General features: G+C 36.4%; 3 protein-coding genes and 1 long non-coding RNA gene across 6 annotated transcripts; 2 read left to right on the top strand and 2 right to left on the bottom strand.

Moving 5' to 3' along the window:
• Positions 16,606 to 18,902, bottom strand: LOC18767878 (protein FLOURY 1-like). Its single transcript, XM_020569751.1, has one exon. The coding sequence runs from the start codon at positions 17,595 to 17,597 to the stop codon at positions 16,725 to 16,727; it is 873 nt and encodes a 290-aa protein (XP_020425340.1). The 5' UTR covers positions 17,598 to 18,902; the 3' UTR covers positions 16,606 to 16,724.
• On the top strand, positions 33,003 to 47,665 carry LOC18767098 (MADS-box transcription factor 23). Of its 2 annotated transcripts, XM_020569986.1 has the most exons (9): positions 33,003 to 33,079; positions 33,322 to 33,543; positions 39,819 to 39,897; positions 45,331 to 45,392; positions 46,343 to 46,442; positions 46,537 to 46,578; positions 46,685 to 46,768; positions 47,008 to 47,180; positions 47,315 to 47,665. In XM_020569986.1, the coding sequence occupies exons 2-9, from the start codon at positions 33,362 to 33,364 to the stop codon at positions 47,328 to 47,330; spliced, it is 738 nt and encodes a 245-aa protein (XP_020425575.1). In that variant the 5' UTR covers positions 33,003 to 33,079; positions 33,322 to 33,361; the 3' UTR covers positions 47,331 to 47,665. The 2 variants fall into 2 exon arrangements, with proteins under 2 accessions (XP_020425575.1, XP_020425574.1); XM_020569985.1 differs by having other exon boundaries at positions 47,008 to 47,665.
• LOC109950596 lies at positions 41,908 to 56,882 on the bottom strand. Of its 2 annotated transcripts, none has more exons than XR_002272847.1 (5): positions 56,019 to 56,882; positions 55,710 to 55,800; positions 47,421 to 47,488; positions 42,634 to 44,363; positions 41,908 to 42,527 (listed from the first exon to the last, which is right to left on the bottom strand). It is a non-coding gene; the product is annotated as an uncharacterized LOC109950596 (long non-coding RNA). The 2 variants fall into 2 exon arrangements; XR_002272848.1 differs by having other exon boundaries at positions 55,710 to 55,803.
• LOC18766907 lies at positions 49,642 to 52,655 on the top strand. The gene has a single exon (XM_007199048.2). It carries the CDS (start codon positions 49,965 to 49,967, stop codon positions 52,032 to 52,034), a length of 2,070 nt encoding a protein of 689 aa, XP_007199110.1. The 5' UTR covers positions 49,642 to 49,964; the 3' UTR covers positions 52,035 to 52,655.

Here is a 66,811-nt window from a genome sequence, read left to right on the forward strand (position 1 = left end):
GCCAAGCGTGATCTCTTTGACTAAGATCGTCGAACAGCCTGGACCTGTAGACACGAACCTGGGCATACTGCTCGAAGTGCCTCACTTCAAAAAAATGAAAGAACTCTCGCACCGTCAACTCCAGTGTAAAGAAACGGCTCAGATTCTCGAAGCACATGATCGCCCGGTAAACATTGGGAGTACTCTGGCTTGGAGCACACCCCATGGCGCAGAACACCTCCTTGAAGAGCTTCGACAGCGGGAATTTGAAGCCCAGTGAAAAATAAAAAGGACGGAAGGTAATGATCCTAGCACCAGGATCATCCGCATCCTCGAAAGAATCGTTATCAGTCCGAGACCTCAATAGCTTGACCTGCACGTCATCTGGAATGGCAGAAGCGAAAGCAGCCCGCCATTTCTGGAACTGAGCGTCGGTCGTGACTCGGTGCAAGTTGGCCACGAACTTCTTGCTAGGCACTACGGAACCTCCCCACAAATACAAAGGCACGTGAGAGCTTGGAGCCTTGCTACCATCTCTGGAAGACATGGTTGGTCAATGAACAACTACAAGAAGAGAAGAAAATTCTACAAGTTAGAATCCCAAAAAAAAAAAAAAGGGCTGGCAGAAAAAAAGAAAAAAGTAAAAAAAAGAAAAAAGAGGGCAGCCCAGCATGAGCAGCCCGTTAATTCCTTCAGCCCAGCACGCAGGCGGCCCAGTCCTCCAGCTCTTGCACGCAAGGCCAGCCTGCTTGGCGCAGGCCCAAGTCGCGCAGCCCGTCTCTTCCTCGCCCATCTCGCCAGCGCGCCTTCGGCCCAAGCCCTAGCTCGACAGCCCAGCGGGAGCAGCCTGCTCGCCCAGCGGAAGCCCTTCGCGCGCAAGGCCCAGCGCCTTTTCTGCCTCAGCTCCGAGGCCCAGCATGCGCCTCCTTCTGACTTGGGCTTGGCTCCTCCACGCCCTTGCTTCCGGCCCAGCACGCATATGCTCCAGCCCAAGCTATGTAGCTCCAAGACTAGCATGCACATCATGCTCCATCTGATCCCAGCATCAATTCCCCAGCTATTTGGCAGCTATTGCTCACAAATTGCAACTCATGCTGGACCATCTCCTTGCTGCCAAAAAATTAAAAAAATATATATATACATACATATATATTTTTACAGGCTCGACTTACTTGGGATGCACGGCAACTCCTCTCCTCAACAAGCAGTACAAATTCTCCAAAATCTTTCTCAAGCCAGAAGGTAGAGAAGTTAAGTTTGTGATATGAGAAAGAGTGAAGAGAAGCCCTGTATTTATTCAGGTTGGACAACCCGGGTCAAGAAGGAATCACAAACTCATTCCTACTGGGAATCCAACTCCAACAACAGTCAGAAGCCTACACCAATTGGGAATCCAATCTGCGAAGGAGTCCAACTCACATAATAAAGCCCAGACACAGTTGGAGAGCCCGAAAAAAATAATTTCATCTCCTACATGCCACACAAGCGCCATGCAGAAGTTGGGGGCATTTGTGGGAGCATATATTTTCGTCTCCAATCAGGGCACGCCACGTGGAAAAGAAGATTATCTCTTTAATTAATTAATTAAACCAGTTTATCTGGCTAATTAATTAATTGGAATAAATATCTTAATTAATATGATATTATCTTTATTTAAAGAGATAATATCATTAATTAAGATATTATCCTAATAAAGAGAAGATAATATCATTTAAATCAGATATTATCTTTTTAAGAGATAATATCATTTAATTCAGATATTATCTTCTTAAGAGATAATATATATTTAATTCAGATATTATCAGGCCCAACTGGATTCCTACGAAACCCTAGCCCCGAGGCTCCTATAAATAGACAACCTCATTCAACATTCAAGGGACATCTAAACCTACATCTAAACCTACTCCTTATACCCGAGAAAAATACCCGAAGCTCTCTCTCCCTCTCCACTCTCCATACTTCCTCCTCACGGCTCCGGCCACCACACACGGCTCCGGCCACCCGGTTTACACCCTACATAAAACTCCGTACCCTTTGCTTAGCTATTGTTTTCCTACAAACACTCGAACTAACTTAGGCATCGGAGGGCCTTTGGCCAACACCCCCCGGGTGTGGTCTATTTACTCCAGTCTTTTTTACAGGAATCGAGGAAGAGAGAGAAGGAAGATCGAAGGTTGAAGGATCTAGAAGCGAATATTCTCCCGTGAGATTATTTGCACAAACAAACATAATGTGGGAGGAGGGGGTAGGGCTTTGTGGGGTGGTTTCTCAACAACAAAGGGAAATCCCGTCGAGGGAAGGGGGAAGAGAGGGGGTGGTTGTTGGGTTGGGGTTCTAGGTTTGACAAGACTTGCCCCTAAATTTTCCGAAACCCGAGACGAATCCTTGGAAAATTCCCGACATCACTCCGATTGAGCCCACTTCTAAAACTATATCCTTTTTCCCAAAAAGGAATAAGGGTACGAGACTTTTTGCTAAAATTTCAGCAGAGTCTCTCCTGTAAATTGAACATTGCCCAAATTTTAACCTGCACAAAAACACATTTAATATCCCAACAAGCAGCACGCACAATATAATTTCATGCAATTCACATAAACGGCCTTCGGTCTTTCAATAACTCTCAACAAACTACCAAGCACGCTATTAAATCAATTCACACCTTAAAAAAAGCAAACAATAAATTCAAATATGAATTATGAATACTAAATACAACCTGCATCATTAACTTTTCCAATCCCAATATACGAGGTTTTAACCTCCTAACACAATAACATCTATGTCTACAGCTGCACCTATTAACCTTAGGCTGCCTACGTACCATCACTGAGGGATTAAGCCACACGTAGTTCTTTCCTACTAACACCCGATTCCAACACATACAATACCTTTATTCATCTCTCTGTTATTCACATAATCTCCCCATATGCCGGCACTACCAACGCCACGTATGGGGTCTGTCATCACGCTGGATAATCTACGCCACGTGCGATCTCACATAATATCACAATATCTCCTCATATGCCGGTACAACTAACGCCACGTATGGGGTCTGTCAACACGCCGGATAACCTACGTCACGTGCGACATCAACATACTATCACAATATCTCCCCATACGTCAGTACAACCAACGCCACGTATGGGGTCTGTCTCAACGCCGAAAAATCCTACGACACGCGAGACCTCAACATCATATCACAATATCTCCCCATACGCCGGTACAACCAACGCCACGTATGGGGTCTGTCAACACACCGGATAACCTACACCACGTGCGACCTCGACATATTGTCACATAATCTCTTCATACGCCGGTACTACCAACGCCACGTATGGGGCCTGTCCGCACGCCGGATAACCTATGCCACGTAGGACCTAATATTCACAAGGTGGTACTTATAGTGTAATCATAATCCGGAGAGGTACCTAGGGTAGTGCGTATAGCACTTCAAACTGACATTCTAAACTCTTTTTATACATTTATATATAAATATATATATATATATATATATATTAAGTTCTAAAGTTGTATAAGCCTCAACCTAGTCAACATGGCTCAATAACACTCAAGATCTGTCATTATAATCCTTCTAGGAAGGTAAAACTACCTCGAAAGACTCACGACCAACCAAGGGTCAAACTACCCAAACTTGGTCAAACGGGCCCACGGGGCCTACGACCTCCAAATTCCTATTCGAAAGTTCCTATGTGTTCTACAAAGCTTAGGACACACGTTCTGCAAGTTTGGTCCAGATCGGACGGTCTGATCGCTCACGATCGCACGATCTTACGGTTAATATAAACATAAACTTTAAGTTATTAAATCGGAATATCCGGGGCTTCGATTCACGATCCGTGAATTCCTACACGATCCTAGAAATGCCTAGGTTGACACATACCAAATTCAAGACCATCCAACGGTCCAAATCTATCGAACCCGGATAACGCGCAATAGGCGATATCCGTTCGAGACTCAAACGGTATCCAAATTGAAATCCGAGCACACCTACACACTCGTGAGGATCAGGAGATTACATCGGGACACAGTGCCCTTTTTCTACAGTGCCCACGCGCCGGCAGTGTGTGGGTGCTCAAAGCGATTATGCATCGCCGGAAAATCTCAAAACCACAGCTCCAAACTCCTACCCTAGGTATAACACCCTATTTGGAACCACTTTTGTTCTTGGACCTACCCCAAAAACTGACCGAAAGTGGCCGGAATCGTGATTCCAAAATTGGCCAAACCCTAAATCCAAAATCGAACGACTTAGTGCCCGTTTGGCATTACTTATTTGGGGTAATAAGTGATTTTTTTAAAATTTTGAGAAGCCCAACCCGTTTGGTAAACTGTAAGAAAATCACTTATTGTTAAAAATTGCTGTGAGAGAAAGCTATAAAGGAAAGCAGCTAATGAGGTGCTTTCATTTTATGATTATACAGATATCAGTTTCGAAGAGGCGCTGGGTTTAATGATTATATGGCAATCATTTTCTGATTATGCATAAAATCAATACCAACAACATTTTTAACAAAAATTTTACCAAATGCCAAACTACTTTCTCTCACAGCTGATTTCTCTCACAGCAAATCTGACAGCGATTATTTTCACAGCACAGTAATGCCAAACTAGCCCTTAGGCTAAAAATAGATGTAATCATATCTAACCATCAGTTAGAGCATGGAAAAGAGGTAGAAATCCATACCTTACTAGTCAAATTTGGAGGAGAAATAAGGGAGAACAAGCGGTTTGAAAATTTATGACAACCGGCTCGTTTTTTGCAGATTCCGGCGGCTGGAGTGGCTGACGGCGACGGAGACCGGGTGGGATGACAAGAGGAGGAGGTGGCGGTTCAAACAAGACCGGTCTCAAGGCCGGTCGTTGATGGTGGCCACGGCTGTGCAGAAAACGAAATGGGGGAAGGCGCTGTGCGAGCGGGGAGAGAGAGAGAGAGAGAGAGAGAGAAAAAAAAAATCTGATTTTTTTTTATAAAAATCCCATTTCGAAATAATTACGATTGTGCCACTAAATTTCTTTTTATCATATCTCTCTCGTTACAATTCCAATTCGAGCTCACTACGAGTCTACGGACTCATCTCGTCGTGCTCTACGCAACGGTATAATCGAAATTCCCAAATTCCTTCCCTGTCAAAAAGCCAACTCAAAACCAAATAAAATATTCTAGAGGCAAAAATGGTCTTTCATTTGAATAAATTATTATTTACCTAATTATTTAGGACCGGGTCGTTACAAGGTTCGTTGGGGGTTGGAGGGTAGTGGTTATGGGGGAAAGAGGCGTTGGATGGTTGTGCTGCGATGGAGGGTGAGAGAAATTGGTGAAATGCTCTCATCTCTCTGCCAAAAAATTGATCACGACACCCACCTTATCCTAGTCTCCCTAGCCAAACACCCACCCTATCGCAACCCATCCAAACGCCCTCATCTACCTTATCGCAACCCACCATCTCTTCCACGACCCAACACACTCCGGCAACTAGCCTTCATAGCCCTAACCACCTTCACAGATCCAAATCGACCAAGCACTACCCATCAATAACCCCAAAAAATAATCACATCAATCAAAAATATCTAGATATAATCAAGCAACAAGACATTGAAGTGATCATGCAGATGTAGGCAAAGGTTGAAGGTTGCGGAGAAGAAATTCGAAGGTTGGGGGTGGAGGACGAGGGGAAAGGGATGGGTCTGGGTTTGTGATGAGGGAGAAAAAATTGCAAGAAATTGTCTTGGGAGGGAGGGTGCGGGTTTGTGATTAGTTGAAAGAGAGATGGGGAGGGTCTTCGTGGTTGATATGGTGGTGGGGTGGAGCCTGGTCGGGATAGGAAGGGAGAAGAAAGGGGGAAGGAAGGTATGGTGGTCATGGGGAAAAGGGGAGAAGAAATTTGGGAGGGTGGGGGCGTCAGTTCCTAAGTTTTTTTTTTCTCTTTTTCTTCAATTTTTCCAAAAAAAATATATTTTATTCATGCATTAATCAGTTTTAAATTTAAAAAAGAAAAATTGGGACCCATAAATGCCACGCAGACAATTAACAGAAAGATCTGACGGAAACTCTAACGGCGAAACCATATTGTAACAAATTGAAAAGATCGGGGTATGTGATTGTAAAAATTAAAAAGATAAGGACTAACATATCTTAAGTGTGTAACTACAGGGTACTAAACTGTAATTAACCCTTTTTTTTTGTCCTTATACACATATATTATTATATTATATATAATGTAACCAACACATTTATTATATTTCATATATGTAGCTATCACATGTGATATCTGCAAGTTCACACGTATGTCTTAGGGTTGTTTTTTATTTTTCTATGGTTTAAATTTGAATTTGGTTGATGAATTTGAATTTTTATGTTAATTAAAATATGTTTTAAATTATATATATTGTTATTATTATATTTTAATATAAATTTTTAATTGTCGTATCCATGACGTATCGTATCCTAGTTTTTGAAGATTTGTCGTATTCCCATGTCGTGTCGTATCGTATCGCCCTATCCGTATCGGCAGTCCCGATCTCTTGGACCACAGGAGTCCAAGAGATTGTGGTCACCCACCATTGGATATTAATCTAATGATTCAAAAAAGTTTCTTAAAAGGAGTGCAAGAGTGAGTGAACCGTTGAATTTACATTCAACGGTGAGTGACCACAAATCTCTTGGACCCCTGTAGTCCAAGAGATCAGGACTGTCCGTATCGGTGTCCGTGCTTCTTATCTGAATTTTGTAAGATTTACTTGATTTAATCTCAAATTAGAACATCAATTCTTTTTTATCAATGAAGAAGGGGGAAACTGAAGCTGGGAGCTCTTCCAACATTGTGAAGAGAGAACCCACTAGACGAAGAACTAGTTGTTAGAACATCAATTTTATGATATCAAATAATTTACTTGCAGCTTATATTACTCAACATTTAAATTTTTATCATTTAATCTTTACAGGACTATTTCTATTTGCAGTTTCCTAGTTATGCATTTCAATCGTCAAACTGATCTATTGTACCAAAAATGCATTTAGCCACACCTTATACTAGATGTGGCATGCACTAAAAGCTTCAACAGCCCTGGGCAAAGTACCTTCAAATTTATTTATTTTTAATAGAAACAAAATTTATTGAAAGAAACGAAAAGGAACACACAAGTGGATAAAGCAGCCACAAGCCAAACGAACAACAACATAAAAAATAGACTAAAAAAACATGGAAAATTTGCATACATACCACATGAACTTTTAGGCTTGCGTGTGATTACCACATGAACTTTTAATTTCTACTATTAACCACCTGAACTTTATATAGTGTTGCAATGTACCACCTATGTCTAACTCCGTTAAACTTTCTATTAAGTTTAATGGCATTTCGGTCAATTTCCTATAACAATATAATTTAAATTTGTTAAAATATACATAATTATGTTATTAAACAAATAACTTTAAAAAAAATAAAATACCCAAAGAAAAAAAATGTAAAAAAAACACTTCACATCACAGCAGCAGCCTTAGTATAGTGGAGTAAGAATAGTCTTTGAAATATGAAGTGACAGAAGCCCATTGAGCTACCCAGAATTTAACTCTATCCCATAATTCACCAACACCTACTCCCTTACAAGGATTGAAATATCGACCGATATATCGGTATTTTCAACTGTCGACAACGATACTGGGGGTAAGGCCATATCTTCCCCTATATCGACGATATATCCCCGATAAGTGCGATATCCCCGATATTTCCCGATATCCATAACAGAACTCAAAAAAAATTCAGAAGTTTTGAAGGCAATTGAAGCAAATTGAAATGCAAAAATAGCTCATCCTTGCTCAGAACTTTATAATTTATTAATATGAAGAATCTATGCACAGTCCACTGCCCACATACCTCTAATCCATCTGAAGAGGACATGGCGATCATTTTTGGATCTATGAGCATAGAAACTAGACCTAGTACTAACTCAAATGAATCTTATGATGGCTATGGTTATGTCATGTCTGATTATAGTGGAACTAGTTATGGAGCTCAAGATGATGTAATAGATTATGGATAGTAGGGAGCTCAAGAGAGACATATGTGCACCATGTTCAAACATGGGTTACAAACTGCTCAGGTTACATGACTTGGTATGACTATTGTATGAATCTAGATGGTTGTTCCTCATTGTTTGAACCTCATAGGAGCTCTTCATTTATGTAGATGGACACTTATCTAAATTGTAATCCAATGTTTAAACAAACTATTGATTTATGCATGGTTTACTCATTCTAATCAACACTTTATTTTCAAACTTTTCATTAAAGCGCATTACATACCACTTATATTTCATCATATGTATATCTTATCATTAGTAAATTTTTCATTTTATTTGTTCAATACATTCGTTGATAATGTACATAACATCTATAAAAGTTTTACACCAAAATTATGTGTTTCAATGCCTATATCTGTCATTTTTGTTGATTTTTTTCCGACACCTAAAATGATAACGATATATCCCCCGAAATATCCGTAAATTGAAGGCCCGATATTTTTTGCACGGCCGATATTTCAATCTTTGCTCCCTCATACTAAAAAAAAATCCTCGTGTTATGCTCCAGCTAAATGTCCAAAATACAGACTGCACCAAGCAACCCCATAAGGTTGAAGCAAGGTTTCCCCCACCCCAAATGACAAAATGGGAACATAGAAGATCAAAACAACTTTTGGAATAACCAAAACAGTCTTAACCTCCCTCAACGAGGTCCACCAAAGACTTAAAGAAAGGGGGCAATGTTAAAAAAGGTGATCCACTTTTTTCTCACTCATTTGCATAAAACACACCAGTGTGAAGACAAATACATATACGGTCTTTGTCTTTGGACAAGATCAGATGTGTTTACTTTCCTGAGGGCCACCAACCAGACGAGAACCTTAGGAGGAGATTTGGCCTTCCAAATTAAAGAATAAGGAAGAAAGCCCTCCGCCATCCCATTGTTGAGAAGAAAAAGAACGAAAAGATTTGCACGAAAAATACTCTGAACCCTCGAGCTCCCACCATCTCCTATCCAATCTAATTCCGTCAAGTATGTCCAGCATCTTGAGAACCTCAACTAACTCCCTCTCATTCATATTCCTCCTGAAGCCGAAGTCCCAATTATACGAGAACACGTGAATGTCCGCGAAATGAGAAATGCATAAAAAGTGTTACGAAGACAGCGCAAACAATCTGGGAAAAAGATCCTTCAAAACCCCTCCCTCGCCCAATTGTCCTCCTAAAATCTCACCCTATCCCCATTTCCACCTCAAACCTACAACACTGTAAAATGAGTAGTAACCAGAAGAAATATCCTTCCAATGATTACGAAAGAAGCCCGTAGTAGCAGGACTGGCATCCCACCCATTCCTTATTACTAATCACCAAATTCCACAAGGAATTAGATTCCAAAGGAAAACGCCACAACCATTCAGCATGCAAAACTTCATTCTTTTCCTTCAGAGAACCCACTCCAAGTCCACCTTCACTCTTAAATTTGGCCACCAAATCTCATCTAACCAAATGGTCCTTAACAACCCTGTATCTTCAATTAGGAGAAGCTAAACACACTAGAGTGCTCTTGTTCACACAGTGGAAGGCGTAAAAAATAATTCTTATTCACACCTTCAACTGGCTAGTTATTCCCACTTGTCGATATGGTTTTCTTAAAGTTCAACTTTGTAGCATTTCATACTTTCCATAATGTACATAACATATTCTAGATAAATTACAACAGTTATGATGAAAATGTAGCAATATATTTTGATCTCCACAACATGCATTTTTTCCATAGATACTCACATTTTGCACTTAGGACCTCAGACAACTTGAAACTTTACTCCTTTGCAAGACACCAGAAATTTAGAACACCCAAAATTATAGTGAACACAGGCATTCATCAATTCATATTTCACAAATTTTGTTATATTTTTCAACCTCCAAACAATTCTATGGATTACTGTAAACTGAACTAGAAGAATATCCATAACCAAACAAGAATTACATCCCTCTTTCAGGAAAAGGAACGCATAAACTATGCCTTTTGTACACCCAAATTAAAGTCAAAGGCATCAAATCCTTATAGAATACTTATCAAGAACCAAAAGAAAATCAAAAAAGCGAAGATTAAAAAAAAAAAATTCAAATAAAAGAGTTGCTTATAGTGTGCAAGAAGAATTACATTTCAACCAACTTAAGTCGTCTGTTATTAAAAAATAAAACTAACACTCAACTTAACAATATAAAATGAACTCAACCTGTTTGTAGAATGAGGTTTCTGTAAAAGAGGTTTCTGCTTGGCACGGTGAAAATGAGACGTTTGTGAAGGCCTTTTTGGCCAAAAATATTTGGTGTAAAAATAAGGCTAAATTATTGAAATGTCCCTTGTAACTCAATTTCAGTCTCAGTTTCCCCCCTGAAACTCTAAGTGTCTCACTTTCCCTATGAAACTCCATATAGTGTCTCACTTTGCTTGGATTCTAACCAACCTAATAGAAGTCGTCACACTTGCACACGTGTGCCATTTCTATTTCTCTAGGTTCTTCTGTACTTGTAGGTTTTAAAGTGCCAATAAGGCAGGACCCATAATAGACCATATCTTCAATTATGGTAAAATCTTCGCATAAGGAGACATATTTTGGGTGATTTCAAAATCTGAGTAAAGTAATAGAATCTTCAACAGTGAAGGTGTAAACTGAATTTGACATTGACAGAAGCAGGAGGACTATTTAACTTCAAATTCTTTATTTATTCTTGGCCTTAGGTTCGAATCTGACTATTTAACTTTGTATTATTGTATTTGGCTTTGAACTTTAAAGAATATTATAATGGGTGTTGTCCAATTAGTGATGAGTACATTGCTTTATTAAGTTAGGTATACTCATGAAGATGATGCTTTTAATTTGACTTTGTGGTTTTTTACTGCTACAAATGATTGGTTGGTAGAGTAAATTCAGGTTTTATGCTCTATTTTGTGTTATAGATGTAGAATCAAATTAGACAAGTGAGGAAAAAGAACAAACTAGCAGTGAGAGTGACGAGGATTTGGATAAAGACCCAGATTTTGTAGACCTTGCCTATGCACAAAGTGAGGAGGATGTGAGATTGTTGAGGGATGATGATAATCAGTTTCAGGGATATTAGACCATGATGCAATTGACAGAGACCCTAATGCAGGTGAAGAGGATGAGGAGTCAGATAATAACCCTGCCTCACCTAGGATGTGTACACTAGAGCACTATTCTTTTGAGTCTGAGGTTGTGACTGGAAACTGCTTGAGAAAGAGGAAGCTCCCTAACTTTAAAGACTTCATCCCATCCATCGATATGAAAAATCCTCAATTTGAGCTCGGTTTAAGATTTCCTAGTCGTGAAATCTTTAGGGCAGCTGTGAGGAGACATTCTATCATAATTGGCAGAGAGCTTAAGTTTAAGGTGAATGATAGCAGTAGGATTTGAGTAATTTGTGATAAGAAGTGTCCATTTTACCTATATGCATTATCTGTGCATGGAAGCAAGCATGTTCAAGTGAAAACCTATGTTGGGAAACATACTTGTCGGCAGGGGAATGAGAATATGCATGCCAATGTAAAGTATTTCTCAAACTAGTATGAAAGCAATTTAACAAATCCTAACTGTGATGTGGGATCTTTTCAAGAGAAGGTGAACCAAGAAACTGGCTATTATCCTTCTAGGGCACAAGCTTATAGGGCAGGAAGCTTGGTAACCAGCAATATTAAGGGGAGTTATATCGAACAATATGAACTTTTATGGGATTATTGTGAGGAGTTGAAAAGGACAAATTCTGGTAGTTTAGTGGTGGTAAAGTCTGAGTTTGAGGGTGATACGCCAAAATTTCAAAGGGTTTACATTTGCTTGCAAGCTTGTAAGCAAGGGTTCTTGGATGGTTGTGGGCCATATATAGGGTTGGATGGTTGCCACAACCAAGGCCCTCACCTGGCCAATAGTTATGTGCTGTAAGAGTTGATACAAATAATGGGATGTTCCCATTGGCATATGTTGTAGCTAAAGTTGAGAGTTATAATACTTAGAAGTGGTTTTTGGAGTTATTAAGTCATGATTTGAAGATAGAGAACAACCACAGCTATTTGTTTATGACTGACAAATAAAAAGGATTAATTGATGTTGTGGATGATTTATTCCCAAGTGCTGAGCATAAGTGTTGTTTGAAGCATTTATATGCAAATTTCATGAAGGAACATAAAAGATTGGCCATAAAGCTGCAAATGGAATCAATAGCAAGGGCCACTACACTGCCATGGTTTGTTGAGGAAATGAAGAAGATGTTAGAGTTAGACACAGATGTACATGCTTGGTTATGTGAGAGGGATGCAAGTCAATGGGCTAGATCCCATTTTAGAATTGACTTTAAGTGTGACATTTTGATGAATAATTTAAGTGAGGCTTTTAACTCATCCATATTACCTACAAGGAACAAGCCTGTATTGATTGCATTGGAGAGGATTAGAATGTATTTAATGATCTTAATGGCTTCAAGGAGAGTAGCCATGAATAAGTGGTATGGTCAAGTTGGGCCTAGAATACAAGGGGTATTGGAGGTAAATAAGGCAGCTCGGTAGTGGTGCATTCCAAGGCATGTTGGGCAAAATAAATTCCAAGCGATGCATCACAGTGGAAGACAGTTTGTGGTAGATTTGAAGGCCCACACATGCTCTTGTAGAGCATGAGATCTTAATGGTCTTCCTTGCCTCCATGCTTGTGCTGCAGTAAGTGGATTCCATGGGAATCCAGAAGATTATGTGCATGACTTCTACAAGAAAGATGCTTATCTAAGAACTTATAGGGACATGATTCACCCTTTGCCTAGCCAAGACTTGTGGCCTAAAAGTGGTTTACTTGTTTTGAAGTCCCCTCTTTACCATAAACAACCTGGTAGACCAAAGAAGAGTAGGAAAAAGGCATATGATGAGCCTAAAAAGAAATCAAATCCCAACAAACTCCAAAGATACCACATTGTCATCAAGTGTAGCAATTATGGGCAATAGGGCCATAACAGAACTAAATGTAAGGAGCCAATGAAAAACCAGCCAAGGCGTAAGCAATCTGTAAGTATTGCTTATTATATTTCATAACAATTGCACTATTTATTTATTATATTTAGAAAAGTTGACTCTAATATATCATTTGTGTAGGTGAGGAGAGCCAATACACTGGGACAATCAGTCCAACCTCATTCACAGCCAAGACATAAGGTTCCTGTAACTCAATTTATATACTAGTTTTACAAAAACATATAGACTAGTTTTACAAAAACATACATACTAGTATGTCATTTATGTAGGTGAGGAGAGCTCGTTCAAATTATCATTCAACGGAATCGGATGCACAGCCAAGCCAATCAACTCATCTTTCACAACCAAGACAATCAACTCATCTTTCACAGCAAAGTCAATCATCCTGAGCTCAATCACAGTCACTGCAAGCCCACATTATTTCAAATAAAGAGGGAGGTCCTTCAAAGAAGAGGTTGACATCAGCTGCAAACAACAAGGAGTGGCTAAAGAAAGTTAGGGCCACTATGCAACCTTGGCAGTGGTGATTTTGATGTCCATGAAGAAGATTGCAATTCTGTTGATTGCAGTTGATGTGGAATTATGTTTTGATAAGGAAAGGGAGAAAACAATCATTGCTGTTCATGTGAAAAGAACTAATTTTGGCATATTATGTTCTTGATGTGGAATTGTAAGCCTTTTGAAATAGATTTGATGTACAATTAGCTGCAGTTGATATGGATTTAAGTTTTTTATATGTCCTTTTGGGTTTTTGATGTGGACATGGTCTTTTCTTGTCGAATTAGAATGTGTAAACTGATGTTCACAATAGAAATGTACTTAATGAATTGAGCCTATGTTGGCATCAAGTTTATTTGTCAAGTAAATTGAGCCAGTGGTGATTATTTAGTTTCAGAACTCATTACCTATTTGTTTAGTTTGCTTACTATCTCAAAGTATGGTCAGTTGATACCCAAAAAAAAAAAAAAAAGCAAGACCACTTTATAGAAGAGGTTGAACAATAATAACAAAAAGTATGGCAATATTAAAATACCATTGGATTAATCATTCTAAAAAACACCAGATTACATAACACACAAATGCCATTGTGCTCAACCATTCCCAAAACACTTGCAGATTACAAACCTCCCTCCTCCCCTTTGTTACAGTTAAGATTACTAAACCTACATTACATAGTCAACTCTAAACCTAATGATGATTATCCCTTAAACCACCAACCATCATGGAAATCAACATTATCCAAGAAAGAATCAGAAATCCCCACAACAATTTCTCTCTACCTCGAAGCTTGGCTAGATCTTGTTCCAGTCTTTCCCTATTCTCCGCAACTCAGGTATTATATCCTTTGAACAAGAACACATCTCTGGATCAAACCACTCAAAGAAACAACAACCTATGTTCCTTCCCTGTAACACCATAATATCATCAAAAACTACCATAAACAAGTAAAAATCTACAAATATTAAAGTGGTTGTTACCAGTGGGCAGACTAGAAACCTTCGACCTGGGTTGGAATCTGTCCATGAGGTCTGAACTCGACAGAGCTTCCCACAATGGCAATGCTTTCGTTGTCGACCCTCCATCACAACTTCAATTCAATTGTTGAAGGAGGTCTTTAGGGTTCACAATTGTTTGCAATTTGGGACCAATTTTTGCAGAGTTAATTAATACCCATAAATTCTTATATGGACAGATGAACCAAGAAAAATGGCACATGGGCGTCACGTGTGCAAGTTTGACGACTTATGTTATGGCTGGATGGAATCCAAGCAAAGTGAGAAACTATATGGAGTTTTATAGGGGAAAGTGAGACACTTAGAGTTTCAGGGAGGAAACTGAGATTGAAATTGAGTTACAGGGGGCATTTCAATAATTTAGCCTAAAAATAATTAAACGAAAATTCTAGATCAACCATAAAAATTGCTCACTAGACCCTACAAAAAGAATTTATCTTCTATATTTTCAATTAGCTCCTGAAAGCAATTTAAAAAAAAAATTTAGCATTGATATTTCAATTTCATCAATTTGAGATCCAATGTTTCTAAATCTAACTAATTCACGTTCTTCAATTGAAAAGTTAAAAGCTGATGTAGTAATCACAATAGTGCGTTTTCATGGTTGCTTGTACAATCTGCGGATGTGATTCTTTTTTTTTTGGATATGAGATTGGTCTTATTTCACGTAAGAATAAATCTTGGCCAAAATATGTCTAACCCAACAAACATCCCTGAACTCCCTTTAATTTTTTGTACAAAACCGTTACGTGTGTAGCACCCGAGAGAGTAAAATTGACAGATTTTGTACAAGAAATTAATGGAAAATACAGTAATCAAAGTGGAATTTTATGAAAACTACAATGATTAAAAATGTACTTTAATTTTTTATTGAAATTATTTACAAAAAAGAAAATTTTAAAAATGTGGAGTGGGTATAGTGGCACTCTATTGAAGAACAAGGCATTCACCACTAGAGAAATGATTAATGCACAATTAAACCTAAAATTTACCAAAAGACACTTTCATACAAAACTACTAGGGGTGTACATATTTTACAATCCGATCCAATGTGTTCGGATGTCAGGATCCAATGTGTTCGGATGTCAGGATTCAATCCAATCTAATTTAATGTACATTGGATTCGATATGATCAGTTTGTATGAAAATATGATAATCACAAAGATAATCGTATAGAATTTAATCTGATAGAAAATACCATTAAGTATGTACTAAATATACATAAATAAATTTTAGAAAACAACATTACAACACGAAGTTCTACACACAAAAAAAAGAAGAAAGAAATCTAGACAAAAATATGCATAAATAAAGTCTAGAAAATACCATGTTATAGACATAAATAAACTTTAGAGTTCAAGTTACATCTATTCCTTAAAAAAAGAAACACTAAAGTCAACACAAAAAGTTAGAAATCTATAATGTTTAAGCTATATTAATATATTTTTTTCGAAAGAATATCAACGAAGTTGTGTTGGTGCGTTGTTGTGAATGGAACGTAAACGGTGGTTTAGGTTCGAACACTAAGAAAGGTAAATATTTGCATATTAGGGAAAAATAATTGGATTGAATTGAATTGGATTAAATTGGATTAAATTGGTCGATTTTAGTGGATTGGTTTGGATCCTGTACAGCCCTAAAAACTACTAAATCAGACCCCCACAAAAAAGAAAAAAAAAATCCACTAATATATTAAGACCTTATCTGTGGTCCCATTTTATACATTGGGACAATTCTAAACAGACAAAGCTAAATCATAGAATGATGATTAATATTCGACATTCTTAAACATATTCACTTATTACACCATTGGAACTAGGTGTGACCACAGGATCTTAATACCAATTACCATATAATTATCAACCCAAATCAATATAAAAAAGAGTGCATTGTGTAGCACTTAACATAATTTACAGGTTTACATGGATGCTTTGCAATTTCTTATCTCATTCTCAAATCTCCAAATGAAGAGAGAAGCTTAAGCTATATAAATGCATAATTCAATATGTGCTTCAGAAAAATAAAAAGGAAAATTATTTGTACTAAATTTACGAACCACATCATAGATCATATTTATTCACTAGCTTAACATATATTCACATCGAGCGCATCATCTCGGTTATCCAGGACTTCCAAGTAATAAGTTAGTCCTCTTTTTATTAAAGATTCGAATCTACAATGTGGTTTTGTGGTCTCTCCCATGAATCGACGTCAAACATGTCATCCATGCCATCGTTTGCACTTGGATTGCCATCTTCGGGTTGACGCCTTTCGTCAACCTCAGCATATTGTTGCAGCTTTTGTTTGCACAGCGTCAGTTGCTCTTGCAATAGACTCCTCTCGGATTCGTGCCTCATTATAATCCACTGTAACGATTGAATCACTTCTTCATCAAACTGCTGCTTCTGTTCAGCCATCCGACGGTACTGATTGGCTTGGATTTCAATACAGCTTTTCTCATTTTGAAGACGCAAGATCATGGCCATTGTTTCCTCAGCTGCAGATGCTGCTGCCATCCTTTCCTTCTCGAGCTCGACACGAGCCTTGTTTGTTTTTCGCCGCTCGATCTTTACTGATTTTCTCAATGCCAAAGCATCAAATTCTCCGTCCTCATTGCAACAAATACTTTCCTCCTTATCACCATCATCATCATCATCAGCAGCAGCAGCATCATCATCAACATCATCAGCTTCATCTTCTGCAGCAGCTTTGGCCTTGATTTTTTTGCTGAAGGCGAAGCCATCTGCATTCAGTGGTTGTGAATTCTCCAACGATTTTGGAGCATAAACTTCATCAAAACCACGTTTTGAACAAAACCCATTTCTCACTTCACTTGCTTTCCCTCTAAAATCACATAAAAATTCTATCAAACACTTGGCATGACAGCCAACTTGCAAAACCTTTAACCCCAACACAAACACCAAGAACAGCCCCAACAGCTTGAAAACTAGTGAGAAACGGCCAAACATAAAAAACCCACATCCAAAATCACTCCCCTGACTCAAAAGCTTGATACATGAAGCACACTCCATGTCCAAAATCCCCAAGAAAATCTGCAAAACCCTCTAAAAAACAGAGCAAAACACAACCAACAAGCAAAACCGACCCAAAATCTGCATCTGCTTCTCCCAACTCAGCCAAATCCAATCCAACCTTGATATTTATACTCATACATTCATTTTAAGCAAGAAATCTTGGGCATTTATGAAATTCAGAGAGAATTTATACAAAATCCAACTGGATTTTACCTTTTCTTTGCTTCTTTGCTTATAAAAATGATTAAATTGAAAGTCAGTAAAATAACTTTCCAAATAAGTGTAAGCTTACCACTCGAGAGAGCCAGAAAGTTTAGAGGCACTAAACAGTGAGAAGATGAGTTGGGGATATTGGAAATTGAAAACAAACGGCGTAGAAAACAAGGAGGGGCACTCGTTAAGGCAAAAATAGAGATGATGAGACCAATGTGGATGTTGTGGGTTTGTCTATTTTTTTGGTGCCATTTATATATAATTTTGGTCACAGATGTCGCAATTATAACAATTATAGAAGTAAGATTTGGTAAAGTCATGAGAGAAGAGAGAGATGTCAGTAGAGCCCTCACTCCCTCTTATTGCAGAGAGGACGGTACATTAGGGATTTTGTGGCATTTCTGTAAATGATGACAAGTCCAGGGACGTTTATGTTAGATAGAGTGTCAGCTAATGGCCGTCTAACGGCTGTCTATCTCAACGTAGAGATGTATAATCTAACGTACACTAACCACAGGGATTTAAGCACTTATTTTGGAATTTATTTTTGAGATCATGATATGATGTGTCTTACTCTTTTTTTTTTTTTTTTTTTTTTGGGGTCAAAATGTGTCTTACTCTTATGTGTGTGTATAGTATGGATAATTTTTTGGTGTGACCAGTCCTGAGATTTCGAGAGTTTTGTGCGAAACGTAAACAAGAACCCTAACTCTAATATGAAATAATTTTATATAAAAAATTTCCATGACTTGACACCATAAAACAATTTTTTTAATAACTAAAATTCATCATCTAGTGCATGCAATAGCAATCATAAATAACATTCGTAAAAGTTTTAATGTTTCAATTTGAGAAAATGGAAGAGGAAGAAGACATGAACTTTTTTTGTCTGATTGGAGAAAGCTTGTATATATTGCTTTCCTATTCTTTGACACGTTTCCTTTTTCTTTTTCTTTTTTTTCTGTTGTTAACAATAAAAAAGAGAGTAGAAATGTAAAAATATAACTTCTAAATGACACAATATGGACTTGCACCCAACTTGCCTACTAAAATCAAGGGGATGAATTCGAACTCAACTAAATACACACTTGTGTTACTTTCCTGCGTACATATATAATGCCTATAATATTAGTTTACATGATATACACGTAAAAAAATTTCAGGGCCCTCAAAAATTGGGGACTCAGTGCAATGGCACCACTTGCACAACCCCAGGACCGCCCGCTGTGCATATTTATACTAATGTGAAGTCATATGTAGATGATGTAATATGGTTCCTCATTTTTGGCTCATCATTCTTTGAATTGTGATGAGACGATTGTATAACACTCGTGTACAATTTCATGATTCTTAATGTTTGGAGATTGAGCAGAAGGAAAAAAAAAAAAAAAAAAAAAAAAAACCCCACCTTGATCACCTAAAATTTCCAGAAAATTATAAATATGAGGAAATGTTTCATGATTCACATAATTCTTCAAAAGGAAACGGGATAATGGATTAAGATTAGGATATATATAGGGTTTGATTCCCTCAAGTGTAACCAAAGAAAGAGTAGTAAACAGAGGAATTCTACTTATATTAATTAAAATACTGTGATGACTATTTCTTTCTTATGCTGCAAGAAAAAAAGAAAAATACTACGATCGACTATCTCCTTTCTAAAATAGATACCATGACTAATATGACAATGTCTTATTTGTGTATATATGGATCTACTGTTATTTATAGCAAATACGATATTGTTGTAATATTGATGTAATATGTCTTATTTATTAATTTTCTAGAAAATACGGTATTATATAATTTCTTCTTCTTTTGTTTTTTATTAATGCTTTGATGTTATGCAGTTGTTTGTGATTTAAAATGAAAGCTAGTATTTCTTGTTAATTTTGGTTTCTGCAAGTTTGTTCCCATGTACTAGTGTTTTCATGTTTGGTTTTTTGCTAGTGTACACCTTTTAATCTACAGCTTTTTTTTTGGTTTTGTGTGTGTGGAAAAATACTTTATCCAAAACAAAATAAGCATTATAGTCCACAGATTTTAGTTAAGCAAGAGATCTTGGGTTCCACTCCCATAGTGAAATAAAAACTTGAACCTTTTGCTCCTAAAGCAAGAGTTTTCGGATTCCAGTCCTCGTAAAGTAAATAGTTGAATCTTTTGAAGAAGGTCGCAGTTCAAATTGTTAAGAGCATTCACTTTTTATTGCGATTATGTCTTCGATTCTCACTTTTTCTAAAATATTTTTTGCCATTAAACCGTTTTATATATCATTACTATTATATTATTAACTGAAGCCGTATTCTAATTACATATTTATTATATTTATTGTTTTTTCAAAACTATATATACAACGACAGTCTAACATTGTTAATAAAAATGACGAAAGGCTTGCACAATTGAACTTCGATCGATTAACAGCAGGCCAAAGGACAGACCTACCATCGTCTGTCATGCAAATCCCCACCCTTTTGAAAGCTTTTAACATATAGCAAGTGGAATAAATCTGTCAACAAATGTTTTTTGTTGTTGGAAAATGGTGCTAGCTGCCTGGAATCTGTATGTAAATACCAATTAAAATGAGCTTTACCTAGAAAGATCTTGTTGGAATTCACCAGGCTGGTGATAAAAGTCCCTAGGAAATGAATAATGAAGGGATCTAATCCAATTTTCATTCGTTATTTATACTAACATTTTCATCTATTTATATAGAATTTTTTTGTTTATGTCAAGGATGTCCTTTAAAAAAATTCCTTTATAGGGCTACTCCATAAATGCAGATAAATGATGGGAATCGTCTATATTTTTGGTCTTCATTCAAAGGTCATCCTGCAAATTTTATTTCAATAAAAAAAACTATTTGGTTATCCAAAACGTGAAAGAAAAAAAACCATAATTCGTTGAATAGAACTTAATGAAAAATGCTGCTAATCAAATGACTAACTTTCGATTTGGCCATGTTTTGCATCCATGATCCTTCAAGAGATTACAACCCAGAAATTTAATGTCATTATTTTTCTTAATTAAGGACATTTTTAACCTTTATAATGTCACACTGATTATATATTTAGCAGAAAAACTTTATAGAAAAAAAATATCACAAACTTTATTTTATGGACTGAAATACATTTCATAAAAAAGCCCAACAAGCTAGGAGCCCTACAGAACGCAGAAGAAAAGGCCCAAGTAGTAAAACTTAAAGCCCCATAGAACAACTAAAAAACTGATTATTTTTTAGGGAAAAAAAAACCTGCAGTGCAAGGTGATGTATAAATTCAGGTCAAATTAATCATTGCAAAGACCTAATTTGTTGTTTTCAAATGCTCAGAGCTTTTAAACAATATACATTTTGGTCAACTAAAAATGCTTAGAACTCAGAGGTCACGTTTCATGGGGGAAAAAAAAAAGGGGGGAAGTTGGAGGTTACATCTTCTATTCTTTATTTTTAGGACCTCACTTGTAAGCTCTAAGCTAAGATCTCAAACCTCTCTCTCTCTCTCTCTCTCTCTCTCTCTCTCTCTCTCTCTCTCTCTCTCTCTCTCTCATATACACACACAGAGAAACTTCACGATGGCTGAAAAGGTGAGTGAGAAGAAGAAGAAGTGTGGTTCAAGTAACAAAGAAGGCAGATTGACCAAGTCATGGCCAGATCTTCCACCACAGCTTGTCAACTTTATCCAAAAGGACTCGACTATAATGCAAAACATGAGTTTTCAAGGTGTGTCCAAGTCATGGAGGTCAGCACCAAGGCAATGCAATCACAACCCTTCATTGCATCCATGGTTATCAATCTCCCAATCCAACGGTCATCATGACCAGTATAATTTCAATAATATTCCAAACCCAACAATTCCATGCCTCAAGAAAGCAACATTGGCAAACCACACCCTTCACAAATCACTTCTTCTGGGACCCAAGAAAGCAACATCAGAATTTATCCCACCACCTTGTAGGGTCCACAAATGGGTTACTCATTGCCAAAGCATCTCACAATTCTCTTCAGTATTGTGTGTGGGACCCAGTTAAGAGCCTTAAGTTGGACCTACCACAGTGGGATGCCAATGTTCCATTTAAATGTGCAGCCTTGTCCTCAGCAGATCCTCAGCAGAGGAAGATAAATGTCATGGTAAATCTCTCACAGTAATGGTCTTAACTGGTATGAGCCATCCAACTTTCTTGTTCTACAAGATACAAGGAGGCAATGAATATGCTTGGGTAAAACAAGATTGCACAATTACTGACCCTCAACACCATTGGGACAAGTCAGAACGACGCCGTTACATGCAGTTCACCAATGCCATTGGGTTTGAAGGTAAGTTTTATGCCTTGAGTTTGCAGGGGACACTTGCAGTCATAGAAGTTACTGACCCTTACCCTCAAATTACTGCTGTTAGTACAACAAGGGCAGTACCGTCAATTTTTTTGAGGCATTTCCAAGAGTACTTGGTCGAAACAGGTGGTGAGATCCTACTGGTGTTTCTCATTTCTAATAAAAGTTCAACTGATGTTGTGGACAGTGTGGAGGTTTTCAGGCTTCATATTGGTAAACTCTCATGGGTCAAAATTGAGAGCCTTGGAGATAGAGCATTGTTTGTTGGGGTGAATTGTTGTATGGTAGTCTCTATAAGCAAGATTGGATTTAGGAGTGATTGTCTATATGTCACACATTTCTCCAGCAATGGCTGGTTGGTGTATGATATGAAAAGGGGACAAATCTCTCCATGCGACCAATATGTGTTGAACCAACAAAGTCAATAGAACAAAAGAATTAATGATGATAATTCACATCTGCATTTGTTGTACTCATCATGTGAAGAACCGTATTTTTAAAAGCATATGTATTAATAATTTGGGGAAATAAATATTTTTCTGCATATTTAGTTTGTATTTAAATTGATTATATATATATATATATATATAGAGCACTTCAGTTGAGGGATCCCTCAAATAAGCTTATTTGAGGTACACCCTTGTAGGACCTACTCCGTATTGTATTTTACTAATCCAAACCATCTATTTTGTAGATATTCTTTCAAAGATCATCTCTACAAAATATCACTTGAATCCAATATCATTTGACTACTCAATTGAATTATTGAAATTTTAGTACTTTCTTGAAGCACCGTAGCCATTGATATTGTAAGACACAATTAGATGTCGAAACGGTTTCTGATTTGTCTAATTTTTGCAAGGATAATCTATGAATGTAGACTTAAGAAATAGATGGTTTGAGTTGTTGAAAAAAAAAATCGTAGGGGACCTAAAAGGGTGTCCCTCAATAGATGAGCTGGTAGTAAGCTGGCAATGACAGATGACAGATGAATTACATGTGCAATTACAAAGTTGTCAAGGAAAACTAAAAAACTTAGCTAAACATAACCTAACAACAGTTCTTGGGTTTCCTTTTCCCTTGGATTCAAGCAGAGAGAGATGCGAGGAGAATCTTAAGTTAAAGAGATATGGGAAAGGAAATGGCGAGCAAAAGAGAGTGTATGAGAGTGTCACCAGAATGTATCTGAATTTTTTTTTTTTATATGGTATTTTTAGTTTGACCTAAAACAAGGAAGTTTGTTTTGAGCGATTATGGATCCAATGCAGCTCACCAAATGGCCCCACTAAGGTTAAGAAACAGTTATTAATTCAAATTGGCCTGAGTTTTTTCTTGTGTTAATTCACATCTTTCTAGATCTGATTAGTATTTGGAATAGTGAAACTTTAATTCAATGGATCCATGTCATGAGTAGCTCTGATAACGCCCTTGGGCTATGTTTGGTAGGCTGGACTCGACCAGATTTCTCCAATTCAAATGGACTAAAATCCTATCTGTTGTTTGGTGGGCCTAAATGCACACTGGGATTAGTTGGGCTTCATATGTTGATTGAATACCAATCCAGTAAACGAGGGATTTATAAACCCAAGCGGAAACATGGGTTTCGAAGCATCCGCCTCCAGCTTTCACTGCGTACGAGCACCTCCTTCTTCTCATGGTATTTTTTTCTTCTTTTCATTCTCCCCTGTGACTTCAACACCTCTTTGGCTCCGTTTGGTTCACGAAATAAATTTGAGGAGAAACCATTCCCATGTTATTTCCCAAGGGATGGGAAATGGGAAATGTAAGATTCCTTTCCTTCATTTGGTAATGCTGGGAAAGTAATCGGGATATACCACTTTATATCCTTTCCTATGTTTGTTTTGAGTAGGAATGGAAAATAAAGTTTGTATAAAATTTCAATTATACCCATATTAAATCAAATATAAAAAAAAGAATGCATTTAATGATATATTGTAATTCTAAATTGTTAATGGGGACAAAATGGTCATGAAAAATTTGTATTTAATGTTAGCCCATTTTTCCAAACTTTCCCATGAGGAAGATAATCAAAACCCAAGTTTGAAGGATAGCTTCACTTTCCGCCCTACTTTCCTATGGACCAGGCAACGATTTCTCATGCCTGGACTTACTAAACGGGAGCTTTGTGACATTCTGAAGGTAGATTTATTTCCCCAATACATCTAAAGAGCTGCGATTCTTTTTTTTGGATTCTCTCTTCTCTTCTCTCCTCTCAACTCTCATCTCTCATCCCAGATTTCTCTCTAAATTTTTTATTTAAATGTTAAATATTGAGATGTTTTGATGACTGCCATAACTTTTTTCTGGGTTATAGGTCGAGATCTATGGTTTTTTAGGGGTTTTTTTTTTTTCTTCTTTTGAATGTTGTCTTTCAAATCTGAGATACTTTCATTCTTTGGATTCTTTTCATTTTGTTTCGAATTACCTTTGTTTTGCTAAACTACAACTTTGTTTCTCATGTCTATTGTCTCCTCTCACTGCCTACAAGAAGCCATGGATCAAAGGCTTTGAGAATTCAAATCAGAATTTTGTATTTTTTTATATTATAAATATTGGTTCTGTAATTCATTGTCTCTTTTCTTTACGATGATGGGTTCTGTATTTTATTTATTTATTTTATCAGAGATGATGGGTTTTGTTTGTTTCTAAATTGCAGTTCCTATTGTATTTTTTTTTCTATGAGTGTTCATGACCCAATCTCTCTCTTTCTTTTTTTTTTTTTTTTTTGTAACTCAATAATCTTTTTTTTAAATGATGTTAAATAATCTAATAAACAGTAAATTAATTTTGAAATTAAAAAAAAATGAAGTCCAATGTTATCCAGTGTGGCCTTGTACAAAACAATGGACTGGACTTAATTCCAATCTAGTCTAGTGCTCTACCAAACAACTCAATAAGATTTGAAGTCTAGCCCAATTCAAGCCAGTTCAATCTAATACTTCAAGCCCAATTTCAACCAGTCCAATCTAACATTTCAAGCCCAATCCCAATCCCAACCAGTCCAGTTCAACCTACCAAACAGTGTCTTGAGGTGCACGTTCTTCATGCGCTCCTGGGGTGCCAAGGCAAAGTTATTCTCTAACACTAATCAAATTGGTCACGCCCAATAAAGTAATTCACTCATAAAACTGGTCACATCCAGCAAAGTTATTCTCTCAAACACTCATAAAACTTGTCATGCCCAATGTCACTAATCTCTAATTAGAAAAGGACAATTGTGGCTAAGCCATATTATGGAACAATAAATAGAATATTGGCCGCACGCTCCATGTTGGTTGGGAGGAATTAATGAACAGTAAATACTAATACAAGCCTCTTTGGCCACGGTTCTTGTGTCTATTTATTTAGCAACCACACGTCAATTAGAGCGACGATTTTAGAATTACTAACTGTGAACTATGTATTTTTTTGTCACATATGTATAAATAATTGTTGCTACGAGACCATGTAACGGGAATTGGTTCTGCACTATGGCTAGGAATGGCTTTTGTTCATTTTTAGTGCTGCACTATGTATAACGGACACTATGGCTAGGAGGAGCAATAAGTTGGATTAAGATGATCCGTACGAGAGTCCTTGGTCTCCATTTGCCCAAACCCATCCTTGATCCTCCATCCGTACTCTATGTATGCACCACAACTATCCTTGGTGGAAGAGGACCAGTCAGTTGTTGGAAAGGTAATTAACTGGGAGTAAACCATACATCTTAATGATGATGGCAAAAATTGCACTAATTTTTTTTTTAATAAAACGCTATAATTTGTTGTATATCATTGGCCTCTCCGTCCAGACTTATTTATTTCACTCATACGAACAACAAGGGAGAGGAGAGGCTACCCCATCTCAAAACTAGGGCATGCCAAGGTTTCTTTGAGGACTTCTAGAGGAGACGTCTTAGCCCCTTTCTTGGTTTCTACACAAATTTTTTTCTATTTACAGAAAAAAAAAAAGAAGTTATTTCTCAAGTGAAAATGGCATACCATCTTGTGCCAGATTTTAAAAAAAATGGAAAAGGAGACTTTCGGTGATTCCACATTCCAAATGGAAAAGGAGACCAAAATAAATAAATAAATTGGAAATCACAACTGCCAACAACATTTTAAACTTTTAACGTTATGACAGTGTAGAAGGGACAATTTGATTGTCGGGATTATAAGCTACTTAAAATATTTTTTGAGGAGCCAGTGTTATATACTTGGTCAATATGTACTGGCATTTTTCTTGGATCATCGACACTTGGCCGATTGAGCTTATGATTTGCAGATTAAGATATAAATAAATAAATTAATTAATTAATTAAGCTTAAACTGTTTATTTAAATATATCCTTTGTGTTTAGCAGAATTTTTATCTCCTAGGACTCCATTACTTGGAAGTTAATTAATTAAGGAAACATCGTATCTCTCTTGGATAATGTAATCACGCACATGGCTTTTAACCAATCAAAAACAGGATTCAGAAACTCTGACCCTCATTTCTAAATAAACAATATCTTTAGGTTTCCTAAGAGATATTTTTTAAAAACAATTTCTTGACTATTAAATTTTTTTTAACAGCTCGTGATTCATGAAACCCTAGAAAACAAGTCCCATGGCGTAGGGTTTAAGGTGCAACTGCAAACAAGAAGGGGAGAGAGAGAGAGAGAGAGAGAGAGATGATCAGAAAGAGTGAGAGAAAAAAGTATTTGAGAGAGCACGCCTCGCTTTTACAATTTTATGTTTTATATGCAAGAAGCATTTTAGCCTATTGTTTCTCACACACTCACTCACAGACGATGGAATCGACCTTGCCTTTATAGTTATGAATGCATTTGGATGAAACTTTAGTTAAATTTGGTCATGTGTGACCAACTTATACCTCATATTAGTCATAAAACTCACGTTTTTACTTAATAAGGGCATCTTATCTCAATATAGGATTTTGTATTCCATCAAGAAGAACAAATAGTCTTGTTGAGCAAAATACATGACATTTACTATTTTTCATGGGTGAAAAATGCAAGACGAAGGATAAAACCAAGACGAAGTTGGTATGCCACATGATCAATTTTAACAAATATGTTGAAGGAAAATGCACGACGAAGGATGAAACCAAAAGATTAAGGACTATTCGAAACTATCATGTTCAAATACTTCCCAAAAGAAAAAAAAAATCATTTGAACATATGTCACATTAATCATCTTAGATTTTTTTTTTTTTTTCCTTATTGCATCACTTCATACTTTCACTAATCGATCGAAAGAAATGGTTTTGGACTATAAAGTTAAAGTTAAATACAATATTAGTACATGGGAGAACCATATATAAACTAAAATAAATCAAGAACTTGCTGCAATTGTAGATGCTCTTGTTTTCTATACGCTTATCCACGTGGCATACAGTATTAAGTAGGTTAAGGTTACAGTTGGAAAATGGAGAACGCGAAGGGGGAAGGCTAGACCCATGACAGGTAGATTATTATTTTCTAAAATTAAAAAAAATAAGGTGAGTTGCTTAGGCTACAAGATAGGGAATGGAAGGCAACAATTCTGTATCCAACGTACTTGTTAGCCCACTCTATCAACACTGACCTGTGGCAGCCTTTTCCTTCCTTATATACATAACACCAATCATCTTTCCCTTTCCTTTCTTATATTATGCCCACATGCACATAACACCGATCATCTTAATCCATCCCTATAAGATGCCCCTTTAGGAGAATTGGGCCCAATTGCGCGGTAAAACTAGACTTTGATACCAATTTGTTAAGCACCCATGGGTATATAGAATTTGCCCTAAAAATCGTCTTGTAAGGGAAGTGTCCCCAAGAGCTTTTAAACCATTCTAAAATATATTATTTATCCAATGTAAAATCTTGAGTTCTAACAGTCTGCTATACATACATTTTGTTTTTTGCCGATTTCTGATAGTTAAAACTGTTTGTAAGTGAACAAACTGCTAAATGTTGCATTTAGCAATGTTGTGTAATTCTTTTAAAAAAAGTTCTTTGACCCGTCATCATAGGTAAGATTCATAGAATTAGTTAACTTGGAGGCTTCCAACTAAAAGATGTGGTTATCCCTATTCAATCACACCTAAGGTTTAAAATATTAACAATTTTGAAAATATCGATAGTTTAAAAATACGAAAATTTCAATGAAAATATCGGGATATTATCGATATCGATAAAAATTGAATAAAAACCACGGAAATTGTAAGAAAAACTTGGAAATTTTTCTTCAAACTTTGGAGGATGTTTATTTAGTCAATTATCTATTACTTTATCACAAAAAATTAGAAGTAAATGCATTGCATGATGCGTTTAACTTATTTAAGTTTATTATATAGCGAGCCGACAAATACTGTGAGTGTAGAAAATATGTAGTAATTAATGAAAGAAGATTAAACACACCACAATCATTTATTTATAATGATTTACTACAATATGTTACACTTTATACATTGCATGGTAAGATACATGAGTGACTTAGTAGAGCTCTTATAAGGTTCAAATTTGAGTTATTTACACTATCACCTCCTAAGGTTTTCGGCTTTTCACAAAACTCCTTGAGGTTTTAGAAATTACAAGAACACCCCTTGAGGTTTTAAATTGTTTGAACAAAACTCATTTTCATTGATTTTTCATCTACAAATTGATGATTTTATATAAAAAAAATTATCCAAACTACAAAGTTGGCATTTGAGATTAGATTTGCATAAACTTCATTGAGGTTAATTTGTTCATTTGTATAAGTTTTTTTTTTTCAATGAAATCATCAATTTTTGGACGAACAATCAACGAAAAGGGGTTATGTGAAAACAAACTGAATGCTCGGGGGGTGTTTGTGTAATTTTTGAGACATGAGGGGTTTTATGAGAACGCAAGAAACCTCAGGAGGTGTTAGTGTAAATAACTCTTCAAATTTTTCATTGTCTTCATCATCTCGATATTATTGATATTATAGCGATATTTTGGCCAAATATTACTGAAGTGTGAGAGAAATTATTGACATCAATATTTTTCGATATTATCGTTAATTTTATCAATATTTATATAACGTGTATGGATACGTTCCAAAATACCATTGACCCAATAAAATGATAATATCCTCAATATTTCGTCGATATTATCGATATTTTAGACTATTATTCGCACCCACATCTAGAGGGTCCTCTCCAATATGAAAACACTTTCACTTAGATAATAAAGAAACCCTAAAAAAGAATCTCCCCTGCAGCTTTTGTACCTAATTTTGTTAATTTCTTAAACTGTTCAAATTACTTAGTGTTGTTTATAACAAAAATAGTACCATAACATAAACAAGTGGGGGTCTATTTTATTTCCACTCAAAAGGAAGTGCATAAGATAGTACGATGATTAATCAGTGAGTGAAGGTTAAGGTATTGAATTCTTATATATTGTTTCTCTTTCACGACGTTACCTTTTGTCCTTTTTTTTTTTTTTTTTGCTTTCCTTTTTTCCTTGTTTTGGTGGATTGGTGAGGTGGATAGGTGACAGTTGCAACTTCCAACCAACTGCCTTTTGTATGCTCGACGGTCTCTGTGCCCAAATCCTCAGTATACCTATTTAGGAAACCTTTCCAAAACAGAATTTCTAATAAAACTTGAACCTTACAACTTCCTCGTATTCTTTGCCTTGCACTTCTCAACTTAATTGGAACATGGTCATTACAATACTGCCAATGTATAATAATATAGCCACTTGCTCACACCCCACATTGATCAGTATCCAATTTGGTTCCCGAGCTACAGAAATTTGAGGCTACAGAAAATGCACTGGCAAATTAACAGTAAAGTTGTTTATTCAAGATCTTTGAAATAGAAAAATTATTGTGTGTGACCGTAATATATGTGTACAATTACTGATATCTGAATTCTATACTCTAAAAAGTACAAACTCTATACTTACAATATTATCTGGATCCTAACTTCACGTGAGGCGGTCAACCTGCCACGTAGTATTGTACTGTCATACACAATAATTTTTGTTTCAGATGCATTCGAGCAATTATAATTCCCACTTCATTTGCTTTGTGCAACTCACCGTCATTCTTCACACTACTCACACAGCTTCAACTCCCTATCCAGATCCAACCTGCGCACCTGATACCATGTTGAATATTTGGATTGCAAAGGGAGCAAGAAATGTACTGAGAGAGAGAGAGAGAGAGAGAGAGAGAGAGCAGTGAGCCTTAGATTGTTCTAACAGAATTCTTACTCTGCATAAACATTACAGCAGAGCTTATATTCCCTCATGACTATTACATGTTCTCTCTTACATCAGTAGATTCAAATCTAACGGATTGCAATAGTAGGCCAATGTGAGTATGACACATGGCATTTCACAGCTGTCCTAACAGCTGGGAATTCAAAACAGACTCAAGCAATGCACCTGGCATATAAGCACAAGGCACATAGCTAACACAGATTAAAAACAGATTGAATATAAACTGACATAAAACTTAGTAACTAATCTGAAATTAGCTAGACAGTTTACATTTTAACAATTGGATTACATGCTAGCTGATTTCACTCCAAGCATTCTCCTCAAATAGTCAAACCTGTCTTTGGGAAGAGCTTTGGTGAAGATTCTCATATGCAAGCATGATAAGTATTGAAGAACAAAAAGTTACACAGATCAAAAGCCAAACGTAAGTAATTATTGGATCAGAACAAATCTCATAGAACAATTATGTCCTTGCAAGGAGACATCTCATTGTTGTTAAGATTAATCCATAACATTACCAGATCATACTTGTAATTGCAAGTTATAAATTAGCCTGAAAAATAAAAAGAAAGATTATTAGCACAAAAAAATTCGTTTTAACTGACCCTCTAAAGAAAGCTTCAACCCAAATCCCACTACTTGACTCGTTAGGGATTTTTTCACATGCTTCACCTGACTACCTGAGTGTGTGGCTCCATATGGATAACTTTTTTTTTTACATTGAAAGTAGCTCCATGGAATTTCACAAACCGTACGGAATCACATGCAAATCCTAGCGTTAAAAGTTGCAAAAGCAAGTGCTCGATCCTTGGTAATTGGAAACCTGGAAGGGTCAAGTTCAAGTGGACTGTTAGAGAAAATGAAGATGGAGAGGGAAAAAATAAAGACATACAGAACAAAATGAACCCTAGTTGAACTCATCTTCAATCATATGCTAGAGCAAAGGTTGAAGATGAAAAGATTTCTTGTAATTTTAAGGGTATACATATGGAAAAAATACATAAGAAAATAATTAATCTCAAACCCTAAAGATTATAATAATATTATAGAAGATGTATGTCCTTTGATTTTGAAGAAGTCAAATCCTAGGTTTGTAACAAATCATTCTCGAAGTATAGACAACCTCGTCTGAGGATGGGAAAGTCTTTACACTATTGGAAGAAATAGTTCTGTCAAAGTGTGCTTGAACAGTACAGGCAAAGTGTGAACACTTTTTTTTTTAATAGGGCAAAGTGCGATCACTTGCGATAAGATTCCTAGGTTCTGTCTTCCCCTACTATTATTCTTGTTTTAAAAATGTATTGATATATGATCTTGACAGCCTTTATGTTCAAATTCATTAGTGAGTATCGCATTAAGTAACTAATTAACTCAAATAGAAGTGCATTTGGAGCTTCAATTGTACATAAGTTATGGTTCCTCACGAGCAAGTGGGAGCCAACTATCAGTCGTTGATACATGTGAATCTCATTGTGTAAAATGTTCGGTGACAATCATTCAAACCACGCACACGCACGTATACATGTGGTTGTTGGTATTTTTAAACTTATATCGCGTTCTCTCTTTAGATTTTTAATTTAAAAATTATCTGATTAATCTAGAAACAGCCTGTATCTTCATACTTAATGAGCTTCTAACTTGAATCAATAGATACACGGCTCTTTCTTGAATCGTTGATAAGCTAAACAAATCAAAGTTAATTGAACACATAATATCTAACACATTGACGTCGGCAATTAATCACAACATACGACTTAGTTATAATCAAACAAACTGAATCACATATAGATGTAACTTTCATCACTTAAAAATAGTTATAAAGAAAATCTATTTCATGTTCCAAATTAGCTAACTTGCACTAGCTTTTGCTTTATTCAAGAGAAAAGAAGGAACGTTCTTTTCATTTAGCTACTTTAAATTGTCGGTCACACTTTAGATGATTATCAACCGTTTACTTATTTTAACATAATATACATCAACGATTGATAATCATCACAGAGTCGAGATGTATGTGAACACCAGTCATTATACCAATGAATAGATAAAAAAAAACATCCCGTCACAACCCTATAAAATTACACACAATCCAATTTTTTATGAGAAATAGGGTACAAGAACAGCTGGGTGTAGACTATAGTAACGAGCAAACCAATCAGAATTAAGAAACCCAACCCTCCCCAAAAAAGGAAGAGACCGCCCTCGGTTTCCAATACCAAAACGTGTCACTCATCTATACGTCACCTCCTCCCATCATTTGTGCGCTCTTACAAACCACGAATCCCGGGCCTACTCTGAGACTCCGAGGATGCCAGGTTCCCCACGCTCTGACGTCCACTTGCGTGCACCCGCTCTCTCCTGCTTACACGTGCCCTTCCAGTCCCTCTCTCGTAACCTTAACTATTCCCCCGATCCTGTCACGCTGGTCAACAGGCCTGAGTTTGATTCACCCGACAAAGTGTAGGCCTCAAAAGGCGAGTAGTATGGTTTTAATGTACTCGAGCAAGTGGGCTATGTGGTCCTGAGTTTTAAACCACCAAGTGGTTTCGGGTGCAGCCTGGTCCATGGTTTCCTCAAATAAAAGGGTTTTTTTTTCTTATAGAGAATTGGTGACTTTCCATATAAAGCATTGTAGGCACATCTGAGGAATTAAGGAGAGAGAAGGGAGGCTCTACTGATTTTAGCTCATTTGCAAGTAAGCTCTACTTATACAAACCTTGCTATTTGGAGAAAAAGTTCTTTTTTGGGAAAATTATGATCTTTGTTCTTTTGGGTTTTCTTGCTTCTTCTTGATCTCTTTTCTGGTTCAAGTTATTGTTGTGCTATTTCTGGCTTGTTTTGGTGAGGTAATTTGGTTATACCCATTTAGGGAAAAATCGGAAAGTTTTGTTCAAGTTTTGTGAGTAATTTAAAGTCTATATCTCTCTACCGATCTAGGGGAGAAATTGAAGAGGGGAGATTGTTTGAAGAAGAGGTGATGGGGAGAGGCAAGATTGTGATTCGGAGGATTGACAACTCCACCAGTAGGCAAGTGACGTTTTCGAAGCGAAGGAATGGGTTGCTTAAGAAGGCTAAGGAGCTATCAATCCTTTGTGATGCTGAGGTTGGACTGATCATCTTCTCTAGCACCGGCAGGCTTTACGATTATGCTAGCACTAGGTTAGATTTCTCTCTCTCTCTCCCTCTCTCTCTCTCTCTCTCTCTCTCTCAAATTATATTGCATATTTATTTTTTGATTGGATTGACTTGTCATTGAACTGCAGCTACTGCTTAATCTTTGTGGGTTTAATTTGTCTATCTCATCATCCCAATTTTCCTAGCTACTAAAGCAAGTTTAGTAGGTGAATTTATGGTTTAGTTAGCTTTGGAATTTATGCTTTATTTCTAGCATGGGATCTGAGGCCAGTAGTGGACTTGTCATGGGATTATTTTTTACAACATACATCAATCTTTCTTCCTTTTAATTTCGTTTGGAGGGAATTTTATTGTTGGTATGCGAAATTTTTCGGTTCTAGTCTCCGTAAACCCGAAGGTGTGGGATAAATGGAATATTTTATGCAGGTTTCTATAGGCATAGGCACTTAGAAAGTAAGTTATATCTGTGGGGAGGAATTATTTGTGAATGCTTCTCACAGTGTGCTCTATATAAGCTTCAATTGTGTGAATCTTCCTGCCCTTTTGATAGGCAGAAGCTGATGTTTTGAACTGATAATAGGGAAATGATTGATTTTATGTTATAAACTAAAATAAATTAAATGTAGTTAATTAGTAATGTCTAACGAAGAGGGGGTCCTTAGGTGTATATATGCATATCCCTCTTAACTACGAGTCCTTTCCTCACCATCAATTTTGGATCGTATTCTTCTCTTTACATTTTATATTTAGAGAGAGAGAGAGAGAGAGAGAGAGAGAGAGAGAGAGTTCCTTTTTCCTGTGTTGAATTACTAGGGAAAAAAGTGTCCATGCAAGCCCATGCACGCATATTTTGACGTCCATATAATGACTGTGTTGGATGTCCTTATTGTCTTTCTTTAGCCTTAACAGATTATATTCAACTAAAATGAAGTTTTCTTGATCATCAATCAATTTATAAGTGAGGACTTTGTAGTTTGTCGAGTCGGGTTCTCACGAAACAGAAGGATGAAGATCGTACAGATTCAAGATTGCTTAGGGCCTAGATTAAGAAAGAGGGTGAGCAGACTCAAGCTTTAGGAAGAATTCATAACTCAACAATATATTTTCTTGGTACAAACTTTGGACTTAATCTTAGGGTAAATACCTTCTACCAGTGGAAGCTCCAAGTTTGTCATGTGAAAAAATGAACTTGAATAAAAGTTTGAGGATTGTGATGGCAAAGGCCAATGGGGCATGGTCATTAGTGCTAATTATCCCACTAATGAATCATAACTATGTTGATAAAAATTTCCCCAAGATCTTTTGTTTAGACGAACATATATCTTGTGATTTGATGGAGACAATCACACATGAACAAAAGAGAAAAACAAAAAAAGATGCAACAGATTAATTGAAGAACCACCAATCATCGACAAAGCCACTATAACTTTATAAGTGACCTCATTTTTGACAACCTGGTCGACAACAACCATGTGGGGAGATCATTCACACGGTACAAAATATTCGTAATCTCCAAGTTTAGAATCCTGAATTCTATTCTCTCACCAAAGATGATTGCTTAATGTTCAATGAGACTCTATTGTCCTAGCCGTTTGAATGCTTAATTCTCAATAGAATCTTAAGAAATTCAATGCCTCAATCAAGTGTAGGAAAAGTATCATTGGATATTAAAAATGCCTATATACTGTCTTCTTTCACTCATCATGATAATCTATTTTTAACTCCCACTAAATGCGGATGCTACCACAATGCCTGCTTGGGAAAGTATAAACACTTCTCCCTATTATTAAAACCACATGATTAGCACTTTGTAGTGCTTTTCCAGAAAGTACTAAAAAGTTCTTTTATAATCTAGAAGTACTCGTTTTTCTCCAGAAATCACAAAAGAGTACTTTTATAATCTAGAAACACTTTTAGGTTGCCTACACAGTCAGAAGTACTTTTGGTTATGTGAAAGTGCTTATATCCCTTCCAAAAGCATTGTCAAATATGCATGCCCTTATATGTGCTAGAAGAGAACCCTTAATTTATTATCCTCATGACTCCATTTGGCTTCACATCAACCTAATTATCATGATTGCCTATAGAGATAAGATTTTGCTATCTTCATCTCTTTTCTTCTTACTTAGACTTGCCCCATTCAAAGAGTTGTATAACCAAGTACATGACACACAAGGGAGTAATTTTTGGTTATTTCGAGTACACCACATGGCTGGTGTACAATCCAATAGATATAGGACATGTGGAATATTTCCAATGCAACCGGCTACAAATCATAAAAGGCAATGCAGTAAATTGGAGAATAATTCCACATGTCCTATATCTATTGGATGGTACATGAGGTAGGTGGTGTATGTGTAACATACAAATATTTCTCCACCGTGACATAACGTTATTAAAGGTAAGGCAATCAAGCAATGACCTTAGAACATGAAAGATTGGAATCCACCAGAAAGTTGAGAGAAACCTCAAAGTTTATTGATAATGATATAATATGAATAACCACGATAATCACATAGCTAAAGTTGGTTTAATACTACTTCAAACCCTAGATTACTAGGAATCCTAATTGGAAACAAAATATCAAAATTACCCTTTAACACTTCAAATGTTTTTAAACTAGTCTTGCTGTTCTCTTCGAAACGACAGGTGATGAGCTCAAATACGAGATTGGAGCCTAAACCTTGGTCATATTTTTGTTTTTTTCTAGGCTTATGTCTGCCAAGTTGCTACTCAATCATCTATGTCATCTGTTCCAGATACTGATGTATCAATTCGCAACATAGGTCTTTGCAGATAGTATACAAGCCATTGTCTTGTGTGACTGAGCAAGGGAAATTTTTTGAATACGCTCTCTACTAGTAAGAAAGAGCGTGGTGTCCACATGTGTTATTGGAAAATTTGGATTTGTCGCTAGATGCATTGTTGGAAGTTCGAAAGCAAATGGCTTTTTGTCTCACATAGATAAAACCTATCTTTCCTCTAAGCCTCATAAGCAAAACTGTTTTATCATACGTTAAGTAGAGGAACCGTGTCTCACATCAGTTATGTCTTGCAGAGATCTCAAGTAATAATTCAGTATGACCTAGGGATGGCAAAAATGCCTGTAGGGGTGGGTCCCTGACCCTAACGAGAGGAGATTTCGGAGCTAAATGGGTATCGGGTACGGGGATTCCCAAACTTGAAAAATCCGTGACGGGTATGGGGAGGGGATGGTATTGGCATCCCCATCCCCGAACCTGATCCGAGAATATATATGTTTATATTTAAATAAATAAATATATAATTATAATATTTATGTTTAACCCTAAGTTAACTTTCCTATCCTAATTCTTCCTAATTTTCTATGGAATTTTATATTGATGTGATTTTGAATACTTGAGTTGAACTTTATAGTTAATTTGGATGTGTTGAATGATAATTTAATATGAAACTTAATGTTAAAATGTATGATAAATATTTTTTATGCAAAAAAATTGGGGATTCGGGGCGGGTATGGGGAATAGTCCCCCGACGGGGACGGGGATGGGAATTCCCCGAAACCTAATAAACGGGGATGGGTTCAGGGACGGGAGCGGGGATGGGGATGGTATTGTCATACCCAGCCTCTACCCGACCCGTTGCCATCCCTAGTATGACCCCAGAAACCTAAATGTTAACTAGGGCTAGCACTTTTTTATTTTTATTTTTATGAAGCTAGGGCTAAGGCTAGCACTTTAGAACATGTAAAAACTTGGATTTATGCGTTTTCCCTCCTTTGTGTGATGTGGAGTGCCTGGCTTTGTGTCCGGATCAAAAAGGCTCCCAATTGGTATATATATGATAAGTGTGAATCCCCTTAGTGAAGTTATTAAGGGCATGAGGAAAGGGAGATTATGATTTTCCTAAATCCCACTTGGGCTATGCATTGGAGAGACCTAGGGTACTTAGAAAGGCCTAAGAGTTCAAATGCCAACCCGAGCTGATACTTTTGGAAAGAGACCTAGGGTACTTAGATGGTGGGTTGAAGAATTGAAGGCACCCGCTGACAAAGAGTTATACCGAAGGGCGTGAAATGAAGATTGAAAAAAAAAAAAAAACTAAAAAGTAGAGAGTCTCAGACGAACGGCTAGTGCTATATATAGCCTTGTAGGGATCTAATTTATAAATCTAATCAAGTCGGCTCTATGTGAATAATAGGTACGTAAGCACGTTAAATTAGTCATGACTTTGGTACTACGATTCCTTCCTTCTTTCCATTTTCGTGGCGATCAATGAATTTTTTTCTGGTTATTAATTCGTGTGTTCAAGGGTGGTCGGTTTCCACCAATGGTTTTATTACAACACCAATTGCAGTAATTTTGAAAGCTGGATTCTGGATTTAGAATTATGTTCAAAGTTACAACCATACGTCCCTTTGGCCTCGGGATTCTACAACTTTAGATTTTGGGTGGTGAAATGGATAAGAACTAGCTTAGCTAAAGCATGCTTATGGGCGTTTTACATGGGTCCATCAAGGAAGGATGCATGCATGCAACCACTTGGGTTGTTACATAATGTTTCCAGAGCTAGTTTGTTGGTTGTCTCCTCCCTCAAGGGTTAGAGTATGAAATCTGCAGAAACTGGAGTAATGTTGAACGGGAAGTGGATTTTTTAGGAGTTAAAAGTATTATAGGCTTTGGTTATTGGAAATGAGTAGAAGGAAGGTTGCATGCATTCATAAATCCAACTGCATACTTCGAGGAAAAGCTCATTTTCTTTTTCACCCACAAAAAAAAAAAAAAACCTATGCAATTTGATCTTAAGAATTATACATGGCTATTTTGGTACCTACGTCGTATTTCTTTCCAGGTTTTCTGTCATTACATAGGCCGACAGAAACGTTATCCTTGGGGCTAGGTGTTGAGTTTGTCATGCTATGAGAGTATTGTGTCTTCCCCGTCGGGCGGTTGGACATTGCCACCAACCTTGATGGGTGCAGCCCGTGTGAGCCGACTGACCAAGCTCTTGATCTCTAATTATATATAGACCTCTGATACTTTCTTGTGAATGTCGATCGGATCAAATGGAATTTGAAGAAGCCATTTATGTGTTGAGAGTATTGTGTCTTCACCGTCGGGCCTTTGGACATTGCCACCAACCTTGATGGATGCAGCCCATGTGATGTGAGCCAACTGACCAAGCTCTTGATCTCTAATTATATATAGACCTCTGATACTTTCTGGCGAATGTTGGTCGGATCAAATGGAATTTGAAGAATTCATTTATGTGTTGAGAGTATTTGTCTCATCTTGAAAAGCTAAGTGACTTAATAATATGAGCTTATAAGGAGATGGACGATTCTCACATTGCCAATTGATTTTCCTCAACTTTCTTCATGGTATCAAAGGCTAGCTAAGAAACTATGGAAGACCTGTTGAGGCTTAAGAATTTGCTCAGAAACTATGGAAGAGAGTTAGTTAGGTATTGAAACTAGAGGATAAATACCAAGACATGTCATTGTGTTCGTGCTGTTTGAGTACTATTCAACCCTAACCCGTCATTTTGTAAACATTTTGTAATATTTAAGGGATTTCTAAAATCTTCAGCCTCAGACACCCTAAAATATCCGGGGGTGAAGGGGATGTGAAGACATTTATGCATTTGGCTATTGCAGGCCGGAACCATGCACCGGTAGAAAGATCGCATTGGAGACCAAGTAGCTTACAAACCTGTGAAAACTAAAAGGATAAAATCAGCATAAAGCAGAATGCAAAGGAGAATGCCAATAGACATTATCCTTCAAGCATGAGGAAGTATTAGCACTGAATTCTTCATGAAATTGTTGAATTCAAATTGAAATTAGTCCAATAAGAATGCAGAAGTTTCTATGTTTTAAGTGTTCCATTGTTCTTAACGGATGAGGGTACAAACCAATTGCACTTTTTTTGGTGGCTAGTAGAAATAAATAGCACTTCCTTGCATTTGTTTTCTGCCTTTCTATATAAGACATTGTCCGTCAATTGTAGTTTAGTTGCAAAATTAATCAGAGATCAAATCAACAATTTTTTTTCTTTCCAAAATACTCGGTAGTATTTACCGTCTACATCTCTGTCGTGTATTTGTATCAGTATTACAATCACTACAATAACACAAATCCAACTGAGAAATAGAGTAGAAATCATTACCATCAAATTTAATGTATATTGATAGGATGTGTTTGTTTAATTTCTTAATTTCTTTACATTAACTATAATCTGCACTCTCATAACCTTAGAAATTTTCGCAAAGTACGTGATCGTTGCATCGACTGACCATAATGTCATGACTCCTCTTATCAGCATGAAATCGGTAATCGATCGTTTTAACAAACTTAAGGAGGAACATCATCAGCTGTTGAATCCTGCTTCAGAAGTCAAGGTAAAGATCCCTAACCAACAAATACTCCAATTTTGTTCTGTTGAGAACCTGCATAAATAGAGGCATAATACCAATGTGCAATCACATCAGTTCTTTAATTACAGAGATATATAGTTTTGCTTATTTATAGTAGCAAATATTAAAAAGCATAAAACCCTCTTCAACAATGTTGCATTAAGTACTTTATAGAGAGACTGGAAAACTAAACATGGGAACGGCTGAAGCCGATTCTCCAAGAGCAGGTGGTGTTTCTTAGTCAAGAATTAAATTTTCTGGAAAAAAAACCTAGCAGGATTAGTTTTAGATAGTTTGAAATGCTGAATTTTCAAATGAATTAACATTATGGAAGTAGGATCACACACGTTACTAAAAGTTTCCATTGCAAGTTTCTGAGAGACGAATGCACAAACTTTAAAACATTACAAAAAACATAAAGCTCTATTTTCTGGTTTGCGCAACATTCTTCGTGGAATTTATTTTGCCGCTTGAAACACGGGGAAGAGAGGCTTAATTAAAAGGCAACAGAGAAAGAAGCTAAATAAATCAATAAACCATTAAAGTTGCAGGAGAAATCAAACAAGTGCACCACTTTCCAAAGGTCTAAAATATGTAAAATTGAAAGCCTGAACACAATTATATATCAGAAAGTGAAAAAACTCGGGTTGGAAGAGCGGTGCGGTGGATATATAAGGTCATTCAGGATTCAAAAAGCGCTGTGAAGCAAGTGAACAGCAAAGCAAAAAGACAGTGCATGCTATTGCAATGCGACTATAATCAACTGCGAATCCCAGGTAGGAAAAGGAACATGGAAGAGGAGGAATCAAAACCTTGTGTTTGGTTAAGATACTTGGAACATTAAAATCATAGTCCGATCTTATTTCATGACGCTGTCTTTGCAGTTAGGTTCTGATACAGAAGTTAGAATAGCAAAAAGAAGTGGAGATCTAGAAAGTGTTATTTGAACTTGGATTGTCGGGCTCCCACACTACAATGCAACGGGGAGGGAAAATGAAAAAGTAGTGATGCATGCAATGCTTTCAAATAAAGGAAGAAGATATAAAGTGTTCATCTCTGTGTTTTTTGAACCTATTCGTCAGCTATTTTCTAGTGGCGTGATTAAGATAGGGTTGCAGAATCCAAGAATTCCATCCGGCCAACTACCACCTTAGTAAATTGCATCAACAAAAGACCAGTGCAATCTGGAATGCCCTACATAGTGATGAACGGCAGAAGTCAAATGGTAATCTTTTGATCAGAGTGGGATGTTGAGTTCAAATTCAATCCAGAAGACAATTCATGAACTTCAGTTTATTGAAAATCATAATCTTTTCTCCATTCTTGCATTCTTATATGAAAACTCAGTGACTCAAAATGTAACATCTGCGACCCAGTACCAATTTTCTTTCACTCTTTTCATAGAACCTAGCACCCAATCCTGCTGGACAAAATCTTTCGAAGATGTTGGTAGCCTTGTTGAGCAGTGAGAAATCTTGTATGAAAGTAGTTCAAAAAGCTTTGTGCAGAAGAGGTGTAGAGGGAGATAAGTTTACCTAATGATTTCGAGATCAATAGACTGCTTTGACAAAGCTTCTTTCTCATCTAGTTTACATAATTTAAGTTCAAAGTTAACGGAGGAGTTTCAAACAACTTGTTCAAGCTTAATTTAAGTTCTAGAAAATGGCAGCAATTACAGCACTAGGTTGAAATTGCAATTCTAAACTTCCATCAGAAGCAAAAATTTGGTACTAGTAATAATTCAAGGGGTTTTCTAATTAAATAAAATGCCTTAGCGATCAAGCCTAGAATTTTTCCCTTATCAGAAGAGAACTAGCCATATCTCAACCACTCTTCAAAAGAACACAGCCAGAATGACAGGGTTCAATCTTTATCTAAAATACCCTCAGTGCCTTGCTCTAGGTCAAACATACACCAGTATGAAGTCATGGTGGAATCAATACAAACACGAACGTGTGAATTTAAAGACGAAGCCGGTCTTCTAGGGATAGTAGATAAAGGGAAAATGTAGATGCTATGCCAAGAGGTGCGTAAACTGATCTTCTGTACAATATTCCATTTGCAATAAAGCAACACCTTGAGCTAATGCCCATTTGTTTGCATTTGCAGAAGAAAAGAACAAAAGTTTAAGAGAAAGTATGTTGGTGCTGAAGCTTTGATGGCACCATGAATTCCAAGCACAAGCTTCAGCATAATTCCATTGAATAATAGTTCGTTTGTCTGGAATAACAAGCAATTCCAGACTATTCCAACTTAATTCCAATTGGAGGGCCTTTTATTCCTAAGATGATAGATAGTGCAGTACTACCAGCCTGAAATTTAATTAACCAAAGGTTTCCGGGAGTCAGAATTCTGAAACAAGAAGAAAGAAGTTCATGTATTGATCCAACGGCAAACTTTAGACTAGGTCAGCAGTACGGTGGAAGGCATAATTCAATTTCCAGTTGTGCCAACATATGGATTCTGGAAATGTAAAGCAACACATCCCAAGAGAATTTCTTTAGTGATGTGCAACCAAATTGAAGAAACAAGTGAAGAATGAAAAATCTTTTTATGCTGGAACCAAATGGCGACAGACATGAAGTTGGCAAGCGATTTCCGTATGCATGAATATTCTGGGATTAAGATGAAGAGAAAAAGGTGAGAGCTATTAGATTACAGCAAAGAGAGTGAGTAATTGGAATTTACTAAACAACATTGTGGCACTTCTGAAAAACTTACCAAACAGTGAAATGTTGTTATCAATTGCTCTATGCGCGGCAGGTAACATCCTTGAATTTCAGCTAAGCGTGAGCCATTGGTTAGCGTTCTTGCTGTTCCATCAGTAGAATGATACAGTCACCTGCTCTTAACAACTCTAACCAAACAGTAGTCACCGCATTTAGTGTAAGCTTAAATAAGCAAACAGCTGACCATTAGGGCCCGCAGAAGATGCACATGTGAGATCAAACAAGAAATTAAAAACATTCAAGTGTTAAATATAAGAGGCCATAGCTAGAAATATGAGATGCACCTGAATGGCGTCCAAAACAATTCATATTGTGCACAGATGCATGTAAATTTAATTTCAAGTCATGGCCATAAGCTAGAGAATTTTGAGAATTACTCCAATCTTTGCATGTGCACATTTGTGTGTGTGTTTGCAGGCATGCGATCATGCACATGTGTATGTAACATAAGGAAGATCAAATTTTATAATGAGTGGGTAAAAGAAATGAATTTTTTTTTATCTCTAAGCATATGATCTATAATTGATGCCCTACAAGTCTTCTTTGCACTTGCTCTTGCTTACTTTTTTTATTTTCAAATATACGCAACAAATCTATATTAGAAATGATACAAGTAGGATGAATGAGATGCCCATCAAATCCAAGTATCACAAGAAAAAAGAGAAGTCAGAATAAGTACAACTTACTCAATGGGACAGAACATTTTCTGATGCAATGTTAGGCCACCAGTTAGAGTACATTAACAAAGGTCAATAAGATCCTTATTTTATACTTGGTTCTTCCTCTAGGAACTGATAAGAAACATCTATGACCAGATTACAGAGCTGTTCAATGAGAATTCACATGGACGTAGATGACATAATTCTCCATAGCCAAACAAAAACAAGATATCCCTAATAACTATCACTTTGTCACTAGTTAGGCAGAGCATATCAATGACATCATAATCTTTACAAAAATTTGAATCCTGCAAGTGTGCACTCACCCAACCAAATAACTCAACAAAACCTATGCCTGAAGCCTCCTATAATTTATGAGAAAACTGACGAGATACAATTCCTCAACTAGTCATGAAGCTTATCCAAATGGCTCATTAGAAATCAATTGCAATCCTTTCTATATGTGAAGGGATGAACCCCAAATGCTTTATCTGTTTTCCGCCATCATTAAGCTAAAAGAGACACCACTCTTCCTACTTTCTGCTTACATTCAAGTGCTATTCTGTTAATTGTTGTTCAAGTGAGCTGCCGAACAACTAAATGCAATGTCTTACAAGCTACTTGCCTAGTTTTAAGCTTCCTTCACACAATTTATGTTTAACTGTAGGCTCATGCACTTACATTAACATGCATCTAAAAAAGCTTAGCCTCCTAGGTTTCCCTGCAAAACTATTCTAAATAACCGAATCTAAACTAAAGTAATGTAACATTGTAGGCATAAACCAAATGTTCCCTCAACCAGTAACCATGGTCAATTACAAGGTTATTCTTGATGCCATTCTGCAGGTTCTCTACGGTCCACATATACTTGTTCTCCTCAACTTCCACTTTCCATTAAATCAATTAAACAGTGACCAATGACCAGCAGCTCTTTTGTTTAATTCAATAATCCATGATCTGCTGTTAGATATCCAAACCACCATACAGTGCGTAATATAGTGAGCGTCTAACTCTCTATAATAGCCGGACCTTGAACTTGAGAAGGCATCACATGTCTACATATCTGCAGATGCATCAGCATGCTGTGTCAATTAAAAGTTTGTTCATTGAGTACTCCAAATGTCATCATTTCAACTATGATGATGAAATATTGCAATTGTTTCTTGATAGAAAACAAGGTATTCATTGAATAGGAAAGAAAATTACAACATAGGGACAAGGTGATCCCTAATTAGACCCAACTAGAACAACAAAACAAAAACCAAAGCATGTTTTGAAGTATCCCATATATCTGTCCACAACCACAATTCAAGACCAACCAGAAGTTACGATATTGTTAAGAAACCTCCACTGTGAGAACCAAAGAACAATAGATAACTGAAAAACTTAAACTTGGTACTTGGTACAATTATAAAAACTGATTCAGAAAATTGCTAAAAATATTTATACTTAAATTAGTTACAGGGCAAGTTGATAGCAACTAAAAGATATGCTCAAATCCACATCCAACAAGTGTAAGTCCCAGGCAGTTAGGAAATCCAATTCAGGAATTTTGCTATTAGGAATCAATCTCCTTTTATGGCATGCATACTTACCAGGAATGGGGGAAGCTATGAATCGAGGAACTTAGATCAAGGAATTGGAATCGGATCAACTACTCCTCCCTAGTTGATCTCATTCCTGATTTTAAGGGTATTTGTTGTGATACACAACAATAAAGTTACAATCCACCTAACTGTCAAGTTTACTGTTATTTAGTCCATGTCTTTCCTGATTTCAAGTTAACTGTCAATTTATAAAGCACACGCAACCAAAATGAGCCCAAAACGTGGATGAATTTTTTGTATACAATGTTAGAAGTTAGAACAACCCACACAAAATCAATTAGGGATTAGTGAAGAAGGCCAAGATATTAAATTTTAGTGCATGCTTCAAATTCCTGGGATATAGTATTCTCTAACATTTTGAACTACGTTCTGCTACTCATTTCATGCTCGTCTAAAAATACTTTTTGGTTTTGTACTTGCTAGTTTTGGCAAAGGGAGGCAGCAAGCTTGAGGCAACAATTGCAGTACTTACAAGAATGCCACAGGTACAGTCATTGCTCTATAATGAATCTTCCACATAGCTTAGCAATTTGATAGGACGTACCAAAATGTTGAAATGCATAATAAAATTGCCTATCAGGCTGCCTATTCAAAAGGTTATCATCCTAATTTAGGCTTCATCCAATTATCAAAGATAAAGCCACAAAACCTATTGACATTGAAGAAGAGGTAAAGAAAATAGGTTTTTCTTTTTTCTTCTTTTTAAGAAACAGAACAAACAATTAGCATTACTTAAGGAAATACACTAGCAGTGCACAAGAAGTCCATTCAAGCTATCACTAACTTCAAGCCCCCAATCTGCATAAAAGAAAAAAATGAAATGTCACTAAACTCTTTAGAAACTAAAGTCCACAATGACGCCAAATAATGCATTCTATCCCACAAGAAATCTACCCCCCTTCTACATTTTTACTTCAAAAATCCTAACATTCCTTTTCAACACCCAAAAATGGCGATGACAGAGCATCTCCATAACACTTTCAGAATCCTAGAGACACAGATTGAAGAATAACTTCTTTTTTTCACATATAAGACTGCCTAGAATGGTATTTAATCTTTTACTTCTCATAATTCACATAACAGTCAAACAGCATATTAGAAAATAATGCATTCTATCCCACAAGAAATCTACCCCCCTTCTACATTTTTACTTCAAAAATCCTAACATTCCTTTTCAACACCCAAAAATGGCGATGACAGAGCATCTCCATAACACTTTCAGAATCCTAGAGACACAGATTGAAGAATAACTTCTTTTTTTCACATATAAGACTGCCTAGAATGGTATTTAATCTTTTACTTCTCATAATTCACATAACAGTCAAACAGCATATTAGAAAATACTTCGAAATTGAAGATCTGTATCTATGGCTTGGAAACTAGTCATTGGAGATCAAATGAAAGATTGGCTGGATGTTTCTGTATAAACTTGCAGGCAGTTAATGGGTGAAGAACTTTCTGGTTTGAGTGCCAAAGACCTACAGAGCCTGGAAAACCAACTGGAGACAAGTTTGAAAGGTGTCCGGATGAAAAAGGTACGCCCTAGTCCGGATTATATAGTCTCAGTTAATACTGTCAAGATCCCTTCTTTATGTAGCACATGCATGACACTCAGTCATTTTTCTGCAGGACCAGATATTAAATGATGAAATAAAAGAACTGAACCAGAAGGTTACCAAAGAAAACTGCCTCAGTTTCTCCTAGTCCATTTATGTTAATTCATGTTCTTGGGGCCTAATCTATACCTATTTTATATCTTTCTTTTTACTTATTTCAGGGAAATCTCATACAGCAAGAGAATATGGAACTGTATAAGAAGCTAGACCTCGTAGGTAAAGAGAATGCGGAACTGCTACAGAAGGTACTGTCTAAAAGACTGTATAATACTAATAAAATGTATCCCTTAAGCTCTACTCTTCTATTTAACACATATTATACTTCACTAAAGGGAGGAGACAGATGACAGGTAGAAGGAAAGAGAGAGAAGCTAAATGAGATATCACCAAGCCAAAAACATAAGGCCATTATGTTAATTATAATATAAGCAAATGCGAAGGTTTCTTCTCTGGAAAAGGCTGAAACAGAAGTTTTTAATCTCAGGTTTATGGAGCAAGGGGTGTGAATAAAGAAAACAAAAGTTCCCAACCTGCATATACCATCACTAATGGATATGATTTGCAAACACCCATCCATCTGCAGCTAAGCCAGCCACAGAATCAAACTCAGCCTCGGCCTCAGAACAATGAAATACCAGCAAAAGGAATCAAATTAGGGTATGTCCTAAAACTGCTAACAATATGTATACCTATAGCATACTATATTGATTCTTATGCCCCAAAAAATGAAAGAATAAGCAAAGCTTACTATTTTATTTAAACTATTAATATCTCTTCAAATTCTGCAACAGATTACAACTGCATTAGCGCAAAGTTGTTTCACAGCTGTGGGTGGCTATCTGTCATTGTGCAGTCAACTTGCACCACAATCTTCTAGGAGTGAGATGTCATACTTACAGTAAATGCATCCAGCAGAGGTACCAGCAGCTTTGGTATGAAATGTTCAATGAAACAAACTTTAGAATCTGTGATAGAAATAGACAAACCAATTAGGTGTGTAAATTTATGCAATAAGGGGAAAGCACTGTGTGTCAGAAGTATTATTATCTGTATTAAAAATGTGTTGTGATCAATCAGAGAACAATTGTCAATTGTTAACTATATTTTCTTTTCCTGAATAATAATCAGCAACTCGAACAGGATAACTCTCAAAAAATTTGTTGCTTTATGAATAGTTCAATGAAGAGTCTGTTGGAAAAAGAGTTCCATAAGAAATATGGAGACACAGCATCATATCATGGAAGATACTTTTAAGAAGATAGCGAGAATTCTACAAGAACCAAGCATGCTTGTTACAGTTTATGTGCCCCTCTATCCCTATCTTTTTATTTATTTTTTCTTCTAGCTGATGATTTCACATATGTATGGAAAAACAAACATTTTTCATTAAGAAAAAGTAGTTTACAACCCAGTCATTTGTTTTAACTATTTCAGATGATCATCTACTCAAAGGATTGGATAAGTACAGATCCACAATCTGCTGAAACAAGTAAACCACAGATTCACACTAAGAGAGTAACATGCAGAATGGATGAGAAGTAGCATGTATCTATAAACAGGAAGAAAAGATTTAAGTTTTCCTTTCATTCTTATATCTAGGACACACTGATATACCAACTATATTTCCTAAATATGATTTTTGAGAAGTATTCACAAATTATTATTATTATTATTAGTTGAGTTAATTACAGAGACAGATCTGGTGAGATTAACAGTAAATGATGATCACTCATGTAAACTTTGTATTCATTCTGAAAAATGGAGAGAAGGAAAAAGAAAAAAAAGGATTTCCTCTCTGTTCTAGCACATTCGAAAGTGTGGTGACAGAAAGCCAGAATTTCTGGCTCTTGGGCCCCTGAGAAGTTGAACACCCAAAACTACATAAAATTGGTCTGTACATATTAGGAGATACCCCAATGAGAATGCGAGCACTAAATGCACATTTTGTATCATGATCGCACAGACATAGTACAAAAAACCACATGTAGGCATGTTTGGTCGACACAATGTCCAGCACATGTAGCAGACAAATTTAACTTTGATTTATATTATCACTAATTAGGCACACCGCCAGAATCCTGTAGATGTGAGATCTTAAATGCATTAACAGTGCCTGAAGACTTCTATAATGCACTTTCTCATAACTCCCAATGTATAATGCAATGAAAATTGATAAGAGGAAAGACCTTTTCATGGACATTCCAAACATCATGGAAGATTCCTATCCCCAGCAGCAATATGTTCAGTATCAGGTACCGTAGCTAATGAATAGGATAATTCACTGCTTTTGTGAAAGCTGCTAAATTTGCTTTCATTCCAGAAAGCAAATCTCCAAATAGTAGTTTGTTGGCTCAATGAATTTTTCCACAATAAAACCATTCCTAGTATTTGTCACTGTACTAGTAAAGGATCTAAAACAGGACTACCAAAAGTTTTAATGAGATTTTTTACTACAAAATCTTCAACTATTACGTGCATATTTAATGACTTAGAAGGCAATCATGCTAATACTTTAAACAGTAAAATGCTCTTCTCAAGATTTATTGCTGCTACTAAGATTCACTTTTTTGGAGGCCCAGGATTTCAAAGAGGAATACCCCTCGCTGCTACCAGTCCGTCGTGTGTGAATGACTAAAAGTTGCAATGAAAAAACAACAGCAGCAGGCACGAGAAAACGAGCTAGTAATTGTTCGACATATGCTGGTAAAATTGACTTAGCTTAGCAAGTACAGTTCTGATTCGAAAAGGCAATGCTTTATGGTCTTTTCGTTTTTTCTTTTTTGGCAAAATGCTCGATGGTCAGTTAAGCAGCCATCTGTTATCCTAAAAATCAAAGACGGGGTTTTATATGGTTACATTGTCATGATTTCTCCGAAATCATGTTTTATTTAAAAATTGATTTTGTGGTCTTATAGACAACCTCTCAGATCAGCCACAACCACTGATTCTAATTTAAAATACCAAACAGTGCACAAACATCTACTATAAGCTAACTGATGCAGAATGCGTATTGTTAGTTTTCCTAATTCTACTTGGATTAGTTTTCCTATCTCTTATTAGTTATTTGTTTTCCTAATTCTTAAAGATTCCTTCTTGTTAAAAGGATCTCTTATTAGTTAATTTGCTTTCCTATTTCTTAAAGTTTACTTTTCCTTTTCCTAGATTAAAAAGGGTTTTGCCTCTATAAATAGAGTTGTTTGTAATCTTTTAAGGCAGACTTGATTAATGATAAATTTCCTTACTTTAAACTCTCTAATTCCTTCCCTTTCCCTTCGTCTCTTCGATCTCTAATTCTTCTCCTCGATCCCTTATTTCTTCTCTGTTCTATTGCTCAAGCGTTTACTCTAAACTTACGGGCTGTTTACTCTAAACCTACGAGTTGTTCTGCATCAATTGGTAATCAGAGCCTTCCCTCGCTTTCGTTTGCGTTTGATCTCTCCCATGGCGCCCCAAATCGTGGCTAGCCTTGCAGAACAATTTCATGTGTTCCAAGACAAAGTTTTTGACGATATCACTGGCATGGAAACCCAACTCTCCAAACTCCGCGTTGACCTCAAAGACGAGTTGGTACAGGCTCCCACACATCGTTCGAAGACGGACCTGGCCATCACCAAACTCCAAGACTCCGTTCAGTTGCTTATCAATCACTTTCGGGCTGGACATGCTGAACCTTCTTCTACCTCCGCATTGCTCTCGAGTTCCTCTACGCCAACACCAAAAAGTGGCCTTCTGCCCAATCCACCAGTGGATCTAAAACTCAAGGCCGTGCCATACGGCATGCCTCATAGCTCCACTGGGCTCTCACTTGATGATCCCAAGGCTCAATTGGAGCCCCCCTTTTCTTTTGGGTCTCTGCCACCGCCCCATTATACCCAACACACAACGGGCCCTTCTACAGTTTCACATGATCAAGGCACTCATCCCCCTCGCCAATTTGACAACGATGTCATCCGCCACATCAAGCCCACCGCTCCTACTTTTGATGGTCGTGGGGATCCTACAATGTTTCTTGACTGGGTTCAAGCCATGGAAGATTATTTCGCCTGGTACAACTTGACAGATGCTCATAAACTTCACATTGGTAAGATGACGCTACAGGGCGCCGCTAGACAATATTGGAATTCGGTGGAGGAGCAACTATATCAATTTGGACAGCCGCCTGTGACTCTATGGGACGAGATGAAATTAAAGCTTTGCGAACAATATCTTCCCACCTTTTATCGCCATCAATTGTATGATCAATTATGGACCCTTTCACAAGGAAGTTCGACTGTTACTGAATTCCACGCTCGTTTTATTGAACACAAGATACGTGCAGGGATTCGTGAAGAACTCGACATCACTATGTCTCGCTTTATCCATGGTCTTCGTGACGATATCAAGCGTGAAGTCCGTCGATTCTGTCCGCATATCTTGGAAGATGCATATTGCCATGCACTGGAAGCTGAAACTTTTTTGGGCCCACAACGTAGATATACTGGGTATTCTGGGCTCTCTTCCACTCCTACTCCAAATCGTAGTACTCCTAGCTCCACATATGGCGTTGCCGGTCCACTTGCTCCTACGGTACCCACAACAGAAAAAGGACCAGCCCCATACACGGCTGCTCACATCGAATGCTATCGTTGCCATGCTAAGGGCCACATTGCCTCCCGTTGTCCACACCGAACTTTAACCATTAACTCCCTCAATGAGGACTCTTGTGTGGACGTGTATGTGGAGCCCCTTGAACCTATTTATGATCCAGAACTTGATAATTGTTGTGAGGAGGCGTTTCACCAAGTGAGTGTCATGCGTTGTATTTATTCAGCATCTACACCTCCACCTCCTGATTCATGGAAACGCACAAGTATTTTTCAAACCTATGTCCCTTGCGGTACCAATAGATGCCAATTAGTTATTGATGGGGGAAGTACACTGAATGTTATCTCTAAAGCTGCTGTCGACCGCCTTCACCTTCAAGCCGAGCCCCATCCCCATCCTTTTCATGTTGGCTGGGTACATAACACTAGGTTACCTGTTACTAAAAAATGTCTTGTTCCTCTTCAATTGGGTCCCTGTCATGAGCGACTTTATTGTGATATCCTACCCATGAGTGTCGCACATGTGCTACTAGGCCGACCATGGCTTTACGACCGCTGTATGAGAAGTTGCGGTAGAGAGAACACATATACTTTTCAACATGAGGGAAAGAACATAACGCTAACACCTTCCAATCCTGTCGTCAAACCAACTAAGGATGTTCAACCAACCTTGTTACTTAGAGAGAAGGCTTCGGAGCATCGATTGAGTAGTTTATCATCTGTAGACTTTGTACACGACTTGCAAGACACTGGTGTGTCCTTTGCTCTATTGCTTAAATCGGAATCTGACAGCAACCCCACACCGCTTGCCGAACCCATACATCAGTTCCTCCTTGAATTCTCTAATATCATACCTGATGACTTACCAGATGAGCAACCTCCAACGAGAGAGATTCGGCGTACCATTGACCTTATTCCTGGTTCATAAATTCCTGATCTTCCCTATTATCGTATGAATCCCTCTGCACGAGCGGAATTGATTCGACTAATTCGGGTGTTGCTGGATAATTGCTTTATTCGTCATAGTTTAAACCCTTGTGTTGTTCAAGTTCTCCTTACCCCCAAAAAGGATGGTTCCTGGCGAAGGTGTGTTGATAGCTGCACCGTAAATAATATTACAAGTTTCATTCCTCCCCCGATGCCGCGTAGTCCTTCTCCTACTTCTGACCATACATATCAGATTGAGGACATCTCAGATCATGAAGTTGTGGCCTCGTCTCCAGGAGATTCTACCAGCTCTCTGGTTCATTGGGTTGGAAGGCCTGCTACTGCGAATACTTGGACTACAGAAGTTGAATTTCGGCAATTGGATTCCACTCTTCTACACAATTATCAGGATTCTCTTCATGGTCTTGATTTGGCTGCCTCCCATCCTCCCATCATCCATACTTACAAACATCGTCGTCATCCTTTATCTTGGTTTACTCGCCGGTGTAGAGTTCTTTTTTAGTGGGGGAGAATGATGCAGAATGCATATTATTAGTTTTCCTAATTCTACTTGGATTAGTTTTCCTATCTCTTATTATTTATTTGTTTTCCTAATTCTTAAAGATTCCTTCTTGTTAAAAGGATCTCTTATTAGTTAATTTGCTTTCCTATTTCTTAAAGTTTACTTTTCCTTTTCCTAGATTAAAAAGGGTTTTGCCTCTATAAATACAGTCGTTTGTAATCTTTTAAGGCAGACTTGATTAATGATAAATTTCCTTACTTTAAACTCTCTGATTCCTTCCCTTTCCCTTCGTCTCTTCGATCTCTAATTCTTCTCCTCGATCCCTTATTTCTTCTCTATTCTATTGCTCAAGCGTTTACTCTAAACTTACGGGCTGTTTACTCTAAACCTACGAGTTGTTCTGCATCACTAACCCAAGATTTTCAACTGTGCTGAAACTTTAATCAATGTTGTAGCACTTAATTTCTACCATATACACCCATTTAAGCCCAACACTCGCAAAGACTAGTGCATTCCACACTTCTATTAAATTGCTTGAAAATTCCAAATATACCCCTAATAAGTCATAGCATAGTCATTCATACTTTTTTTTTTTAATGAGAAACCCAGCTTTCTTAACAAAAATGGAAGAAAAATACAAAAAGGATGGACGAGCAGTACATATCCAATACACACTCTCAAATATAAAAAAAACTATAATCCAGATGAACTACACTAAAAGGAACGACAAAACCTCTGTTAACTCCAATATACCCTTCGAAACACTTAGTATATGATAAAATTGTGATTTCCCTCAACTTGAGATAAATTTAAAGACATGTAGAGCCATATGACACATGATCATAAAGATATATTTAGAAATCTCTTGAACGAGGAAAACTTGTAAACCCAAAAGAAAATAATGAGGCAAATAAAGCAAATCGACAAGCATAACAGACTACCTGAATCAGAATGTGATTATTGCAAGGGACTAAACTTAAGGAAAAAGAAACTATTTTAATATTTTCAAACCAGCAAACCCTTTCTACTCAAATTCATGATTTGCCTCCTCAAAGTAATAGCATCTCATAAATTTGTTGGGATAAAAAAGCTTCATAATGACTAACATTAGAACAAGGGGTAAATTGTACCTATAGTCCTTGAACTATTACCCGGTTTTCACTTTGGTCTCTCAATTCAGTTTTTGAATTTTGTAGTCCTCAAACTTTTAACGTCGTATCACTTTGGCCCTTCTGTAAAAGTCTGTTAGTTTTTCTGTCATTTTAAAGGGCTAAAACGTCTCCTCCCACCATATATATAGTTACCCAACCTTTCACCCTCCACTTTTCTTCTATTTTATCCAAAACTGAAGTTGAAGTTTCAATATGGGATGAAGTGAATTACAACTTCAATTTGGGATCAAATAGGAGAACAAAAAGGGAGGTGAGAAATTAAGAAATTATATACAATTTGGGTGGACAAATTTTACCCAAAAATTTTGAAAGCAAAGCAAACGGACTTTGATAGAAGGACCAAAGTGACACAAGCAAATGCCAGAAGACTAAAGAATTTGAAAGCTTAATTGGGAGACCAAAATGAGAATTGGGTCAAAGTTGAGGGACAATAGCCACAATTTACTCTTAGAAAAATACATTCCCTGGGTAAATCATCTTGTTATGTATTGATAATGTATAGTATTTCTTTTTATGAATGATGATGTATGGTATTCATCATTGTTGTTCCTTGATAAATCTTTTAGATTTAAGAAGCGATGCAAACCAATTTCCAGTCCCTCCATTTCTTTTGAAAAATGAATAAGCATTTCCATCAAAATCTCCCAGTTGAGATGGCTGCATTCCTTCTTTAAATTCATTTTACATGCTATGCCTGAACATATTCTCTAAGGAAATTAACCACTTACAATTGTCATTACTTCTAAACACCTCTTCTTCGAAACTTAATCCATACTTATGCATTTGAGAAATTGTAACTAATATGCTAATCAGGTATACATATGTATATATGTAAAGAGGCATATTAGTGAATTCATAATTTGCTTTACTTATGCATGTATACTTATGTAAAGCAAGATCTATGATCTTATTCTTAGATCAAAAGTGCAACATCACATTATTACTTCTACATTTGATACACTGAACACACAAGGATGAGTTATTGCCTTAACTAAGTGCAGAAGTTGGTGAGAAATTTGATACCAGAGCCTGGACAATTTGTCATCCAATCTATTAATCCAGAAACATAATTTTCAATAGGTAGATGAAACACATACCAATGATCCTAAATTCTTCACAGAGATTAGTTGCACATAGACATTTTACTAGGCAACACCAAAATGTACTTTCTTTTTCAGCTTTTCCCTGGGGATTTGGTAGGCATAAACTAATACTTCCAAATATTTTCTGTAAGAAACGCAAACTCCTATTTCAAATAAAGAAAGAAACCACAACAACTGTGAACAGTACGTCCATAAAAAAGTTACGTTCAAATCAAAACGCCATCCCTCCCCTCTCCCTCTGTTAAGATAAATTATACTGTATTACACAGTAAAGATTAATCTAATCCACTAATTGAAGGTTTAGCGTATCCTTTCCAATGGAACATATGTTTTAATAAAAACACAAACCCGCAAGAAATCCAGTGGCTCATCATTATAATCAACACATTAATATGTTTTATCAAAATTTAAATCATGGCCAACTTCTAAAGTGGAAATTTTATGCGCAATCTAAAACTTAGAAGCTCCATACCTATCTATATGTCCCTTGGAAGAAGATATAATAAGTCCAAACAATAGCACCTCTATTCTGGACTAGCTACTACCGATGCCAGAGATGCGAAGCCAGTTGGTTGCATCTTAACTGTCTATAGATGCGCTTACTTAACCACTTAACTAGCCCATTATTACATCATCATTGATTATCATCTGAATGTGTGGTCATTGGTGGTCACTATCTTAGTCTAGCAACATAACATTAGCATACATTTACATACAAATATACATACAACCATTACTCTACCGAAAAATTACGACCCGAAAACATTATAATCCTTCAAATATATATCAATCAATTGCATAATAAAGCAACCTATGGGCAACATAATAGTTGATTGGCAGCCAATTAAACGTATTAGTGCTTAGCAGTAATTCATTACCTGTCATACTAATTATAATCCAATGCAGCCCATCAACCTCACTGATCAAACAAAAACCATTAACGCCAAATACTCATCCCAGCCAGAAACTCTACTGTCAATCAACAAAAAAGAAAAGAAATATATAAATTTTGAAAAACGATCACCAAACCAGAGGAAATACTTTCAGTATAGACAGAAACAGCACCATACAATATTCAGATAAACAATGCCCCTTACATAACTAAATGTATTTATATGTGTATAGATATATATATATGTATGAATGTATAGGTGTATAGAAGTGTGGTCGTTCATCGTCTTTGGTACCTGTGAGCGTGGAAACGAAGCCATGGAAATTTCATTTGCTGCTCTCTGAGACATCGCAGTAGCGAGAACGAAGAGTGAATGATCAAAAACCTCAATTCAAGTTAAGGAGAAGACGACGATCTGGTTTATCAGGAAGAACTCGAATCCGGAAGAAACCAGAAGGAACGAAACCAAGCGTTGCAAATTTTTATACATAAAAATAATGATTTTTTTGGTTCGTGTCGTGGAGAGAGAAGAAAATATCTCAGGAGCTGTGGGGTCGTGAGGAGGTGGATTAATTGTGGGCAGCCGGATTCATAGGGTTGCTGTTGTACCCGGGGGTTAATTGGCTGGGTTGGGAGACGAAGGTGGTATTTTCGTCATTGCAGGTTACGCGTCAGTATACGTATGGAAACTGCTGATTGGATTGGGGATGCGTAATGTAAGACGGTGGGTCCATGACGCTTGGGCCCCAAACGGGTACAAGTTAGTGTACGGGTGCAGGAACAAGGACACATCGGTTTTCGAGTCCATATTCGATTGTAGTGCAGCTACTGCCGCATTGGCCGCCTATTGTATATTCAGTTTTTTTTTTTTTTTTTTTTTTTGGACGTAGATTATAGATACATGAAACTTCGATTGGTAGAGAGCTTTTTCGTTAATCATATCAAAATTTTGGTAGACTAATTTCTCTTCCTTTGAGGCCATTTCCAATCATATTGGAGCTAAACTCAAATTTTCATACTCTAAAATACAATTATTCATGTATTTCAAGACTCAAATGTTTTTTTTCCTCAAATCTTGCAAACTTATAATTTGAATCCGCAACTTTATTAAATTGTTTAAGAATGATTAATCCCTAAATTTTTTTTCTCATTAATTTTTTTTGACATTATTTTTGTTTCAACATTCGTGATTTAATTTTCTAAACATTTTAACCTAAAAAAATTAAAATTTCAAAACATAATAGAATTTCACTTAAAAATAAAAACAAGTACAACACCATACGTATGCCCTGAATAATTCGAATCCTTCATTGAAGCCATTGCCATAATTGTCTTCTATTTGTACTTTTACTTTTACTTCATTGGATTTCTTTATCCTCATTCAATAATGTTCTGAACTTTTGCCTACCTCCACTTGTGTTCTTCAATTATTTTATGAACCCTTTCTCATCCCATATTGTCTTGTTTAAATCATGTTCTGAACCATTGCTCAACTTTGTCCATCTCACTTTATTGGATTCCCTTATCTTTCCCTATCTTTTCCTATCTTCATTCAATTATTTTATGAACCATTTCCCATCTTGTCTTGTTTCAATCACGTTCTGAACCATTGCTCATCTTTGTTCATCTCACTTTATTGGATTCCCTTATCTTTCCCTATCTTTTCCTATCTTCATGCAATTATTTTCAAACATGTAGGTCATCTCATTCTCTTGTCTATTTAAGAAGTGTTATTCTACTGAATTGACCACACAATCTCCTTCAATTCTCCTTCTTGCAATGAATTCACGTGGAAGGCTATACAAAATTTCTTTAATGATGATTCTGATGATGATGACCTTCATCAACAGAGGGTTGCAATGGCTGTTCAACACCATACGTTTTTGTTGGAGCAATATGCTCAACAATCCAAACATGGTGGTTCTACTGCAAGCCGTGAATATAAGAATCGGAAGAGAGAAAAACATCATAAGAGTCTCATGGAGGACTACTTCTGTGAAAGACCACTTTATCCTTCAGTGGACTTTCGCAGGCAGTTCCGCATGAGAAGAGAGCTTTTCTATCGCATCTTGAATGATGTTGTTGCACATGATCCATACTTTACCCATAAGATAGACGCTTGTCGACGACAAAGTCTATCCCCAGAGCAGAAGCTAACAGCTGTTTTTCGAATGCTTGCATACGTATGCTTAGCAGACTCCACCGACGAGTACTGTAGATTGGGTGAATCTATAGCCCTTGAATGTTTGCGAAAGTTTTGTTATGTTATTGAAGCCATGTATGGTCAGTGGTACCTCCGTTCCCCAAATCCGTCTGACCTTTACAGGCTCTTGCACAATGCTAGTCGTAGAGGATTCTCAAGCATGTTAGGCAGTCTTGACTGCATGCATTGGGAATGGAAGAACTGCCCTACTGCTTGGGCAGGCCAGTTTACCGGCTACAAGCATAAGCCAACTGTCGTTCTAGATTGTGGTGGACTTCGCTTTCTTTGTTTCTGTTTCTGTATTGTGGTGGACTTCTTATTTTGCTGGTGTTTCATTGATTTGCAGTTTTGCTTATTAGTTTTACTTTTATTCATTTAGACTGGAATGATGTAGTCATCTTATATGTGTTTTTCTAGTTTTTTAATCTGCCAGATTTATTTCTAATATAAAATTATTATGTTTCATATAGATGGATCCCTTTGAAGATGGGTGTGATAGTATTGAGGGTGGATATACAGCACCTAGAGATAATGTGCAAGATTCAAATTCGTCTAACAATAACAATGCAATTGTTGTAACTCAAATTGGTAAGACACGTAGAAAACATACATCACATGTATGGACTCAGTTTGAAATTCTTCCTCAAGATAATAAGCTAAGAGCAAAGTGCATGGAATGTGGTCATAAATACCTATGTGATAGTAGATATGGTTTTGGAAATTTGAAGCGTCATCTTGATTTTTGTTTGAAATCTGATACTCGTGATTTAGGCCAATTTTTATTATCTAAATTTGAAGGGGCTATCTTAACAAAATCTGCTCAGTTTGATCCTCATAAATTGCATGAATTACTAGTGATGGCAATTATCATGCATGAGCTGCCCTTTCAATTTGTTGAGTATGCTAGAATTAGGCAAATGTTTAATTACGTTTGTGTTGATATCAAACTTATATCTCGAATACTGTAAAGGCTGATGTGTTGAGTATGTATAATAGAGAAAAGGTTAAGCTTAAGGAATTTTTGGGTTCAATTTCTGGAAGGGTTTGTTTGACATCTGATTTGTGGAGTTCTATAATCACAAATGGTTATCTTTGTTTCACTATCCATTTTGTTGATGTTGCAAAAAATAATTTTTAATGGAGCTTTTATTGCAATTATACTTAAAAGGTCAGGTGGTCATTGAGGTTTTCATTTTATTGTAGGCAAAGCTAAGAAAAAGAAAAAGAGGGATCATGTTTTATTACAGTGCCGGAAGTCACGGGAAAAGGGAGTAGACGCTGGTCAGGAGAACTGCTCAAAAGGAATATCAAGTATAATTCTTGAATTTGAAACATTGCTCTTATCCAAGTTTACACAATTTGGTGGCAATCCTGTCCTTTTCTACTTTTAGTAATAATCAAAATTGTTGATGTAGGCATATCCAAGAAAGCTTCGAAAAAAAAAGAGAGGGATCTTGATTCCTCAAAGTCTAAGAAGACACTAGAAAGGGAAGTAGAAGCTGATCAGGATAATGTTTACCTGATTTGTTCTGTGGGGATAAGGACTGTGCGAGATCAATGAAAATATGATTTACTAATTTCAAAATATTTGTTGGTGTATGCACGTCATAAATTATAGAGAACTCACACCTATAACTTATGGATAATAACTTCAAATTATTTTATTAAAGTTTGTGTGTGGTATTAGCTTTCCATTCAAGGATTGTTTTCTTAATCAAGTAATTATTACTTTATATTTTAATTTTCTTATTGAGAGTTTCTGAATCCACAGAATGGATTACAGAATACCATCAAAGCAGACCTGGATTGAAGGTACTGCAGCAAATAATTGATGACTTTATCACTGCACATCATGAAAAATTGGAACAGGTAATTTTCCTCTTCCATGCTACAACAGCTCTGGAGTATCTTCATTCAAACCGGCTGTTTGAACCTTTGCTCTTAATAACTACTGTTCATACGCTAACTTGAATTAGATGTATGTGTGTATACTTGAAGATTTATATATGAAAAAAAAACACTTTCATGTGTATTGACTTGTCTATAAACACTGAATGTATTAGCTGGCATGCGTATGCTGATGTGTTTACTTGTTTTGAATTTTGGCCCACGTTTGTTCTTCTTCATGGAAGTATGCCTCGTACTCTTGCCTATGATCTCTCTTTATATGTGCCCATGTAGTCTGAAAACATATATATATATATATATATATATATGTTTCATTGCCCAATGGTGTATGTCCATCTGTTTAAATTCATTGATATCTAGTTGGAACTTTCAAGTTGATCAAATCTGTATAAGTTCACCTCCATGTATTACACAATCTTAAACAAGCCGTTCTTTTTCCTTTAGAAAAAAGGCCATTCTTTTGTTGTTCCTGTGTCATTTGGCTACCTGTTTAATTATCATTCACTTTGTTGTGGCACATACAGGAAAGAGAAGAAAACGAGGCTTGTGTTGCTGAAGGAGGATGGACAGTTGTAGTACATCATAAAGGAAGGAAGAAGACTACGGATGCTGAGAGTGGAATTACAGTAGTGTCTGTCGCCCAGGCTGTTGTGGAGGACAAGGTGGCCAGGAAGAAGTGTACAGAAGTTGGGTTAGATTTTTATCGGTTCCAACAGAAAGAAGCTCAGAGGAATGATATGTTAATCTTACGTATGAAGTTTATCTTTTGTTTACCTGAAAATCACACCAGTTTTGGTGCAAATGCTGCATAGTTCCCCACCTCCGAACCGAAAAAGAAAGAAAAGAGATAGAATTAAAATATATGAAGAAATAATATGATCCCATTATGAACATGCAATGGCATATTTCATGTGCTTCTGGTCTTGGTTTCGAATAAACTTTCACGGCATAGTGTTCACAACAACAAAATTTTGATTCAAGAATCATATATATTTATTCGTGTTGGTTGAAATAGTGCAAATACTGAAGCGAAGCACTATTAATCTGTCCTTGCAGAAATTTGTTGAAGAATACACGAGTCCCACATCGGAAACTTAACAAAATAAAAAGTCCCAGATAATAAATGATTTTGCTCCTAATAACATCGATTCCTTTTGTATAAAACTCCACACCTGCTAAACAGGTGGTTAAGTTGGGGACAATATTGATGTTGCTAGTGGTGGATCAAGGGTCCGTCTCTCTGAAATCTTAACATGGTATCAGAGCGGGTCGGTTGACTGGGCCCGATTAAACCCAAATCAAACAAATTCAAATCAAACAAAAAACCATAAATTGAATCAAAATCAAACAAACTCAAAATTATAAATAATAAAAAAAGTGACCGATATGGAATTGGTTGCACGTGTGGCTCACTAAAAAGTGGTCCCACGTAAGGAAGAGTGTTGAAGAATACACGAGTCCCACATCGGAAACTTAACAAAATAGAGTTAAGAGCGGCTAGGAAGTTTCGACCATACTGAATGCCCGATAGATTGTATAAAAAAGAGGCAGGAATCAAATTGTTCTTTTCTGAATGTAAAGGCATGGATAGTGTAATGCATATTGCATAACAAATTTTTTTCCTTTCTCAATACTGCTTTTCCCGCCTGTTTGCAACAAGACGAACGTCCAACTTTCATACAAATACGAATTCATTGACTGGAAATGGATAAACAAAATTGGCATCTCTTTAGGTCTCTGTTTTAAAGTTGAATCCCATCTTTCTTAAAAGTCAAACATCCATTCATAATTTCCTAGCTGAATAATAGCAATGACTTGAATTAAGAGGAAGGAGAGAAAATTTTGAGTCTGGCTCACGAATAAAGTCATTTGCACCAAATTCAGCTCCCAGCTGGTCAGTACCGTCAGTTACAAGGAAAGAAATGTTTGGCGAGCAAAACCCATGGCATGTATTGACTACAAAACGATGAGGAAATTTACAGGAAAAAACAAAAAACAAAACGATGAGGGGAAAAAAAGTGGGATTTTGGCCTTGGGATAATCTAAAACTAAAACTTACAAAGAAAGGAAAATACTCATAATATGCGAATTAATGGCATGGTAATTGCAAATAAATTTCTCAAAACAATGAACATAAACAGGTAGGGAATTACTCTCAAAACAATGAATATATGCATGTGTGTGTGTGTGTATACACATCTATATATGTATAGAGAGAGAGAGAGAGAGAGAGAGAGAGAGAGAGAGAGAGAGAGAGAGAGAGAGAGAACCTGTGGATTTGTAGGAGAGTGAGAGATGGGTTCAGTGGCGGAGTTGTCGGAGCCAGAAGCAGACGGTGAGGCTGGAAGAGATGATGGAGAAGGCGCACTTGCCTGATGTCTCAATTAGCAGATGATCGACGTACAGAGTGAGTCCTCCTCCACTACAATTCCAATGTATACATATGCAGACATGGTTAAATGTAAAAGTTGCATGGTAAACTTACAAACATAAATAGCATTTTAACATACCTTAGAGGTACATATCATGAACAGAATACAGTAATGCTACAACTATCTCATGAGTGATGGCACATGACTCTACTATCAACTAATGATAAGTATTGGAAAAATACCTGCTGATATAATCATCCATGATCGTAAGCATGATAACGCTATTGATCGAGCGCAAAATATGACAGTTCCATGAGTAAATATATCTTCCAAAAAAACATAGCCACAAAATTCAACATATAATAAATAAGTTGCCTATCTGACGTTGGTCTCATTATCAATATTAGAGAGTGACAACAAATGAAGAGAACCGATTGAAAAGAAAATACTACATGCCTCAAATTTCTGAAGTAAACAACAAAAATGCACTCAACCTACGGCTTATCTCTAAACTTTTCCACAGTAACAAGATCTACCTAGTGAAATTTTCCAACTTAATCTCAGAACGGAAATCCTTGCAGCTGGTAATTGAAGATACCACATATTCACTACTTGTATTTGATCTATTTCCTCACATCTTTCCCTTCAGGTTTATGTACTCTACCCAAAGCCAAAGCAGGACCTTCACGGATCAGGTTTTTATTAGATTGTACGGATTGCTTTGTCTGACTCAACTTATGATTGATTTGGCTTGTTGTTCATCAGCAGGAAAGGTTGCTCCTAGTTTTGGAATTGGAGCACTTGAACAACTTGATGCTGAAGATAAGGATGTTTATGCTTCTGGTTAGTGTTCTCGTCATGAATAATCAATGTCATCTTCTCAGATGTTATAGAGTTGTTAGATGCATTGGATAGAATCACTTCTTATCTTCTCAGATGCTTTCTGGGAGAAACTGCATAATTGAAATTTTTTTTTTTGGTTGCATGATTTCCTGAGGTAAATAGTTATACTTCTATGATTTCTTGAGAGCTGCTGAGATGAGCCTTCAAGATCAATCATGGAGGGCAAGCAAAAGTCAATTCAAAAGGAGCTAGGTGTTCTCTCTGGATTTAGACTTGCATCGAATTCTGACTACCAGCAGCATGAAAAGTAATTAGGTTTTAGTTTTATGATGCATACGAGTTGCCACTTTTTTTATTATTAGTTTATATTTGATCCTCACGCATGTTTTAAGATGAGTCCATTTTGAAATTAGTTATGCTGTAAATGAAATATATATATAGTTTTGTTTTTCTGCTTGTTCATTGCCGAATACAATAACTACTGACTATTACACTAAGATTTATTCCAGATTTGACCCTCCTGTGGTTCCAAAAGATTTTGTTACCCCCCACCCCAAAAAAACAATTTCCAGAAGTCCTTCCTCCCGAGGGCAATAATCTGAAACTTTTAATTGATGGGGTTGCAACTGTTATAAAAAATAATAGTTTTCCTCTTTCCGTAAGCCAAATACAAAATATTTATATTATAAATAACATATAAACAAATTGGAAAGCTTTGAAGGTATAATGAAATTGAAGAAAACAAAATAATAGGTAAGTAAAAGGAAAATAAATAATAAGTAAGAAGGTGAGTTTGGTACGGTGAAGCACGTCAAAGACGCTGTCCTAAAGCCTTTGTAGCCTCCCTACGTGCAGGTACTGACGGTCTACAAGACTCCAAGATACGACCCCTTATACACAAACTCAAGATCCGCTATGAGCACGTTCACAGACAGATATAGGTATCCAAGTCACATAACCATTGCCCAAAATAATAATAATATAAAGTAGAGAATATATGTAAAAGTAGACAAGGAGAGAATTAGAATGTGTATGTGATATTCTGATAATGTATTGTGTGTTATTGTGTGTATTGTGTGTTTCAAATGTGAAGGAGGAGTGGCCTTTTATAGGCATCCAAAAACATATAACCTTCACCAACCATAAAAGTTCACCAACCAAAAAATTAAGGCATTCACCAACCAGAAATAAAACCTGAATATTAAATATTTATAACCCCACAATAAATAAAATAAAACAACCAAAATAATTAAATAAATAAAACAGTTAAATTTTTAAAACCTTTTAAAATTCCAACAATCCCCCACAAGGTTTTCAAAATTTTACCGTGACAAAAAAACAGTGAAAAATATATAATATATATGTGGGCAAAATAATACTATGTAATAGGTGTAGGTGCCTTCCGGGCTTGAACCTTCACTTAGTGATGATAGTCTCCATTTGAGGAACCTGAGTGTACACAGTATTGAACTCGGCACCTTTGACCAAACTTCAACATATCCCACACATAGTATTAGTTGAGACTTGGATGCGGGGTAACGCTATTTATGGCCATGCGCTAATCTTGATTCTCATGAGAGTTACTAGAGAATAGCCCAATTCTCACAGTCGCGGCCTCACGACGTCTCTCACTTATTTATGAAAAATAATAGTAAGTTTTCCTCTTTCCGTAAGCCAAATACAAAATATTTATATTATAAATAACATATAAACAAATTGGAAAGCTTTGAAGGTATAATGAAATTGAAGAAAACAAAATAATAGGTAAGTAAAAGGAAAATAAATAATAAGTAAGAAGGTGAGTTTGGTATGGTGAAGCACGTCAAAAACGCTGTTCTAAAGCCTTTGTAGTTAAAGTTGTTTTCTTCCCGTATTCCTAGCTTTAATATCTTTTAACTCTTTTACTGAAGCTTTTGCATTTGTATTGGATTTTCAAAATGAAAATTATGATTTATTTTGGGTAGATGCAGTTTGAAGCTTTCATATTGTCTATACAATTTCAACTGGTTTAAATATTGTTGGTACATTTATATGTTTATAATTTGTTGCTAAAGTTTGGGAAATTACTGCTAGTGTTTGACAATAAAACCTACAGACTAATTTATGTGGTATTATTATTATAGCTCAACGTATTATTATTTTATGGTGTGTCCGTTTTCTACAGCACAATTGTTTTTAAAATACATTTCAGAATCTTTAAAATGTTAATAGCATTCAAAAGCTAATTCATGACCATTGAAATAATGAATATATATATTGAAGTGAGCTATGTTTTCCTAAGTTACTGTTTGTTTTAAATAGCTTGTATTGTTTCATTACGGATTACTTTATTATTACTTATTAATCAATTTACGTTGAAACATCCAATATTGAATGATTGAAGTGTTTAAAACCGAAACGTTGAAGTGTTTCAAAATCTTTGGTCTATTCTTCCTTTTAATTGAAATTTCAAAGCAAGTACATATATATTTTTAGAACAAGTATATATATTTGATTTTATTGTGTTGGGCCTTTTTACATTTGCCTTCATTCATTTTGGTTGCCATCAATCTTCCTTTATATAACGGTCCTTTCCTTTATATCTTTTTTGGTTGGACTTCATATCGTTTTATTGTTCTTACTTTTAGAAGTCCTTCGTACCAACGTGAGAAGCAATTATAATATATTCTTGGCACTAAAGTTTATTGTTTGAAATTACTGTTTTAACGTTGGATTTGTATGCACTATATTTATGTGGTTTAATGAATTATGAATTAATATTGAATAGACAATTTAGTTTTCGTTTTATGAAGACAAATATGATTTGAATACTCAATTGTTGCATCTTCTCAAATATGGGTAGTATAATATTTACTTTGATTTCAAATCCTTGAAAGAAAAAACGGAAAAAGTGCAAACCGTTCTTTTGTAGTTTAATTTTGAATTCAAAATCTAATATTGCGTCAGTTTTAGATTTGGTCTATCTGTGTATTCAATTTTTATATTGATTCTTATTTTCATTCATATCTATTAATTTTTGCAAAAACGTGCAGAGAGTTTATGTGATATTATTGAGGTTGATGAGTTATGTAGGTTACCATACTGTTCTCACTCTGTATTGGTATCCTCAACATCCCAGTTTTATGCAAAGGACCCACTAGTGTAGTGGTTTGGAGTATTTACTCTTTCAGGCAAGGTCCTGGGTTCGAGTCCTAGCATCCGTGTAGTGTGTGTGAGTTTAGTATGCTATCGCCCTTCTCAATAGGAAAGGTTCTCAAAAAAAAAAAAAAAACATCCCGGTTTTATTGAGCCTAATTATTCTTTATTTTGATGGCTGTTATCGCTTTGAATTTGGGAGAAAAACCTACAGTTTTTTTTTGGGGTAGTATAAATGCATCACTTTAACACCTTGGATGCTAGTTCCTTTTGATTCCAGAATTAGTTAATTTCTCTTAACTTCTTTTGGAAGCTTTTGCATTTCACATTCAATTACGAGATTTTATTTATTTTTTAATTTATGCAGCTTTAGTTTCAAAACTTTAATGTCAATTTCATGACATTTAGAGCTTTTATTTTGGCAGTAAAATTGTTGATATTTTTAGGTGATTATTGCCTTTAATGTTCTGAACATTTATGCAATTTAATTACATCTTTGTTTTAATGCCTTGGATTCCTGTTAAAGTTGCCAACGCCTATATATTTCGATTGTGCAATCCTTCATATTAGTTACTTGAGTTAATCTTGATACAAATATATTGAGTGAACTTATGTACAGCTGCCACA

The sequence above is a fragment of the Prunus persica genome, chromosome G8 (genome assembly GCF_000346465.2).
Source record: "Prunus persica cultivar Lovell chromosome G8, Prunus_persica_NCBIv2, whole genome shotgun sequence".
Taxonomy (NCBI): Eukaryota; Viridiplantae; Streptophyta; class Magnoliopsida; order Rosales; family Rosaceae; genus Prunus; species Prunus persica.

What these genes read in the sequence shown, in the direction of transcription:
- LOC18766907 (XM_007199048.2), top strand. Translation starts at nt 49,965, where the DNA reads ATGGCGCCCCAAATCGTGGCTAGCCTTGCAGAACAATTTCATGTGTTC.
- LOC18767878 (XM_020569751.1), bottom strand. Translation starts at nt 17,597, where the DNA reads ATGGAGTGTGCTTCATGTATCAAGCTTTTGAGTCAGGGGAGTGATTTT.
- LOC18767098 (XM_020569985.1), top strand. Translation starts at nt 33,362, where the DNA reads ATGGGGAGAGGCAAGATTGTGATTCGGAGGATTGACAACTCCACCAGT. An exon ending in TACGATTATGCTAGCACTAG is followed by an intron (nt 33,544 to 39,818) that starts GTTAGATTTCTC and finishes TCCTCTTATCAG; the next exon opens with CATGAAATCGGTAATCGATC. An exon ending in AAGGTGTCCGGATGAAAAAG is followed by an intron (nt 46,443 to 46,536) that starts GTACGCCCTAGT and finishes ATTTTTCTGCAG; the next exon opens with GACCAGATATTAAATGATGA.